At 34.5% G+C, this 72,089-nt stretch overlaps 2 protein-coding genes and 2 pseudogenes across 2 annotated transcripts; 3 read left to right on the top strand and 1 right to left on the bottom strand.

Moving 5' to 3' along the window:
• Positions 1-21,241: 21,241 nt before the first annotated feature.
• Positions 21,242-22,179, top strand: LOC100929254 (annotated as a pseudogene).
• A 6,687-nt stretch (positions 22,180-28,866) lies between these two features.
• On the bottom strand, positions 28,867-34,401 carry LOC111721205 (annotated as a pseudogene).
• A 3,694-nt stretch (positions 34,402-38,095) lies between these two features.
• LOC100928736 (olfactory receptor 2AP1-like) lies at positions 38,096-39,022 on the top strand. Its single transcript, XM_003772190.1, has one exon. The coding sequence runs from the start codon at positions 38,096-38,098 to the stop codon at positions 39,020-39,022; it is 927 nt and encodes a 308-aa protein (XP_003772238.1).
• A 16,338-nt stretch (positions 39,023-55,360) lies between these two features.
• Positions 55,361-56,177, top strand: LOC100928475 (olfactory receptor 2AP1-like). The gene has a single exon (XM_031940974.1). It carries the CDS (start codon positions 55,365-55,367, stop codon positions 56,175-56,177), a length of 813 nt encoding a protein of 270 aa, XP_031796834.1. The 5' UTR covers positions 55,361-55,364.
• Positions 56,178-72,089: the final 15,912 nt, after the last annotated feature.

Raw genomic sequence — 72,089 nt, 5'->3', positions numbered from 1 at the left:
ACAAGAAAATTTAGAAAAGGCATATAACTCATCAAAAGATAAATTTGATAAAATAGAAAAAGAAAACATGTCCAAGAAAAACAATTTATAAAACAGAAAAAAATAACTCTTTAAAAACAGAACTTGTGAAATAGAAAAAAGAAAATAACTCCTTAAAAAACAGAATTTGTGAAATAGAAAAAAATCCAAAGAATAAAACAACTCATTTAAAAATGTAATTGGACAAATATAAAAAGAAGTTTAAATAAGTAAATGAAGAAAATAATTCACTACAATTCAGAACTGAACAAATGGAAATGAATGACTCAATGAGACAACAGGAATCAGTCAAGCAAAACCAAAAAAAAAGAAAAAATAGGAAAAAATATAAAATACCTAATTGGGAAAACAACCAACCTGGAAAATAGATTTAGGAGAGAAAATCTAAGGATTATTGGACTCCCTGAAATACATGATGAAAAAAAGATCCTAGACATTATATTTCAGGAAATCATCAAGAGAATTGCCCAGACACCACAGAATCAAAAGGTAAAATAACTATTGAAAGAATTCACCGAATACATCCTGAAAGAGACTCCAAAATTAAAACTCCAAGAAATAGTGTGGCTAAAATTCAGAACTATAAGACCAAAGAAAAAATATTACAAGCAGCTAGAAAGAAACAATTCAAATACTGAGGAGCCGCAATAAGGATTACTCAGGACCTAGCAGCTTCCACTTTAAAGGATCAAAGGGCAATCACAAAATAAAGAAGTTAATGAGGCAAAAAGAATACTAGAAAAACTAGATATGATAGCTCTTTGGAGAAAATTGAATGGAGACAGAAAAGAGTACACTTTCTTCTTGGCAGTTCAAAGAATCTATACAAAAATTGACCAAAGGATATGAACAGACAATTCTCAGATGACAAAATTGAAACTATTTCTAGCCATATGAACAGATGTTCCAAGTCATTATTAATCAGAGAAATGCAAATTAAGACAACTCTGAGATACCACTACACACTTGTCAGACTGGCTAGAATGACAGGAAAAGATAATGCAGAATGTTGGAGGGGATGTGGGAAAACAGGGATACTAATACATTGTTGGTTGAATTGTGAATACATCCAGCCATTCTGGAGAGCAATTTGGAACTATACTCAAAAAGTTATCTGTGCATATCCTTTGATCCAGCAGTGTTACTACTGGGCTTATATCCCAAAGAGATCTTAAAGAAGGAAAGGGAAGTTACCCATGTATATATCCTGTAAATAAAAGGCTATTAAATAAAAAAAAAAAAGATATACTTTAACATGTTTAATATGTATGAGACTGCCTGCCATTTAAGGGAAGGGGGTAAAGGGAAGAAGGAGAAAAGTTGGAACAGAAGTGTTTGCAGGGGTCAATGTTGAAAAATTACCCATGCATATGTTCTGTCAATAAAAAGCTATATTAAAAAAAAAAAAAAAAGAAGGGAAGGGGACCTGTATGTACAAGAATGTTTGTGACAGCCCTCTTGTAGTGGCCAGAAATTAGAAACTGAGTAGATGCCCATCAATTGGAGAATGGCTGAATAAATTGTGGTATATGAATATTATGGAATATTATGGAATGATATGGAATATATATGGAATATTATGGAAATAATATATCGAACAATATTATTGTTCAGTAAGAAATGACCAACAGGATGATTTCAGAAAGGCCTGGAGAGACTTACACAAACTGATGTTAAGTGAAATGAGCAGGACCAGGAGATCATTATATACTTCAACAACAATACTATATGATGATCAATTCTGATGGACCTGGCCATCTTTAGCAATGAGATGAACCAAATCAGTTCTAATGGAGCAGTAATGAACTGAACCAGCTATACCCAGCAAAAGAACTCTGGGAGATGACTAAGAACCATTACATTAAATTCTCAATCCCTATATTTTTGTCCGCCTGCATTTTTTTATTTCCTTCACAGGCTAATTGTACAATATTTAAGAGTCCAATTCTTTTTGTACAGCAAAATAATGGTTTGGACATGTATACTTATTTTGTATTTAATTTATACTTTAATATATTTAACATGTATTGGTCATCCTGCCATCTAGGGGAGGAGGTGGGGAGAAGGAGGGGAAAAATTGGAACAAAAGGTTGGCAATTGTCAATGCTTTAAAATTACCCATGCATATAACTTGTAAATAAAAAGCTATTAAAATTTTTTTTTAAATTGACCATATATTAGGACATAAAGACCTCAAAATCAGATGCAGAAAGGCAGAAATAGTAAATGCACTTTTTTTAGATCACCATGAAATAAAAATTACATTCAGTAAAAAAGGCCAAGGGAAAATAGACCAAAAAGAAATTGGAAATGAAATAATCTCATCCTAAAGAATAAATAGGTGAAATAGCAAATCATAGACAAAATCAGTAATTTCATCCAAGAGAATGACAATAATGAGACAACATACCAAAATTTGTGGGATGCAGCCAAAACGATAATAAGGGGAAATTTTATATCTCTAGATGCTTATTTGCATAAAACAGAGAAAGAAGATCAACAAATTAGGCTTGTAACAAAAAAAGCTAGACAAAAAACAAATTAAAAACCCCCAATCAAATACCAAATATTAAAAATAAAGCAAAGATCAATAAAATTGAAACCAAAAAATCTATTGAATTAATAAAACTAAGAGTTGGTTTTATGAAATAACCAACAAAATAGATAAACCTTTAGTAAATTTGATTAGCAAAAGGAAAGAGTAAAATCAAATTGTTAGTCAAAAATGAAAAGGGAGAACTATCCACCACAGAGGAAATTAGAGCAATTATTAGGAGTTACTTTGCCCAACTTTCTGCCAATAAATTTGACAACCTAAGTAAAATGGAAGAAGACCTATAAAAATATAGCTTGCCCAGATTAACAGAAATGGAAATAAATTACTTAAATAGTCCTATTTTAGAAAAAGAATTAGAACAAGTCATTAATCAACACTCTAAGAAAAAATCCCCATGGAATTACATGTGAATTCTACCAAACATTTAAAAAAAATTAACTCCAATACTATATAAACTATTTGAAAAAATATGGAATGAAGGACTCCTACCACACTCCTTTTATGACATAGACATGGTACTGATATCTAAACCAGGTAGGATGAAAACAAAGAAAGTAAATTATAGAATAATCTCCTTAATGAATATTGGTGCAAAAATCTTAAATAAAATATTAGCAAAAAGATAACAGAAAATCATCCCCAGGATAATACACTGTGACCAAGTAGGATTTATACCAGGAACACAGGGCTAGTTCAATATTTTTTTTAAAAACCTATTAGCATAATTGACTATATCAATAACCAAATTAACAAAAACCAATGATTATCTCAATAGATACAGAAAAAGCATTTGATAAAATCAAATTCCATTAAATTAATAGAATTAAAATTCAAATTCCATTAAAAACACTAGAGAGCTTTGCAATAAATGAATTTTTCCTTAAAACAGTCAGTAGCATCTATTTAAAACCATCAGCAAGCATCATATGTAATGGGGATAAATTAACACCATTCCCAATAAAATCAGGGGAGAAACAAAGTTGCCCACTATCACCATTACTATTCAATGTTGTATTAGAAATGCTAGCTTTGGCAATAAGAGAAGAAAAAGTGATTAAAGGAATTAGAGTAGGTCATGAGGAAACCAAATTATCACTCTTTGCAGATGATATGATGGTATACTTAGAGAATCCCAGAGAATCAACTAAAAAGCTTTTAGAAGTAATCCACAACTTTAGCAAAGTTGCAGGATACAAAATAAATCTACATAAATCATCAGAATTCTTATACATCATTAGCAAAATCCAAAAGCAAGAGATACAAAGAGAAATTCCATTGAAAGTAACTGTTGATAATATAAAATACTTCTCTGCCAAGGGAAAGTCAGGAACCATATAAGCAAGTCAGATCTAAGCAATTGGAAAAATATCAAGTGCTTGGGAATAACTCAAGCAAATTTAATAAAGATGACAATACTCCCTAAACTAATCTATTTTTTTAGTGCTAAACCAATCAAACTCCCAAGAAACTATTTTACTGATCTAGAGAAAATAACAACAAAATTCATCTGGAAGGACAAAAGGGCAAGAATTAGAAAGGAATTTATGAATAGAAAAGCAAATGAAGGTGGTCTAGCTGTACCAGATATAAAACTATATTATAAAGCAGCAGTCATCAAAACCATTTGGTACGGGCTAAGAAATAGAGAAGTTGATCAGTGAAACAGGTTAGGTTCACAGAACAAAATAGTCAATGACTATAGCAAACTAGTATTTGACAAACCCAAAGGTCACAGCCATTGGGATAAGAATTCACTATTTGGCAAAAACTACTGGGAAAATTGAAAACTAGTATGGCAGAAAGTAGGCATAGATCCACACCTAACACCATATACCTTGCAAGATAAGGTCAAAATGGGTTCATGATCATAAAGAATCAGATTCTTTATCATTCAAGATCATAAAGAATGATATAAACAAATTTGAAGAACATAGGATAGTTTACCTCTCAGATCTGCGACCAAAAAAGAACTAGAGATCATAAAATCATAAAATAGATAATTGATCATAAAATAGATAACTTTGAATATAATGAGGTAAAAAGTTTTTGTACAAACAAAACTAATGCAGACAAGATTAGAAGGAAAGCAATAAACTGGGAAGACATTTTTACATTCAAAGGATCTGATAAAGGCCTCATTTCTAAAATATGTAGAGAATTGACTCAAATTTATAATAGCTCAAGCCATTCTCCAATGGATAAATGGTCAAAGGATATGAACAGACAATTTGCAGATGAAGAAATTGAAACTATTTGTAGCCACATGAAAAGGTGCTCCAAATCACTGTTGATTAGAGAAATGAAAATTAAGACAACCATGAAATACCACTACACACCTGTCACATTGGCTAAAATGACAGGAAAAGATAATAAAAAATGTTGGAGGGGATGTGGGAAAACTGGAACACTGATACATTGTTGGTGGAATTGTGAAAGGATCCAACCATTCTGGAGAGCAATGTGGAACTATGCTCAAAAAGTTATAAAACTGTGCATACCCTATTATTTAGCAATGTTTCTACTGGGATTATGTCCCAAAGAGATCTTAAAGGAGGGAAAAGCACCCACGTGTGCAAAAATGTTTGTGGCAATCCTTATGTGCAAGAAACTGGAAACTGATTGAATACCCATCAATTAGAGAATCGCTGAATAAATTATGGTATATGAATGATATGAAATACTATTATTCCAGCAGCATGATTTCAGAGTGGCTTGGAGAGACCGACATGAACTGATGCTAAAAAAAATGAGCAGAACCAGGAGATCATTATACATGGCAACAACAAGACTATACAATTTTCAATTCTGATGGGACATGGCTCTCTTCAAAGATGAGATGATTCAAACCAGTTCCACTTGTTTAGTGATGAAGAGAGCCATCTACACCCATAGGGAGGACTATGGGAACTTCTTGGAATCTTTACAAAGTGTTAAGACATTAGAGTTGATAGAGACAATAGTTATCTGGTTTTGGCATGGTTCAGTGTGATTGATTTGATCTTAGAAAGAGATATTTTGGGCCAGAACTTGAAACAAGGTACTAAGTGGAACTGATAGAACAATGCTTGTATTCATACCTTTAGAGAGCTCATAAGTATCTAAGTACTCAATGGAGTTCACACATTTGGGAGAGTTCAGGGCTAGTATGAGATCCGAATTCACACCTCCCTTAGGGCCAGAGAGCAGTCTGGGAGATAACCCAGAATCCCTCTCCCTCCAGAAGGCGGAGTTAACCTTTGGGAGATCACATATATAGAAGGAGCTCTTAGAGCTTGGGGACTGACTGGAGGTACTTACTTGAGGTACTTACTTAAGGAGTTACTAGAAACTCTGGGAGCTCGAGAGAGTTTTACTTGAAGTCAGAGAGAGCTCTTGGAACCCACAAGCCCTATCTTTGAGGCAAGAGATTCATTGCATCTTCTACTTTGGTGCTGGCTGGAGGCTGAAGAAAGCAGAGGCAGGAGCCAAGGAGAAAGCTGCAAGAACTCAAGCAGAGAGATAGGTCTCTGGGCTAACCGGGATAATTTGGAAGGAGAAATAAACGTTTGCATTTTTATCAGCTGGCTGCCATTTTGCTCCACCTGGGGCCCTGATTGATACTTAGGAGCTGGGCCCTGCCCCTCATTTCTCTGGGTCAATCTACATTCCGAGGCCCAGTGGAAACCTCGTTGCATTTTGGGCATGGGGTTTTGGGTTTTCTCTCACCCTGTCTTCTCATTCTATCTCCATATCTACATTGAGCTCTCAAATGTCCAACTTTTCCACACTGAAAACATTGACGAATTTCTCTAGAAGTCCCTTGCCAAGAGGGACCCTGTCTTTCCATGTTTATCATAGTTTGGGTATAATAAGCACTTGTGCCCACTGTGGCACAGTGTCTTATGATCTCCTCTAAAGGAGCATCTTTGTCTAGTCCCCATATAATTCTCTTGCAAATCTCATTGGCATTTTCCTTAGCCAGATGTCTCGTCATTATTTCTATAGCAGCATTATCTCCAATAGTTCTGATTACAACTGTTTGCAAACGTCCCACAAAATCTGTAAAAGGTTCATTGGGACCTTACTCTATTTTTGTGAAAGCTTCCCCTCGATCTTTTTGTCCCGGGAGGGAACACCAAGCTTTTATTGCAGCCTTAGAAATCTGCTCATACACTGTTATAGGATAATAAATCTGTTCTGAATTCTCTGCATACTGACCTTCACCAGCTAGTTGGTCAAAAGTGATTTGTCCAATAGTTCCTGTTTGCCTATTGCGTTGGGCTTGAATCCTACTTAATTCATGAAACTCCAAAAGCCACAACAAATTTTGTCCCAGTTCTAAGCATGTTTTCACTATGGATTTCCAATCATTTGGGGTTAAGATTTCATAAGACAAATTATCTAGCAACATCTTCACTTAAGATGATGTAGCCCCATAAAGAGTGCAACCCTTTTTCAAATCTTTAAGTTTTCCAGATTAAAAGGAGTGTATTGTCTTTCTTTTTGACCTGAAGAGTCAATCTTTTCAATCACAGGATATGCATTTATAAAATCAGATATATCTTCTCCATTATTTTTTTGCTTTAATCAATGCTTCTTCTAATCTTGTCATATTGCTCCACAGGAGAAGCTGACTGTGTTTCTGCCTCTCTCTCTTCCTCGTCTTCCTGAGATGAGGAATGATCTAATTCCTCCTGCTGTGAAGTATCACACTCAAAACTGTACTTAACTCCATTATCTGAATTTTCCTTCTTATCACCTAGTTTAGTTGGCACTTTCTTCTTTTACATTTTAACACTTAAATAACTTCTCATAGCCAGATGTATTAAATTATATGTATTAAATATGTCTTTAGAAATTGAGTTAGGGCCATTTTTATTACAGAATTGACAAAGATCCTCTCCTACTAAGTTCCATTCATTCAGATCCAACTCTTTCTCCAGAGAGAAACAAGGACATATGTTCTTTTTTTTTTTTTTTTTTTTTTTTATTTAATAGCCTTTTATTTACAGGATATATACATGGGTAACTTTACAGCATTAACAATTGCCAAACCTCTTTTTCCAATTTTCACCTCTTACCCCCCTCCACCCCTCCTAGATGGCAGGATGACAGTAGATATTAAATATTTAAAATGTAAATTAGATACACAATAAGTATACTACCAAAAACGTTATTTTGCTGTGGAAAAGAATCAGACTCTGAAATATTGTACAATTAGCTTGTGAAGGAATCAAAAATGCAGGTGTGCATAAATATAGGGATTAGAATTCAATGTAATGGTTTTTACTCATCTCCCAGAGTTCTTTTTCTGGCATAGCTAGTTCAGTTCATTCTGCTCCATTAGAAATGATTTGGTTGATCTCGTTGCTGAGGATGGCCTGATCCATCAGAACTGGTCATCATATAGTATTGTTGAAGTATATAATGATCTCCTGGTCCTGCTCATTTCACTCAGCATCAGTTCATTAGTCTCTCAGGCCTTTCTAAAATTATCCTGTTGGTCATTTCTTACAGAACAGTAATATTCCATAATTTTCATATACCACAATTTATTCAACCATTCTCAACTGTGGACATCCATTCAGTTTCAGTTTTAACCACTACAAAAGGGCTGCCACAACATTCGTGCACATACAGGTCCCTTTCCCTTCTTTATAATCTCTTTGGGATATAATCCAGTAGTAACACTGCTGGATCAAAGGGTATCACAGTTTGATAACTTTTTGAGCATAGTTCAAACTACTCTCCAAAATGGTTGGATTCGTTCACAACTCCACCAACAATGCATCAATGTCCCAGTTTTCCCACATCCCCTCCAACAATCATCATTATTTTTCCTGTCATCTTAGCCAATCTGACAGGTGTGTGTAGTATCTTAGAGTTGTCTTAATTTGCATTTCTCTGATTAATAATGACTTGGAGCATCTTTTCATATGACTAGAAATAGTTTCAATTTCTTCATCTGAGGAATTGTCTGTTCATATCCTTTGACCATTTTCAATTGGAGAATGGCTTGATTTTTATAAATTGGTTAATTCTCTATATATTTTGGAAATGAGGCCTTTATCAGAACCTTTGACTGTAAAAATTTTTCCAGTTTATTACTTCCTTCTAATCTTGTCTACATTAGTTTTGTTTTACAAAACTTTCAGTTTGGTATAATCGAAATTTTCTATTTTGTGATCAGTAATGATCTCTAGTTCTTTGGTCATAAGACCTTCCCCTTCCACAGGTCTGAGGTAAACTATCCTATGTTCCTCTAATTTATTAATAATTTCATTCTTTATGCCTAGATCATAACCCATTTTGACCTTTATCTTGGTGTGCGCGTTAAGTATGGATCAATGCCTAGTTTCTGCCATTTAGTTTCAATTTTCCCAGCAATTTTTCAAACAGTAAGTTCTTATCCCAAAAGCTGGGATCTTTGGGTTTGTCCAAAGACTAGGTTGCTATATTTGTACTGTTTATCCCTTGAACCTAATCTATTCCACTGATCAACTAATTATTCTTAGCCAATACCAAATAGTTTTGGTAGCTGCCTCTATAATATAATTTTTAGATCTGGTACATAAGCCACCATCATTTGATTTTTTTCATTAATTCCTTAAAATTCTTGACCTTTTGTTTTTCCATATGAACTTTGTTGTTATTTTTCTAGGTCATTAAAATAGTTTTTTGGAGTCTGATTGGTATGGCGCTAAATAAATAGATTAGTTTAGATATATGTCATCTTTATTATATTTGTCGCCCTATCCAAGGCATTTAATATTTTTCAATTGGTTAGATCAGACTTAATTTGTGTGAAAAGTGATCTGTAATTTTGCTCAGAAGTTTCTGATTTTCCCTTGAGATAGATTCCTAAATATTTTATATTATCTGTCGTTACTTTAAATGGAATTTCTCTTTGTAACTCTGACTGTTGGATTTTTTAGTGATATATAAGAATGCTGATGACTTATGGGTTTATTTTATAACCAGCAACTTGCTAAAGTTGTGGATTATTTCTAATAACTTTTTGGCAGAATCTTAGGGTTCTATAAGTATGCCTCATGTCATCGGCAAAGGTAATTTGGCTTCCTCATTGCCTATTCTTATTCCTTTAATCTCTTTCTCAGCTCTTATTGCTATAGCTAGCGTTTCTAATACAATATTAAATAGTAATGGTGATAGTGGGCAACCTTGTTTCCTCCAGATCTTATTGGATGGTTGCAGTTTGTCTCCATTACATATGATGCTACTGATGGTTTTAAATAGATGCTGGATTATTTTAAGGAAAAGTCCATTTGTTCCTATACTCTCAAATTTTTAATAGGAATGGATGTTGGATTTTATCAAATGCTTTCATCTATTGAGATGATCATATGGTTTTGTTAATTTGGTTATTAACAGCCAATTATTTGATAGTTTTCCTAATATTGAAGCCCTGCATTCCTGGTATAAATCCTACTTGATCATAGTGTATTATCTTGGAATGATTTTCTGTAGTCTTTTTTGCTAATATCTTTTTAAGATTTTAGCATCAATTTCATAGGGAATTGGTCTTAATTTTCTTTCTCTGTTTTCACCTACCTGGTTTAGGTATCAGTACCATGTCTTGTGTCTGGAAGGAATTTGGTGGACTCCTTCATTCCCTATTTTATCAAATAATTTATATACCATTAGGGCCAATTGTTCTTTAAATGTTTGGTAAAATTCACATTAAATCCATCTGGTCCTGGTTTTCTTAGAGGTTGTTTAATTGCCTGTTCTATTTCTTTTTCTGAAATGGGACTATTCAAACAATTTACTTCCTCCTCTTTAGTCTGGAAGTCTGTATTTTTTGGGTAGTCATCCATTTCACTTAGGTTATCAAATTTATTGGCATAAGTTGAGCAAAATAACTCTTATTATTTCTCTAATTTCCTCTTCATTGGTGGAAAGTTCTCCTTTTCATTTTAAGACTACTAATTTCATTTTCCTCCTCCTTTTCTAATCAGATTTACCAAAGCTTATCTATTTTATTGACTTTTCATAGAACCAACTCTTAGTTTATTAATTTAGGTTCAATAGTGTTTTACTTTCAATATTTTAATTTCTCCTTTTAATTTTAGAATTTCAATTTAGTATTTGATTGGGGTTTTAATTTAGTCTTTTTAGTTTTTTTAGTTTGCAAAGCCAATTCATTAATCTTTTCTTTCTCTGTTTTATTCAAGTAAGCCTCTAGGGATATAAAATTCCCTCTTATTACCCTTTGTGCATCCCACAAATTTGATATGATTCTCATCATTGTCATTATCTTGAGTGAATTATTAATTGTATCTATAATTTGCTGCTTCAATCATTCTTTAAGATGAGGTTGTTTAGTTTCCAATTACTTTTTGGTCTATTTCCCTAACTTTTTCTTGAATGTAGTTTTTCATTTGCATCATGATCTGAAAAGCATTTACTATTCTCTTTCTTGCATTTAATTTTAAGGTTTTTATGTCTAATATATGGTCAATTTTTGAATAGGTTCCATGAACTGCTGAAAGAAAATATATTCCCTTCTATCCTCCATTCAATTTTCTCCAAGATCCAACATACCTAATTTTCTAATATTCTATTTCTTCTTTAATTTCTTTCTTATTTGTTTTGGTTTGATTTGTCTAATTCTGAGGTGCAAGGTTAGGATCTCCTACTATTACGTTTGTTGTCTATTTCTTCTTGCAACTCTCTTAACTTCTCCTTTAGGAAGTTAGTGCCATACCACTTGGTGCATATATGTTTAATATTGATATTGCTTCGTTGTTTATGCTCCCTTTAGCAGGATTAGTTTCCTTCCTTATCTCTTTTAATTAGATCCAATTTTACTTTTGTTGATCTGAGATAAGGATGGCTACCCTACTTTTGACTTCCCTGAAGCATAATAGATTTTGCTCCAGCCTTTTACCTTTACTCTATTATCTCCCTGCTTTAAGTGTTTCTTTAAACAACATATTGTAGGGTTCTGACTTTTGATCCAGTCTGCTATCTGCCTCCTCTTTTGGAGTTCATCCCATTCCATTTCGGTTAGAATTACTAAATCTGTATTTCCTGCCATCCTAATAACCCCAGATTGTGCTTTATTCTTCCTCCCCAACCCTCTTTCCCTTTTAAACTTATGACCCCTCTTGTTCACGATCTTATCCTCTTTATAATCCTCCCCCCCCTTTGGGTCTTTCCCCTTCCTTCCCTTATTACTCTTTTTCTTTTCCCTTTTCCTCTCCCTTTTAATGAGGGCGAAGAATTTTCTCTAAAAAAATGTCAATTATTTTTTTTCTTTGAGCCAACTCTGATGAGGTAAAATTCAAACAATGTTCCTCCCCTCTCTAAATTCCCTCAAGATATGATAAGGTTTCCTTAGCCTCTTTGTGGGATGTGGTTTCCCTCTTTTATCCCTCCTTCCACCTTATTCTGCATCATCCCTTTTCCATATCTACTTCCCCTTTTTATTTATATCAATTTAATCAAATTATACATGTATTCTTTTTGTATATCCACGAAAATACAATTCTCAAAGAGTTATTTTTACCTTTTCTGCATCTCTTGGTTCTATGCTTGGAGATCAAATTTTTGTTTAGTTCTGGTTTTCTTCAGAAACAAATGGAATTCATTTGTTTCATTAAATTCCATCTTCTTCCCTGGAAGAAAATGCTCAACAGCTGGGTAGTTTATTCTTGGCTGCATCTCAAGTTCTTGTGCCTTTTGGAATATCATATTCCAGGCCCTTCTTTCCTTAATGTAGAGGCAGCCAGATCTTGGGTGATCCTTATTGGGCACCTCAGTTTTAATGGTTTTTGGCTGCTTGTAAAATTTTTCCTTAATCTGATAGTTCTGAAATTTTGCCACAATATTCCTTGGGGTTTTATTTTAGGGTTTCTTTCAGAAGGTGTTCGATAATTCTTTCAATGCCTATTTTACCTTCTGATTCTATTACATCTGGGCAGTTCTCTTTGATGATTTCTTGTAAAATAGTATCTAGGCTCTTTTTCATCATAGTTTCAGAGTCCAATAATCCTCAGATTATCTCTCCTAATCTATTTTTCCAAGTCTGTCGTTTTGCAAGTAGATAATCATGGTTTTTCCAGTTTGTCATTTTGTTTTGTTGACTGATTCTTGCTGTCTCAGTGAATGATTAGTTTCTATTTGTTCAGTTCTAATTTTTAAAAATTATTTTCTTCATTAGCTTTTTTACTTCTTTCTGTATATGTCAATTAGGTTTTTGAATGTATTGTTTTGGTCTGTGAATTTTTTCCATTTCACTAATTTTTTTTTTAGTGAATTATTTTCTTTTCAATTCACAATCCTACTTTCTTGCGAGTTCTTTGTCTTTTCAATTCACAATCCTACTTTCTAAAGTGAATTCTTTATTTTTCCAATTCACAATTCTTCTTTCCTGAATTTTTACTTTTCCAATTCGTATTTCATGGAAGTTTTTGCTCTCTTGTAAGGCTTCTCTTTCCTTTCCCCATTTATCTTCTAACTCTCTTTTGAGACTTTTTAATGGTTCTCTTCTTGAGAGCATCATGTAAAGGAGGACAGTCTGATGCATTTTGCTGTTTGAGGTTTCTTCAGGTTTGCTGACCTGCTCTTTTCTCGCAAAGCTGTCAATCCGTTCTTTTCATCTTTTTATTCATGTTTTAAAGCCTTTAGGGTAGGTCTCCTAGGCAAGGGGTTACCAGCTTCCTCTGCAGAGCAAGGGAGGAATGTAAACCGATTTCCGGCTCCAGGTATGGAAGTCTCTGGTGAGGTTTTCCCTTCCCCAACAGGAAGTGCATTCCAGCACTGGAGCTATCAAACTGCTTAGTAGGGCTGGTGGGTTGGATTGGCCTCAGCTAGAGACTAAGGGGTGAAAGTGTCACTGCCCCAGGCCGGAACCTCTTGTGGGACTGTGAGTATTAGCAGCTGACTGCAGACCACAGACCGCAGACTGCAGACTGCAGACCGCAGACCGCCCGGAACTCTGCCCCAGTGTCTCTGCCCAATGCAAATCGGCCCTGGAAAAGCTCTATGGCCCCAAGCCGAGCTCCCCACTGTGCAGACTGGAGGCTAACCCGGGCCGTCCTCCTCCGTGCAGGATCACAACCCCCAAGGAAAAGCCCGTACTGCGGGTTGGGGCTGCGGCTTATGCTGAATCTGTGCCTTCACCCTCAGTTTTGAGACCTCCTCGGAACCTAATTTCTCTCCCGTCGCGATCTCCCCCTGGCCCCGGAACCAACCTTTTGGCGAGACTGCAGATTTTCTTGGCGGTGGTTGTTCTACTTCTTATCTTTACAAATTGTAGCAGTCAAGACTATTTTTGAGGCTCGATATAATATTGATAAAGAGGGTAAGAGAAGAGCTTAGAGAGTCGCGTGTGTCTTCTCCGCCATCTTGGCTCCGCCCCCAAGGACATATGTTCTTAACAGTTTGTAAAAATTCAGTGATCTGTTCCATAATTATAATCAAACCTTTGCTTTCCATAACTTTAACAAGGCTCTCTAAACATTTTCCTTGAACAGAAACAGAAGGCTATTTTCTAAATATCTGTCCCATCTTAGCAGAAATTCTACTTTAATTCTTTTAACAAAATTTTTTTGTTGTACTCACTCTAATTTCTGAGTTGAGGAGACTTTTCCACTGGATCAGGATCACAGGCTTTTCCACTTGAATCAGGATCAGAGGCTTTTCTACTGAAATCAGGATCAGAGCTTTTCCACTGAAATCAGCCGAGGGTCCTGTCAGTACCATGTTCAGGGCGCCAAAATGTGGTGGTTTTCTGGAGGCAGCCTTAGTCTCAGTTGAAATAAATAATTACTCCAAAATGGCAGCCACCTGGTAAAAATGCAAACGTTTATTTCTCCTTCCAAATTATCCCGGTTAGCCCAGAGACCTATCTCTCTGCTTGAGTTCTTGCAGCTTTCTCCTTGGCTCCTGCCTCTGCTTTCTTCAGCCTCCAGCCAGCACCAAAGTAGAAGATGCAATGAATCTCTTGCCTCAGATAGGCTTGTGGGTTCCAAGAGCTCTCTCTGACTTCAAGTAAAACTCTCTCGAGCTCCCAGAGTTTCTAGTAACTCCTTAAGTAAGTACCTCAAGTAAGTACCTCCAGTCAGTCCCCAAGCTCTAAGAGCTCCTTCTATATATGTGATCTCCCAAAGGTTAACTCCGCCTTCTGGAGGGAGAGGGATTCTGAGTTTTCTCCCAGACTGCTCTCTGGCCCTAAGGGAGGTGTGAATTCGGATCTCATACTAGCCCTGAACTCTCCCAAATGTGTGAACTCCATTGAGTACTTAGATACTTATGAGCTCTCTAAAGGTATGAACACAAGCATTGTTCTATCAGTTCCATTTAGTACCTTGTTTCAAATTCTGGCCCAAAATATCTCTTTCTAAGATCAAATCAATCACACTGAACCATGCCAAAACCAGATAATTATTGTCTCTATCAACTCCAATGTCTTAACACTTTGTAAAGATTCCAACAGGAACTGAGTATGGAACACAACATATTCTCACTCTTTCTGTTGTTATTTGCTTACATTATGTTTTCTTTCTCAGTTTTTCTTTTTCTTCCTTCTTGATCTGATTTTTTTTGTGCAACAAGATAACTGTATAAATATGTATACATATATTGGATCTAGCATGTATTTCAACATATTTAACATGTATTGGACTACCTGCCAGCTCGGGGAGGGGGTAGAGGGAAGGAGGGGAAAAGTTGGAACAGAAGGTTTTGCAAGGGTCAATGCTGAAAAATTATCCATGCATATGTCTTGTAAATAAAAAGCTGTAATAAAAAAATAAAAAATAAGAAGTTTACTTTCTTTTTTTTTAATCTCATTTGACTTCTCCTTTATGTATTTAGATATTATGCCAATTGGTGCTTACATATTTAAAACTGATATTAATTTATCATTTATGGTACTTTTCGGTAAAATGGAATTTATATGTTTTATCTACTTTAATTTCATCTTTTTATAATTGCTATGATTGAGATGTGACTGTTGTCCTTTTCTACTTCAGCTAAAGCATAAAAAATTCTTCTCCATTCTCCTATTTTTTTAATTCTGTGTAAATCTTAATGTTTTGAGTGTTTAGTATATATATGTACATGTGTATATCACTGATTTTTGCTTTCTAATTATTCTTCTATCTTCTTTTTCAATTTTTTTATTCTATAAGCAAATTTGGCCCAGTTATGACCTTTTAATTGCATCATCCTATTTTTCTTATGCTTTTCCTTTTTTCTGGCCAATCTTTTTCATATATATTATGTTCCTGTTTGTGCTATTCTCCATGAGGCATCAAACATTTGGGCAACTAAAGAAGTAATGGATGAACAAAGAGCAATTAAAATAGGCTGCAGGATACTACCAAAAATGATTTATGGGCAAAGAGTAGTTTAAAACATAACATACAGGAAATGATTAGAGAAAGTGGTTGTCATGAAGGAAAGCAAACAGTCACAAATGGGCAGTCTAAGTTCTTCACTGGTATCCACGAAATTTTGAAAGATTTGAGAAAAGGCCTAAAAGCCACTGGGTAGATGGGGGATCTGTACCATCACATGGATAGGAATCATACAGGATAATAAGGCATCAATGAAGCTTTTTCATGTCACATGAATAAAATTAAAATTATATTAATATCTAGATGTGGCACTATGAAAGAAAATTTTTTCTTTAGTCTGAAAATTCTGAAATTTGGCCACAATATTCCTTGGAGTCTTTATTTTAGGGTCTTTTTCAGAAGGTGTTCAATGAATTCTTTCAATGCCTATTTTACCTTCCGGTTCTATTACTTCTGGGCAGTTCTCTTTGATGATTTCCTGTAAAATCATATCTAGGCTCTTTTTTCATCATAATTTTTGGGTAGTCCAATGATCCTCAGGTTGTCTCTCCTAGATCTATTTTCCAGGTCTGTTATTTTTCCAAGTAAATATTTGACTTTTTTTTCCAATCTTTCATTTTTTTGGTTTTGCTTGATTGATTCTTGATGTCTCAATGAATCAGTCATTTCAATTTTTCAGTTCTGATTTTTAGTGAGTTATTTTTTCTTCATTAGCTTTTTTTATTTCTTTTTGTATATATCCAATTGAGTTTTTAAATGAGTTGTTTTGCTCTATGGAATTTTTTTCCATTTCACTAAATTTTTTTTAGTGAGTTATTTTCTTTTTCTCACAAATTCTGTTTCCCTGCACTTCTTGGGAATTCTTTACCTTTTCCAATTCACATTTCAGGAAGTTGTTGCTCTCTTGCATAGCTTCTCTTTCCTTTCCTCATTTTTCTTCTAGTTCTCTTTTAAAGTTTTTAATAGTCTCTTCTAGGAGAGCCTTTTGTATTGGGGACCAACAATTGTCTGGAGACTGTCTGCTATTAGTCTCTTCAGGGTTGAAAAGCTGCTCTCTTTCTGTATAGAAACTATCAATCGTCCTTTTGATTTTTTTTACTCATTTTGTTAAAACCTGTAGGGTCTGCCTTCAGGGCCAGGGGGTTACCAGCTTCCTCTGCAGAGCAGTGGAAGATGTATGTACGGGTAGCTGTCCTGCCAGCCGGCTACAAAAAGCAGTGAGGTACTAGAGTGCTCTGGGAAAGAGTTCCCCACCAGGAAGTAACTCAGGCCTGCAAGGCTGAGCTGGGAAAGTGCCTTGCAAAGAAAGTTGGGATAACAACTGCCCTGGGGCTAGACGCTGAGCAGTGAGTTTCACTACCCCAAGCTAGATCCCGCCCTGGGGCTGTGGGTATTAGCAGCTGAGCAGTGAATGGCCCTGCAGGGACCAGAAGTGTCTCTGCCCCAGGAAGCACAGTCTGCTGGGGAAGTTCTATTGCCCCAGGCCGAGCCCCCCACTGTGCCGATTAGAGGCTGCCCAGGCTGTGCCCCTCTGCGGTGCAGATTTGTAATTGCCCCCGCAAAAGCCCCAACTGCAGGATGTGTGCAGGACACTAGTATCTTGCTGCCTGTGCTAATCTGTTTCTGGCCCCTCAGGACAAACCTTTCCTGGTGATCTTCTAGATTATCTTCAGCTGGTAAATTGTGTGCTTCTAATCTTCATGAATTTAAGCAATGAAGAGCTATTTTTGAGGCTGAATTTAATAGCTGGTTGTAAGGGGAATGAGAGGAGCTTAGAAAGTCGTGTGTGCCTTCCCCACCATCTTGGCTCCACCCAGGTACCCAGAGCCCATAAAAGAAAAATTAAAAGAGAAAGTAGACAAAAAAGAAACAGAGGATCTCAGAGATCTCTGGGGTATAAAGTGATTGAGAGTCCTAGAAACATTTGTTGTCCCTCAGGATGCCTTTCCTATCTTCTCCACAGAGTTCAAATTTAGGTCCTTTAGATAATATATAAAGGAACAGGAAGATATCAGATGCCTCTCCCATCTTACTATATAAAGAACTGTGTTTGATACTTTCAGTGTACTTTCCTGCCTCTGTGGACATCATCCCCACCACTGTGTATTTAAATTTTAGGATTGCTGTTGGAGTTTGTTTTGTTTTGTTGTCGAATGCTGATTAATGGTAAATTCATTACTTATTTTGAATTTTAATCCCCAAGGAATCTTTGTGCACTTGCTTAGTTCCCCAAACACCTTTTGCAGACTGAGCAGATAAAATGAAAGGAAATCATCTCCCTGATCAGACATGTCACCCCTTCTCATCTGAAGGAAACAGAAGCAAATGTTAATGTTGCTTTCCTTTTCCAGAAGTCTTAGCTTTCTTTCAGCTTCATGGCAAGATTTCTGACTTTTATAAATGGTACAGGATCTCTAATTTTTAATCAATTTAGAGTTAGATATGAAAGAGATTAGCCCAAGAGTTCCATATCCTGGGAAATGGAAATCACACAGTTATCTATAAAGTAACATCCTGGAGTCCAGAAATAGTTTGGGAAAAAAGTGCCATCAGAGTTGGAATCTGCAAATTAAACTTGTGACGGGCATTAGAGATTATCTAATCTAACTTCCTTACTTGCAGGTGAGGAACTTGGGACTCAGAGAGATCAAGAGAAGTATTTAACATCATACAAGTTATAAGAATAGCTCAAACTTTTCAAATTAAGTTAACCTTCCAATCACACCATGTTACCAGCAGTTTCCTCCACTCTATTTGCAGCTTTGAGTCACAGCTGGGACTTTTGGGGTTAGTCTGGTCACTAATGAAGCACTATAGGAAATGTAAGTATTTTGTAGTGTGATAAATGTGGAAATATGTATAGAAGAACTGTACATGTTTAACATATATTAGATTGCTTGCTGTCTAGGGGAGGGTGTTGGGGGAAGAGAGAAAAATTTGGTACACAGGATTTTGAAAGTGAATGTGAAAAATATATTTTCATGTATTTTGAAAATAAAAAACTATTATTAAAATTTTTAAAATAAAAAATAAGTAAAATTTGAAGGGACTACATAAAAAAGAAAGTAAGCATGACAACAATTATAAGGTCATATATTTTCCATTTTGGGGAGTCTAGAATGATCAGATTTATAGGACTGTTTCCCCTCTTCAAAAGGTATTTGATTAATATGGTAGATAAAGATAGAGTCAAGAAGACCAAAGTTTAAATCCATGTTCAGAGGCAGCTAGGTGGCACAGTAGATAGAATACAACTTTGGAGTTAAGAGCCCCTGAGTCAAATATGGCCACAGATATATGACACTGAATGTGTGACCTGGGACAAGTCACTCCACGCAATTTCCTCATCAAAAAATAAAAACATGCTTAGACTGTATGTCCTTGAATAAATCATTTAATTTTAGTTTGACCCAAGTTCTTCAACTGTGAAATAAGGATAATAACACATTACCTCCTAAAGTCATTGAAAGAATCAAATGAGATCATATTTGTTAAGCAATTAGCATATTGCTACATACATACTGGTACATAACTGGTGTGTAATATATCTTTATTCCCTTCTTCCCTACAAAAGCAAAAATATTTCCAATTTTCCATACTTTAGGAATTACTAGGGCTATTACATGAAAATATCCAACCAATATTCAAATCAATTTTGATTTCTGAGATGTTATGTTTTTCATTCAATAAGATCTTCGAATTTAAAACTCCCATTGGAATTGCATCACAAAGGCAGCTGCATAGACAAAGCATTATAGGTTTGCTTTTTTGATTTGGGCAGTGTTAGAAAAGCTTCCCCTTTTCTCAAAAATCCCTTCAAAAACATCAGTATGCCACCTATTACCAAAAATTCCAAAACTGAAGGTATTTCCTATGACAAAAAATTTCATTGTTTAAAAATACATGTAGATGGCACAGTGGATAGAGTACCAGCCCTGAAGTCAGGAGGACCTGAGTTCAAATCTGGTCTCAGATACTTAACACTTCCTAGCTATATGACCCTGGTCAAGTCACAACCCCAATTGCTTCAGGAAAAAAAAAAAGTAACCATTAGTTAGTTGCTTTAAAAAAAACTATCTCACATTTTTTATTTAACTACATCAGAAAGAGAGAACACATATAATATAATAAGCAATTTGAGCAAAACAGAGGACATTTTATCAGAGAATTTTCAATAAACTCTGAAACATCTTACTACATCTCTCTAGGGAGAAGAATTCAAGGTTTTTCTCAGAAAATAGCAACTCATTTACCATTTGAAATGAAATTATCCCCTTAGAAGAAACCATTGCTTACATCTTATTGTGAACTCATTTCCATAGGATTATGGAATTTAGATATGGAAAGAACCTGAAGAATAATGTGGTACAATCCACCCAGGTAAGAGATGAAGAAACTGTAGCAATAAGAAAGGAAAAAAAATTTTAACAAGCTGAATTTAGAATTAGGTCAGTTCACATCTTTTAATCTTGACAGATACAAAAAGTAGGTGCCTGCAGAAAAAGACTCATGTCACACTTAATAAAATGAGTGGTACAGAGGACCACAACCAGGACATATTTGAGACAGTAAGGAAAAAATCCTCAGGTGGACTGTGTGACAAAGGGAACTGAAAGCATGAATATTAGTGAGAGGGAGCCTGGAGGGCCCCACAATATTTCTCAAGATCAGCCTGTTTCTCATCTTAGGTTAGAGGTTCCTAATTCTTTCTTGAGAGACTATATTAGACCAAGATGCCAAGAAAAAATTTCACATATACGTGAGTAGAGAAAAAAGGTGAAGTGATGATTTGAGGGATATAGGAAGTAATTTTCAATGAGCCCAACATAATAACAACAATAATAACTCACATTTAAAATTCAGAAAGTTTTATATTTTTGGTTTTTTTTGTTTTACAAAATATCCCTGAGCAGTAAGCAATATAAATATTGCAATCTCTATTCTACATTGGCTTCAGAGAATCACTCACATCATAGTGCCAGTAGATGTCATTTCCAGAATTAGAAACAAGGTCTCCCTGACTCTAGTGTGTGGCTAAGGAGAAGAGGGAGTGTAGATCTTTGAGTAAAAATATATGAAATAGAAAATTTTGAAAAAAGACAATGTTTGAAAAGGTCAAAAAAATGTTCATTCTAAAAACAAATAGAAGCAATCAATCTTGATAGAAACTAGGAAAAACTAGAATATAACAAAGTGACAATATAAAGTTACATGAGCTCCTGGCTGCCTCTTTCTTCTCAACTAGTATGATTATGATTTTGTCTCTACTCTCATCTTCAAAATGAATCACTCTCTCTATATTCTGTGTACAGGTCCATCAAGAATTCAAAAGGCAAGGATGAGAAATCACACAGAGATTACATTATTCATTCTGCAGGGACTAACAGATGACCCACAGCTTCAAGTTTTGCTTTTTGTCTTTCTCTTTCTCAACTACATATTAAGCATAATTGGGAACCTGACCATCATCATCCTCACCTTGCTGAATCCCCACCTTAAAACTCCCATGTATTTTTTTCTCAGAAACTTCTCCTTCTTAGAAGTATCATTTACTTCTGCCTGTATTCCCAGGTATCTTTATAGCATGTCAACAGGTGACAATACCATTTCCCGTGATGCTTGCTTTACTCAAATATTTTTGTCATCTTTTTTGGTGCAGTAGAGTTCTTTCTCCTAGCCACCATGTCTTATGATCGCTATGTGGCCATCTGCAAACCTTTGCAGTATACAACTATTATGAACAGTAAAGTTTGCAATCAACTCCTTCTATGTTCCTGGACATCTGGGCTGATGATCATCCTCCCACCACTTAGCCTGGGCCTCCAGTTAGAATTTTGTGACTCCAATATCATTGATCATTTTGGCTGTGATGCTTTTCCCTTACTGAAGATCGTGTGCTCAGACACAGAGTTCATAGAGAGAATGATTTTAATATTTGATGTATTGACACTCATCATCACCTTACTCTTGGTGGTTTTGTCCTATGCCTGCATTATCAGAACAGTTCTCAGATTCCCCTCTGCCCAGCAAAGGAAAAAAGCCTTTTCTACTTGTTCCTCCCACATGATTGTTGTTTCTATCACTTATGGTAGCTGTATCTTCATGTATATGAAACCTTCTGCAAAGGAGGGAGTAACTTTGAACAAGATGGTATCAGTACTAACAACATCTGTCACTCCAGTGATGAATCCATTTATTTATACTCTTAGAAATAAGCAAGTCATTCAGGCCTTTAAAGATTTAATTAAGCGAATGGTATTTCTCTTAAAGCACTAAGAGTCTACTGGAAGTCAAGATGCCAAAGAAAAAAGCCTTGCAAGATTTTGCAACTCTTAGCTATTTTCCTTTCTAATCATTCCCTAATTATAGGCTAACCAGTTAATTTTCCAGTCTATTTTGGAAGGAAAAGAGAGACAGAGAGAGTGACAGAGACAGAAAGAGAAACAGAGACAGGGAAAGAGGGAATCTTTTTTGCTCTTCTCAAGATCTTTCCTGGTTTCTGGCATCTCACTCACTTCTCTCCCAGGAAAGCTTCTCCCTCTATCTATAGGTTCAGGAATGCCCACTCTCACAGACTAATTCTTACCTAGGCAAAACAGCAAAAACAAAGGCCCCAAACCTTTCTGGTTAGGACTTTCCTTGAAAACCATTGAGCCCAAATACTTTATACCAAAATAAATTCCTTTCTTATTGTCGATATCTGTACCAATTTGTAATATTTCTCTTCTTTATGCTTACATTTCTTTTCCACTATCATTGAACTTATGCTAATGTACTTCCATGTCTAGTTTCTTTATCTTGGCTGACTAGTTAATGAACTGCCTAGTTTCTTTTCTTTCTTAATTTCCTAAATTATTTTTATCATCACCTCCATCTCTATCAAATTAAAGCATCAAACTCTTTGCAGAAATCCTAGAATACCTTGATTATAGTTCTCCTAAGCATATATGTTTTCCTTTTTGTTCTAATTTGCACTATAATTATATATGTACCTTTCCTTCCTGCACAAGGAAATTAGAACCTCCTGGGGACCAGGTTTATTTATATTCTACTTTCATGATGCTCTGAAACATATTCTTTGTACATACTAGACATTCAATAAAATTTATGTAAATAGAATTAGTCAGTAAGAGAAAATATAGAAGTTATTGTCTGGCAAAAGGTTTCAGGAATAAATTAGATCATAGAATAATTGTACTCTGGCAGGGTAAGGAAAAGTCAGAAAAGTGTGTGGGAGCTGATTCTGGGCAAAAACAACTGTGATGATGATGATGATGATGATGATGATGATGATGATGATGACGATGATTTTGATGGAAAGGTAACAATAAACTCTTAAATAATATCTTATATTTTGCAAAGTGTTTTACCTAAATTATCTGTTTGATCCTCACAAACCCCATGAAATCATTATCACTACTGTCCTTATTTTACCAATTAGCAGCCTGAAACTGGTACAGATTGAATGATTTGTCCAAAGTGGAAGAAAAAAATTTTACCTCACCCTTATACACACAAACACACCAAAAAAAGTGTTAATTTATCGTCATTTTAGGTCAGCCATTGGTTTTCTTAGGAAGAGAAATACCAAAAGCTCCCTCATGCCCTGAAACATCTCTCTCTAATGCAAGATATTTTGAAATAATATTTACAGCATTCTTGAGAAAAAATAATTTCATAATATGAAGCATAATTATACAATAGGTTAAGGTAAAAGTTAACAATTTAATTCATTTATCAAAAAAAAAAATCATCACTCAATCTTGGAGAATCATTTCCCTGAAATTCCTCAGTCCTTTTTTGAGCTTTCTATTCAAGTCATGGAAAAAGAGACTGCTACTCTAACATGAATCACAGCACTAATACAAGCAAGGTTGAGCAATAAAGAGCTCCTTCTCTTTGCTTTGTCTAGCCATGACATTCATTACAACAGGGAGGGAGATGTCCTCGACTGATCAGAGAAGGGAAAGGGATCTCATTTTAGAATTCATAATTAAACAAAGACTAGGCAGAGTTTCTTCTACATATTAGCCCAAAGATTTCAGATACTGAGATTTCTAATTTTTTTTTAATATTTCTAAAAGTGAGTGCAGAGTTCTAGGGTGGGAAGAGAAAATGGAAAATGGGACTTTATATGCTTCCATATCGGAGTCACATAATTAGTAAACACTAAGGCAGGATTTGAACTTAAGGTCTTCCTAACTTAACAAGGCTTAATGAGTGTCAAATCACAGGTGAATGAAAATAATGAAGTATCTGGACCAAAACCAAAGCACTCCCAGTTTCCAAACTAGCACAATAGTGTAACTGGTACAGAGTAGTTGATTAGCAAAATGTTTATTATGTACTATGGAATCAAAGGAGAAATGTGAGAATAATTGATGCATAAAACCAACACAGATGAATTGGTCTTTATCGCGTGATAATGAAATCTCTGGAGGATGAGGAATAAGTATATACTTCAAAGACTATTTCTATTTCCTAGGGAGTGGGAACCCCTGGAGAAAGGAGAGCTATCTTGCTTGCTGAGGGCCTCAAGGGTAAGCCCATTATATTTTGCATTTTCTGTGGGGTAAAACTAAATCTATCCTTTATCATTATCTATTTAGGTAGGATCAGTATTTGTATGGTACAACTAACAATTTCTTTACCAAATCTGTGGAGACTAAGAAAGGAACCAGATTCTGAGATTCTTAGTGGAAATCCCAGATGGCAGGAAAGAAATGCAAAAGGTCCAAAAAAAACTTACTGCTAAATCCATAATAAATGAAGAAAATGGGGTAGCTTAAATGGCTCCATGGATAGAACACTGGTGCTGGAGTCAGGAGAAGCTGATTTCAAATTCAGCCTCAGGCACTTAACACTTAATAGCTATGTGATCCCCTGAGCAAATCCCACTTTTCTCCCAAAAATAAAATTAAAAAAAATAATAATAAGTGATGAAAATTATTACAACTCTATGGTTTTGCACCATACTCAAGGAGTTAGGAAATTGTGATAGAAAGCTAGAAATCATAAACATTAGAATCGTGTGAACAATAAATTTATACAGCTATATTGGAAAATAATTTATAACTAAAGTCTATAAGAATCATTCAGTCAGTCTTTGTCATGTTCTACTTTTCATGATGTTGTGGACTTGTCCATGGTATCTCATGACAAAGACCCTAGAGTGGTTTCCCATTTCCTTCTCCAGTATGTCCCCTTTTACAGATGAGGAACTAAGGCAAATAGAATTGAGTGGCCAGAGTGACTGACACAACTAATAAGTGGATGGGGCCAAATTTGAACTCAGATCTTCCCAAATCCAAGTCCTTCTATCCATTATACCACTTCACTGGAAGATATCCCCTTTTCTCTACTAATTTAATTTTTATCTTTATATTCCACTGTTATTTTAATCTCACTGTTTAAAAAAAACACCAAAAAATCTTTGTAAACCTAGTTGATTGGCTGATTTCAATGTCTTTTTCTTTTACCATTGTAAAATCAAGGATGATTTCATAACTTTTTTGTACATATCTGTTACCTGTTGGGAAATCTCTGTCTCTCAGTAGAGATAAATTATTACAAAAAATTGATCCTAAATAGTTTTCCTTTCAAAGTCAAACATCTTGTTTAAATAAACTTCTTCTTCAAAAGAAAATCTCTATCCATAAGAAGCTTATATTCCAGGGAATATATGTATTATAGGACTTTTTGTCTGGGATCCAAGCTTGTGCATATATGTATTTTTATGTTGATAACTATTTCAACAACATTGATTTCCTTTGTTATCCTGTGTATTTTATTTTATACATTTAAAAACCTAAATCTGAGAAGGGACACATAGGCTTTACTAGATTACCAAAGGAATCCATGATATAAAAAAGGTGAAGAATACCTAGTTTATGTTGACTACATTCCCAATGTCTTAATGTTATTTCCTTGTGAGCAAGGTTTATTTTTTTAATCTTTGCAATTCCAGCTCCCATGTGCAGAGAAGTTTTTCCAATATAAGCTATTAATAAATGTTTATTGAATTCAATTGAACTTCAAGAGAAGAGGATAAGCATGGAAAAGAAGTTGGCCAATTAGAGATTTTCTGTATGTTTTGCAGAAAGCCACGTAAATCCCATCCACAAAAGGTGTAGCCCAAAAAGTTTGTAAGAGCAGGTAATCTGGAGAAACAGCACAACTCATTTTTGTTGATTGCCCTCACTAAAAAAAAATTTTAAAAAAATCCAATCATTCTCTAAGTTTGAGATTTGGAAACATGAGGAGAGAGAGGATGCTCAAATCCCTTTACTTAAATATTTAAGGGGAAACAATATATGTTCCATAATCACAGATCCTACAAGGGAAAGCATGATGTGACCAATCATCCTCATACTTACTTTTCTAATTGTGCTTCATTTTGTCAGCGATCAGTTTAACCGTCTAGCATGACTCAAAGACATGTCAATGGGGAAGTGCATATGCACTTCCAAGAAACTTTTGTCTCATGATCCCACTCCCTCACACTTAAAACAAATGTGGGGAGAGCTATAGCAAAACTATACTAACATGCTAATAATAAAAAATATATAGATATTAAAGAATGCTAAGGCAACTTGCTCTCCCACCCTCTAGCTCTAAAATGATACCTCATCAATGAGCCTTATGCAATTTAAAACTGGGACATATTTCTATTTGTTCTACATAGCAGAAAAGAGAACAAAGACACTATATAGATAAGGAAATAGCAAGACCTGCCTTTGTTTGCATATAAGAGAAGACACATACAATCTGGGAATGAAGGTTTTCTTTTAAATGAAACACTAAAGAACCAATCAAATCTGTTTTATCTATTCAATCTACAACATGTTCAAGGGGATCAACTAGGTGAAGAAATAAAAGGGAACTTGGGAATTACAGTTTTTAAATAATAAAATCCCTTTGTAAATAATTTTGGCAAAAGACTTTTAAGAAGCAGCTATGGAACTATTCATTACCTGCAGAGTTAGAAAAATACAATCACAGAATTAACCACATTGGGCAATTATGACAAGTAGGTGTCTGCTACTTGATTGTTCCTTTCCATATTGTCAAAGAAATGCTTATTCTAAGATCTAGGAGAAACTGTTGAGTGATTTCCCCAGGTCGCCAGGTTTGAAAGCTATCCCTCCATGTAAAATCCCAAATATTCAACTAAAAATGAGTGGAAACAATTAATAATTTTAGAAAAGTGGCAGGATTTAAAGTAAATCCACATAAATTTTCAGTATCTCTATATATTGCCAGACAGAATCCTTAAAAAAAGAAACAGTACAAGAGAAATCCCATTTAAAATAACTCTAAACGGTATAAAGTACCTAGAAGTATACCCATCAAAACAAATCCAGGAACTATATAAACAAAATGATTTTTAAAACTACACACATAAAAGATTTAAATAATTTGAGAAATAATCATGTTTAATCATTGCTAAGATAAGATTAAAATGGACACATGACCTAGATGTAAAGAGAGAAATTTTAAGAAAATTAGAAAATTACATAACATATTACTTATCAGATTTTTAGATAGATATGCAATTTGTGATAAGGAAATGATGAAGAGCTAAGTTGATCTTAAATTTTATTAAGTTTTAATAGTTTTGTACAAATAAAACAAATGTAGCCAAGATCTGAAAGAAAGAAGAAAATTGGGTGGGTGTGAAGTGGGGGAATTTATAGACAGTTTTTCAGAAAAAGGTCTCATGTCAAATATATAAAGAACATCATCAGTTCTATAAGAATACTAATCATTTTCCAGTTGAAAACGGTCAAAGGATATGAACAGGCAATTTTCAAATGAAAAATAAAAACAATTTAGTCATATAAAAGTACTTTAAATCATTATTGATTAGAAAAATGCAAATTAAAACAAGCTTAAGATATTATTTTACATGTACAGATTGGCTAATATAATCAAAGGGAAAATCAACTAACATTGGAGAGATGTAGAAAAATTAGGAAATTAATTCCTATTTGATGAAATTGGGGCCCAATCCAACAATTTGGAGACCAATCTGGAATTATGCTCAAAGAGCAATTAAACTGCCTGTCTTTTTTACCCAGAAACACCATTACTAGGTCTATTTCCAAAGATGATTAGAGAAAAAGGAAAAGAACCCAAATATTCTTATGTGTTTATAGCAATTCTCTTTTTGGTAGCTAAGAACTTGAAATTGCCAGGATACCCATCAGTTGGAGAGTGACTGAACAAGCTGTAGTATATGATTCTGATATTTTGCTATAAGAAATTATAGTTCAATGATCTTAGGAAAACGTGGATAGACTTGCATGAAATAATAAAAATAATGAAATGAGCAGAACCAAGATAACATTGTGTAAGTAATAACACGATTGTTTTAAGAATGACTGTCAGCAAATAAGTCATTTTGATTAATATAATAGACACATTAGCTATAAAAAACATATGAAGAAAGAGACTATCTGCATCTAGAGAAAGAACTTAAAAAAGAAGTATGTATAGAATAATATTGTATATATGTTCATTTGTGTCTAATGGACTTCATATCTAGGACAGTGAAAAGGATGAAGAAATAAAGAAAAAATTTATATGACAACTTTATTATACATTTAAAAAAATAGCAGATTATACATAATAGATTAGTAGTTTCATGTGCAAGTATATTTTTATTATACGGTAATAGAAATGCATGTTTTTTCCATAAAATCATAAAAAGTTTAATTGGCAATTTACATTCTTATAAAGTTGCCTGAGACCCTAAAAATTTAAGTGACTATACCTAGTATGACAGAGGCAAAACTGGAGCTTAGATGTTCCTTACCAGGACTAATCCTCTATTCAGAATGTCACATATATCTCTAAAATGATTAAGCAAAAGTAAAAAAAAATATTAAACCAAGGACACAATTTAAAAGTTATTCAGGTTTTCCTGGAACATTTGCCATATCAAAACTCAGTAGTCTCTCACTACTTTAAGAAAAATGTAATCCTTTTCACTGAGTCCTTAAAAGCTTGGATCACTTGCTTGTTCTTCAAAGAATATACAAAAGGTTTCACACTGGGAATGACAGACACTGTGAACATAACTACCACCTTATTCAAAGTCACTCTATCATTAGTGGACAGTTTGATATATTGGAAGATACAGCTGCCATAAGTCATAGAAACAATTATATGAGAAGAACAGGTGGAAAAGACCTTTTTCCTTTGTTGCACTGAAGGGAATCTCAGAATTGTCCTGATAGTATAGCCATAGGACAGAAGCAATAAGAGTAAGATGATATTGAGTGTAAACACAACAAAGAAGAGAGCTAGCTTTTCTATGAATTTTGTGTCTGAACATAATCTTCAACAGAGGAAATGCATCACAACCAATATGATCACTGACATTGGAGTCACAGAAATCCAACTGAAGGCCCAGACTAACTGTTAGGAGGATGACCATAAGCCCAGACAGGCAACAACCCAGGAGAAGCTGGTTACAGACTCTGTTGTTCATGATGTTTGTGTAATGCAAGGGTTTGCAGATGGCCACATAGCAATCATAGGACATGATAGACAAAAAAAAAAAAAAAAAAAGTCCATTGTTCAAAAAAGATGACAAAAAATATTTGGGTGAAGCAAATATCAAGGGAAATGCTATAGAGTTGACATGCTACAGAGGTATGTAGGAATGTAAACATTTGTGAATGAGAATTCTAAGAAGGAAAGATTTTGAAAGGAAAAAAATACACAGGCGTCTTAAGGTGGGGATCCCTCAAGGTGAGGATAGTGATGGTAAGATTGCCAATGACATTCAGCATATAAGTAAGAAACAGAAAAATAAAAATCAGGATCTATAGCTGTGGGTCATCTGTCAGTCCCCGCAGAATGAATAATGAGATTCCTATGTGGTTTTGCCTCTCTTACTTATGACTTCAGATTGACCTGTATGTACCAAGAAAGAAAGAAATTGAAACGGGACTAGAGAGTGACAAATTAGTAAAGTGAATAAACAAGAAAAAGGAAGCTAGATGTTCACATATAAGTATATAATATAATATTAATAATGGCAATACTCACATTGCTCCTTAGAGTTATATGTCAAAGTATAGGCAAAGTATATTCTGTTTCCACAGAATCATATAATCTCAGGACTGGAAGATGCCTAGAGTTCATATATATTCCAAAACACATCCAAACCAAAATCTTTACTAGGAATCTATGACAGGGGTTTCTTTCTCCTTCTCTTCAATGGTGAGAATCCAATTGCCTCCTGAGGCGACACAGTTCCTGTCCTATCACCAAGAGCCATCCAGATATAGGAAGCCCCCTCCTTTCCATTATTTAGAAGTGCCCCAAACACTATGAATCAGGGCTTGATTTAGTGCTTTATTGATTGCCTGAATATTAAAAATAAGAGAGAAAATGTTACTAATGAAGTATAAACTTCAAAATGTGTGACACCACAGAAATTATTACACATTTACTAACACATTGTAGAACCACTATCATTGTGTATCCCTGGTTATCATTAAATATTTGGTGTTGCAGTTCTCTGATGAGGAGGAGGAAGATTAAGTTTTGCCTCATGGAATATTCTCTGTACTAGACAATGAAACATGAAGAAGTATTATCATCAGTGCAGATGAACTTCCATATGAGACTGTTGTATAAGAAAGATGTCTTTTTTGTACTTTGTATAATTTGGGTTGCAAATAGAAACAGAAATTGGAAGCATGCAAATAATAATAGCTAACATTTATATAAATCCATAAGGCACTTTCATTCAAGTGTTTACAGATAATATCAGAGGTCAGGGACACTAATCTCAGCATATGACATTCATGAGAAGTGGAAAGGTCAGTTACTGCAGGTTCAGATAAAGAATGCCTAATCAGTAAAACTTATGGCCTGGGCATAAATCATCTTGGTTACTACTACCTCTCCTTTCTGTAATCCCTCTCAAAAAACCAAAGGTCCTTATTTGCCAGCTATACTTTCCCTAGCCAGTGCCCCAAACTCCCTCATGAATATTCCCATTCCCTTAGTGTCCTCATACCTATGTTTGTCAGTTGAAATCATTTTCACAACTTCCCATGCTATGGTAATCTTAATATTCAAGTTGGATATTAGATGAAGAATCTTCTGGACTCTCCAATTCCATGTTTCCAATAAGGGATATTTACACCTCAATCTTAACGATATACCTGCTCTTCCTTAAAAATTCCCCGGTTCTGTCAATGGCACCATGATCCTTATTTCAGAAATTCTAAGTAATTTTCAATTCTTTCTTCTCTTTTATTTCCTTTATCCAAAATATTCATTTACCTAATCCTGTTGATTCTATCCATATAACCTCTCCTGAATTCATTTTCTTCTAATTGCTTTCTAGATAAAGGATTCTTAAATTTTGGGGGGACATACATGCCTTTCACAATATGATAAAGTTCATGGACCCTTTATTAGAATAATGTTTTAGGGAAAACTAGTTGGTGTAGTGGATAGAACACTAGCCCTGAAGTTAGAAAGACCTGAGTTCAAATCTGCCTTAGATACTTTAACACTTCCTGGGTGTATGACACTGGGCAAATTACTTAACCCCAATTGCTTGGGGGGAGAGAGGGAGAGAGAATAATGTGTTAAAGTAAATTAAAATGATGCTTACTTTCAGTTAAAAAATGAAGATGGATTTTTTTGCCTGAATTCACAGATGCCCAGATATCTCATGGATGCCAGATTAAGCATTCTTTGCATAGAAAAATACTCATCATATCCACCTTAGATTATTGAAATAGCCTCCTAACTAATCACCTTGTTTCAAGTCTTAACTCCTCAATATCCAGCCTTTAATCCAGCATATAACTGTGCAAAATAAAACTTCCTAATGCAATGTCTTCTATCATTTTATTTTTCAAAAACTTTTGATATCTCACTATTTCCTATAGCAACAACTACAAATTATTTGTGCTCGCATCGAAGGTCTTCCACAATCTAAGTCCAGTTCACTTTTCTACCTTATTTCACATTTATTTCCTTCACACTTTCTATGTTCCAATTAATCTAGATGTCTATGCATTTCCCAAACTTATTAGCATACCATTTACTATCTCCTATCTTTCATAAAGCAATCTCTTCAAGACAATTCAGTTTCTACCTCCTTTCTAAAATCCTTGATTCTCTCAAATGAAAATTTTCTTGGAGAACTTTCTCAGAGTTTCTCCTTTCTTTCCAATACAATGCATTGTGTTTATCTGCTAATGCAAAGATTTAAAAAAAAATCTCTATCCACAAGATCTTTATTCTCACAATTTATATATTGTAAATTTATGTATGATACAGGTTTTAATCTGCAAAATATGCATGTATATGTGTGTATTTTATATGTTGATAACTATTTCAACATCATTGATTTCCTTTCTTATCGTGTATACTGTATATTTTATGCATTTAATATCTAAACCTGAGAAGAGATTCATGGGCTTTGTCAGACTACCAAAGGAATCCATGATATAAAAAAGACCAAAGAATATCTGGTTTATCATCACTACATTCCTTAGGCCATAATATAAGTTTCTTGTGAGCAGGATTTTATCTTTTTTAATTTTTGCAATTCCAGTACCTCAAAGCAAAGTAGCTCACACAATGTAAACCCTTCAAGAAGAGTATACCATGAACATGAAAAAGAACTTGAGCAATCAAAAAGTTCCTGTATGCTTGATAGGACTTGTAAATGCCATATATAAAAGCTGGCCCCAAAAAAGCTACTTTGATCGAAGAAAAAAATTTGAAAAGCAGGTAATGAGAAGAAACAGTACGTCTCATATATATTTATTCTCCTCAATAAAAAATTCATTCATTCTCAAAGATTAAGATTTGGGGGCAGCAAACAGCTATAAATTCATGCATATCCTTTGATTTAACAACACCCACTACTAGGCATGGATACCAAAAGAGATTGGGGGGAGAAAGGAAAATGATCTATCTATCCAAAAAAAATATTCATTAGGAGCTCTCTTTTCAGAGCAAAAAATATGAATTGAGTGGATTTCCATCAATTGGGGAATGGCTCAATAAACTGTAAGTATGTGTTTTGGTGTAATATTATTGTTCTATGGGAAGTGATGAACAGGATGCTCTCATAAAAAAAAAAAAAATCAGAAAGTCCTACATGAACTCAAGCAAAGTGAAATATACTATATACAAAGTAATAGCAAATTTTTGGAATGACCAGCTGTAAATGACTTTATGATTCTCAATAGTACAATCATCCATGACTACCCTGAAGTACTTATGATGAAAAATCCTATCTCTACCCAGAGAAGGAACTGTTTGTGTCTGAATACAGATTGAAACATTCTCTTTCTTTTTTTCCCCTTTTTCTTTTTAACTTAATTTTTCTGAAGGGTTTTTTTTTTCATTAGGATGGAAGGTCTATGTTTTCTTTCACAACTTGAATTTTAGGGGAAAATTTTCCAGAACTTCACATCTAGTTTCTTAATTTCGGATGGGGAAAAAGGAAAGGACCTAAAACTCAAAAAAAAAAATGTAAAATAAACTTTTATTTTGAATATAACTGAAAGAAAATATTAAATAAATAAAAGAAATACCTGTGTCTAAATATGAGGGGGAAAACAATGCATATTCTACTACCACAGAAACTGGGTACATACCAATATCTTACACCATTTACCAAGATAAGGGCAAAACGAATACATGACTTAGATATAAACAGAGAGATTTCAAGAAAATTAGAAGGTCATAGAGCACTTATCAGACTTATGGATAGATATACAATTTCTGAATAAACAAGAGATGGAGAGCAAAGTTAATTGTAAATGAATCATGTAGATTGCATTAAATGTTTTAAAGTTTAGTACAAATAATACAAATGTGGTCAAGATTGGAAGGAAAGCAAAAAACTAGATGAGGGCAGAGCAGGAGAATTCATAGACAGTTTCTTATATAAAATTTTCATATGTCAAATATATAAAGAATATTGTCAAATCTATAATAATATGAATCATTTCCTAATTGACTAGAGCAAATTAATTACAACAAGCCTAAGATATCATTTTATGCTTACAGATTGATTAATATGATAAAAGGGAAAACCAACTAATTTTGAAGGGAATATGGAAAAATTAGAACACTAATTCATATTTGATAGAATAGAAAACTGATCCAACCATTTTGGAGACCTGAAATTATGTCCAAAGGGTTATTAAGCTGAATACACTTTCGGGGTCTTTTAAATTTATCTATTAGTTTTTTACATTCACATTTATAATGTTTTGATTTCTTTTTTTTTTTCTTCTCCCTCTCTCCTCCCTCCTCAAGACCTGCTTATATCTTTCAACCCAGCAATCCCAGTACTAGGTCTATTTCCAAATATAATTAGAGAAAAAAGAAAGAAAACTATTAATACTAATATGTTTATGACAGATATCTATATTATGGAAAAGAAGTTGAAACTGCAAGAGATAGCCATCATTGAGAAATACCAAACAAGTACATGACCATGATGGAATACTATTTTTGCTACAAGAAATTATGATCTTAGTGATCTTAGAAAAACATGAAAAGAGATAATGAGCAGTGAAATGAGCAGAACCAAGAGAACATTGTATATAGTAATAACAATATTGTTTTGAGAACAACTTTAAACAACTAAGTAATTTTGACTATTATAAATAGACTAATTATAAAGGACATATCTGCTTCCAGAAGAGAAACTGTAAATAAAAATATGTCTATAAAAACTTTACCTGTGTATGTCTATGCTTATTTATGTCTAATGGTAGCCATCTTTAGGACAAGTTACAGCATAAAAAAGCAGAAAAAGAAATTAATATATGATAAAGGTATCATATATTTAAAAGGAATAGTAAATTGTACATAATAGATTTGAAGTTTCGCATGCCATCATTTCTTATTATACTGTTATGGAAATGTTTATTTTGTCCCATAAATTAAAAATAAAATAAATTTTAAAAAAGAAAATTTGTCCTTCACTTTAGTTACCTGGTGGAAGCTGGAATGAAGGAATGATTAGAAACACTGGGCACAAAACTGAAGATCTTAAAAGCACAAGTGGTATTTTCATAAATACTACTATTTAAAGGTATTGAATTCCTTCAAAAAGAAACAAATAAAAAAGGAAAATATATCATAGCTTAAATATATCTACAAAATAATAGATGATTTAGATTTCTGAAAAAGGACTACAAATAACTGTTTTGGGCTAGGGATGGGAAGCTAGAAGTGCTAGTTCCAGAGCAAGAAGACTTTAATTCAAAAACAGTCTCCAATTCTTCTTAGCTATGTGACAAGTCAGTTGATCACTGTTTACCACTGTTTCCCATCTGTAAAATAAGGACAATATTAGCACTTCCCAGGATGTTGTAAGGATCAAATAAAATAAAAATTGCAAAGTACTTAACAAAGTGTCTGGCACATACATGGTAACCATTACATAAATGATTGTTCTAGTACATATTTGTCTTTTATATTTTGGTATATATTTAATTTTAATTTGTTCAATTAAATGGAGTGCCACTAATGAAGTTTGGTAAGAATACATATTTGTCTCAAGTTTTTGGACTGAAAATGGGAGGGCAAGTGTTTCTTTTCTCATTTAATCATTCATCATGGGTCACACAGCTAGTAAGTGTATGAAACCAAACTAGAACTTGTTTCCTGATGTGACACTTTAACTACACCACCAAATGTCCTGAACAAGTCTAACCAGGCCAAATGGATGTCTCACTTTAAAACTAAAATAAAATAAGGTAGTCATACTCCATAAAATATTTAAAGAAAGGAGACTTAATTATAATAGAGAAAGGACTTTGGTGCAGAGAAATTATGTCCAAAATAATAATAATAACATTTCAATAGTGCTTACTATATTCTAGGAATGCTAAGCACTTTACAATTATTATCTCATTTGATTCTCACAACATTCCTGGAAGGTAGATATTTTTCTCATCACATCTTACCTTTTAGAGAAATAGCTATCCCTTGAAACTTCCTGAAATCTAAGGCATGGAAATTCCCCAACTTATAGTCAACCAGGCATCCAAAGTAATCCCCTCTGCCTCCTTGCCAATATCATAATATTGGAGATGGGAATTTTCATTCCCTGGAATCACTGTTCCATTGCCACACAAGGTTCTGCAAAATTTTGTCAATCTTCCTAGTTTGATATGAGAATGGCTGGATCCCATTCTGTATGCAATATGGCAGCTTGCCCATGCAAACCAGGAACTAGATTTTTACATTTTTATAGGGTCTTTCTCAGCTGTGTGTCAGTTCCAGAGGGCAGCCTCTTGCAACAGCATCAACTCCTTTACTCTTCCTGTGGCACCTGAAGTTCATTGCACCTGAGACACAGTGATTCCAGGAAATGGAAAGGCTAGATTTGAAATCAGAGGACCTGAATCCAAATTCTAACTCATTTGTATATTCCCTGTACAAACCTGAACAAGTCACATAATATTTGGGCTTGTTTCTTTATTATTTTTAATAAAAAAAAATAAGGGGTTTAGACTGCTAAAGTTCTAATATTCCTTTCTCCCTCTAAATTCTATGATAAATTATTGTTTGGTATTTCCCTAGGACCATAGTAAATATCCCAGAGATGGTTTATTTTAAAAAACAATTTCAATTCTAAATGAGATACAGAGATTGAAGCAAGTTTGGAACCCTGTCTTTCATGTTATTTTCAGACGCCAGAGCTGTGAATAATGCTTTCATGGTATTTTAACCTTTTCTCTCCCAACCTTCAGCTCTTAGCCTGTGTCTAGTATGTTTTCAAAATTGTCATCAAAGAAGCTCATTAAACTCCCTAGGGTATCTTTGTTTGTTCCTACCCTTGATTCCCCAGTGTCTGTTCTGAAGCAAGCATATCAGCCTTTCTGGTTAGCATGAATCCTGCCAGAGTCTATGGACTGCTTTTAGAGGTCATCAACATCATTCTTCTGGAATACAAAAACTACAGGTATAATCTAACCCTTTACAATCTTTTCTCTTTCCTTCTAATTGAACTGGTTTGTCTTTTTCAGTAGGACCTGTTCTTCCAGGGTCTTAGAGTCATTTCTATGTTGCACAAATATGAAGACCAGAAAGAGGATACATACCCACAAGATTGGTATGGAACTAGGAAAGGTTATACTTCTTGCTTTATTTCTAAACCTTTTTTTAGCAATAAAATTATACATTTCCAGGACTATACAATGGAGGAGGGGAGAAGGTTCATGGAGTTCATGGAAAATATATCATATGTTTGGGTTATAATATATATATAATTCCTTGGGTTAGTACTTTGTCTCTAATTCATGAATTCAAGTTTAATCCATCTCTCCTAATATTTAGGCTTAAAAACCTAAATCAATATACGTAGGTTTTAGGAATGTATGTCCCTCTCAGGCAACCCATAATCTCCAAATACTTTTCTTCTTTCTATAACTATGAATCAAGAAATTAATTTGTATGTAAAGTCTCTGAAGAAAAGACTGCTGGAGACTGAAGGTCCAAAAATGATGGTCGTATTGGGCAGAGAGACTCTGGATAAACAATCAAACAAAAAAAATTATTTCCTGAAAGCCCGAGTTTATTTGACCAAGGACTATAACAGTCATGGAGAAGGGATCAACAATAAAACTACAGTTTGGGAGAGAGGGGGCAGTGGTTCCACATAGAAAGGGAAGGGACAAGGATGACATATCCTTTGTTTTGGAGATGCTCCAGAATCAGGAAAGAATGAAAATGACAAAAGGATACTGGCTTATAGGACACATTATCTGAAGTCCCAACACTCTGCTGGAAAGGTTATTAATCCAATGATTTTGTTACACAGAGAGGGACTCATCATATAGAACTGTTCTCTAGCAAAGCTTCTTCAGGTAACCAAAAGTACCTACTAGTGTGGAATCTTGCTACCCCCACTATCTAGAGATCATTCTCATCTGCATGTTCTTCAATTTATCAATATCCATCTACAAATAAGCTACATGGAAATGTTGGGTTGGGGAAGACTTGAAAAGGACTTTCAAGATAAACTGTCTTCACCCAAAAACAGAGTTTATGGGGAACATGATCAGAAATGTACATGTTCATGTACTGATTTCATTGACACTCCTAGCCTGAATCTCACTTCTTCTATCCTCAGCACTGATTTCTCTTTTATTCAATTTCAGATCCAGCCAAGGTCACAATGAAAAACCTCACCACATTAACTGAGTTCATCTTGTTGGGTTTGACAGATGTTCCTGAATTACAGGTTGTACTTTTCCTCTTTCTCTTTTTCACCTACCTGTTTAGCATTATTGGTAACTTGACCATCATCATCCTCACACTGTTGGATTCCCACCTCCAGACCCCCATGTATTTTTTCCTTCGGAATTTTTCCATCTTAGAAATTTTATTCACATCTGTTTTTACTCCCAGACTGCTACTCAGTATCTCAACAGGAAACAAAGCCATTAGTTTTATTGGCTGCTTCCTTCAGTATTTTTTTGCCATATTTCTGGGGGCAACTGAGTTTTTCCTCCTTGCTGCCATGTCCTATGACCGATATGTTGCCATCTGCAAGCCTCTACATTACACAACCATCATGAGCAGCAAAGTCTGCATCCTGTTAATTCTCTGTACGTGGCTGGCTGGCTTATTGATTTCTGGTCTAGCAATTTTCATGGCAGGTCAGCTGAATTTCTGTTCACTCAATACCATGGATCATTATTACTGTGACACTGCTCCACTTTTGAAGCTTTCCTGTTCAGACACGGGACTGACAGAACTAGTGGATACTCTTTTAGCTTCATTAACACTTCTGATCACACTAGGGATGGTCCTTGTCTCCTATACAAAGATCATTCAAACAATTCTTAGATTTCCTTCTGCTCAACAAAGGAAAAAGGCCTTTTCTACTTGTTCCTCCCACATGATTGTCATCTCTCTCTCTTATGGCAGCTGCACGTTTATGTATATTAATCTCTCAGCAAAAGATGTCAGCTTCCATAAGGGTGTAGGTATCCTCCAAACCTCAGTTGCTCCCCTGCTAAATCCCTTCATTTATACCCTAAGGAACAAACAAGTGATTCAAGCCTTTAAGGACTTAGTCCAAAAGATCACAAATCACTGATGAATTGTAAAACTCAAGCCTGGATGGAAACTAAAGATGAAAAGAGTGGATGAATTCAGTTTAAATCAATTCAGTAAACATTAATATTTGTTTTGCTATATATAAGATACTATGCCAGACATTGAGGACAAAGACAAAAAGGAATATATCCTTGTCCTTGGGATACTTATATTCTACTGCAGGAATAAAATACATATACAGATAAGTAAATATAAAGCAATTTCAAAGGGGATAGAGTATTATATTTGTGGGAGGAGGGAAGAGTCAGTAAAAGCTTTATTTAGGAAGAGACAATTAAGTTGAACTTAGAAGGATGCTAGAGATTCTAAGACACAAGAGTCCAGACATGGTAAATTGGTCTTTCAAGCACAGAGTATGGAGCTGGAATGTCTTATATAGGAAACAAGTAGCAATTCTGATAGAAAATAGAAAATAAAAGTTGAAATGAAACTAGATTGAAGATTTTTGAATTATATATTCTAGAGACAAAAGGTAACTACTAAAAAAATTTAAGATGACTAAAAATCTGATATAAATAGATCAAATGTGATTAATGTTTTTATTTAGCCCAGGGGAAAGACAACTCGGAAGGAAACAGGAAGACTGCCTTCCAGTAGTTTAATGGTTAATATAGGGAAGATACCATATAAATTTGGCATCCCTTCTCTTAAGAATCTCTTCTTACCCAGTTCACTTACTGCCTACTGTATTAACTTGGAACTTATCAATTGTAAAATGTAATCAACTTGGGAGTAATAAGGAATCATTGAAAAAATATTGGTCTGGGGGCAGCTAGGTGGTACAGTGGATAGAGCACCAGCCCTGAAATCAGGAGGGCCTGAGTTCAAATATGGTCTCAGACACTTAACCCTTCCTAGCTGTGTGACCCTGGGCATATCACTTAACCCCAATTGCCTTAGGGGGAAAAATTGGTCTTAAAAATATGAACCTCTCTTTCTAGGAAACATTTGAAATCATCAGAAATACTACATAATTTATAACTCAATTGTAGTTCAACCATCCATCTTTTATCCAATTCTTGTTCCTGGTCACTATCCATTTGCAAAGTTTGTCCAAGACATATGTACTAATACTCCAGTTCTATGGGCTGTCTAAACAACTGTAAATCAAGAGTAGACAATAAATATTGGGCATCTTCTTAGATGAAACTGCATAAACAAAATGCATTAAAAAGAGATAGACTAGTCATGAGAGACAACTCTAGTGTATTTCGTGCATAACCACTGAATATCAAGGGATCCAAAAGAAAGCCTTCAGCTTGGGTCTTCCTGAATTGGAATTATATGACACAAACATGAGTAACACTAGATAAGAAGGAGTAAATGTATTACAATTAGCACTGTTGAAAAGGATATTCCCTTCATGAGACTACACATATCCCTCAAAGTCATTCTATATGGAAATATAGTGAAAAGTTGGGCTTCATTCTTCCATCTCCCCTTCAAAGTTCTAGGATTCCCCCTAAGGGATGGTGGTATCTTTTTCCAATGTCAACCTCACAAGCCCTCATTTTTGTGTGTTTCCCCACTATTAGCTGCCAGTCACTAACATCCCAGTTCCCTTTAACCAATAAACAGCAATTAACTTTTATAAACTGTTAGTTTTTTAAAATATAGCCAAAACAGAAGAACAAACATTCCCTGCCAACACCTTAGGAAGGCACATTCCCCTCCTTTCCACTTATACTATCAGAACCTTAGGTAATAGTCTCATTATCTTTTGTCCCTGCTTCTCTAACAGTTTCCTTAATGAATTTCCTACTTGCAGTCTCCTCTCTGTAATATATCCTTCACGTATCAGCAGAAAAATTTTCTTGATGCATAGTTCTGACTCATTACTCTGTGGCTCAAAAACAATCAATTACTTTCCCATTGTCCAGCAAATAAAATTCAATTTGGATGTCCTGTTATTTAAAATCTTTCCCAATCTGACTCTAATCTTCCTTATTAAATAAGGCTAAAGCCTTATTTTTCTTTTACTTTCTTTCACTCACTCTAGTTTCTGCAAATCAAATTTGACAATGAATTATTTGTTCTCTAGTCCTATTTTAACCTCTCCTACATCACTATATTGGCTTAGCCATTAATCAGATGAAAGCTATTTCAGTCCTTTCAATTTTTTCCTACTACTTTATCTGAAACATTTCTTTGCACTTTTAACATCCTAGAATTTTTGCATTTTAGAATATGTCTGTGAATATGCCTAAAACTCTATGCTGGACTACAATCTTCCCAAAGGAATGGATTGTGCTGTTTCCTATCTTTGAATCCATTTTAGACCAATAACTTGTTCAACAAGTAAAGCCTACAATAAACAGTGATTGAATTGAGGGGAAATGAATTCAAATTAATTGAATTCTGCCTCTTTCTTTTTTTCTTTTAACAAACTTAATTCTTCATTCAGCAAACATATACATGTAGTTGTTTTGGTTGGGTTTATGTGCATGTGTGCTGGGCTCTCCTCTTCAAAAAAAAAAAAAAAAAAAAAAAAAAAAAAGCTGCTTCTTTGGCTCTTACTCTCAACATGGTACTACTATCATCCACCTCTAATGACAAAGATTTTTACACATGTCTTATGTAGATATTGCTGGCAATATTCTAAAATCTGTTTATACTCCTAATGTATTTCTCATAGCTCTTCTGGCCACCAGCAATTGATTATTCTCCTGAGATCATGCTATTGCATATTTCACAATTATACAAAATCACCAAAGAATATTAATTTTAAATATTGGCTTTGGATAGATGCTTGTTCACTCATTAATAGTGGAATCATCTGCTTTTTAACCCTACTTTTCTATTATCTTCACTATCTAAGGCTTTGATGTTCTAATACAAAAAGTTAAAATAAAATAAAATAATTAAGAAGTGAATTAAGTTCCAAAAGGAGAAAATCTTGTAAGAGCATCTGAACACTTTCAAAGACTTTAAATTTTTAATTAAATCACATGAATTTAATAGATATGAACTATTATGGGTAATTTTTGAGAAAAGAAAAAGTGTCAAAAGGTGGAGACAGGAAAAAGTTATCCCAGTTTTCCAAAACAAGGAAGAAATTGACTATGGAAAACAAAAAGAAGTAAGCATTAGACTAATATCTGTCAAAAATTGTGAAGTATATTATGAAAGAAAAGGCTTATGAACACTAAAAGGGGGGAAATTATTACTAAGAACTATCATTAGTGATAATAAATCACACCCACCTAACTAGCAAGGCAGCATGCTTCATTAGAAATAGGACTGGCTCTAGCCACATCATGCTGGGCAAGTCACATTTCCTCATCTGCAAAATGAGCTGGAGAAGGAAATAGCAAATCACTCCAGTATTTTTGCCAAGAAAACCTCAAATGGGATCATGAAACAAGTGCCAAAAAAATTGGGTTTACATCATATTTCTAAACTTTACTTCATTCTGTGATTTTGACAAATCACCTAACATCACCAATTCCCTGCTTTTTTTTTTCATCATTGAAATGAAGGGGTTAGGGGCAGCTAGGTGGCACAGTAGATAGAGAACCAGGAGGGAGGGAGGGAGGGAAGTAGGGAGGAAGGAAGAAAGCAAGGAAGGAACAAAGGAACAAAGGAAGGAAGGAAGGAGATCCCTTAGAACCCATTAAATCTATCATCCAATAAATTTTATCTCTTTTTTTACATATTTAGATTGAGAGATCAAAGCAAACGACATATACATGTTTTAGGGGTGAAAAGGCTATCTTGATTTCAGGAAGGCACTGGACAACATCTCTTTTTGTGGACAAGATCATGAAATGGACATTTGGTCTGAGTACAATTAACAGATCAATAAATGACTGCTAAAGAGTTTGATTAATTGATTGATGATTGTTTGGGAGGTATCAAGGTCAAACCAATCTTTGCTAGAATTCAATCTATATAGCACAGGAAAAAGAATAAGAGCAGGACATGTCCCAAAGGCCCTATCCCAATCCAAAATCACAGGAAGGGTGCCACAAATCTGAAAGACATAACCAACAGTTTGGATAACTGAAAGAAGATTCAAAAGTTCTCTCTATACTAGAAAAATGGACTTTAAAACTTGATATTTACTTCAATGAATAATAAATTAATTTTTTCTATATGTGCATTTCTTCAACCAGAGCATATTTCACTCTACTCACAGCTTCTCATTGTGTTCAGTCCTTGTCTATTTATAAATCTTCATAGAGAATCTGTAAGCATAAAGGAAAATCACATGGCAGGGAGAAATAAACATAACCTTGTGAGACCACCCAGAAAAGGGGATGAAGTGATTACAATTCTACAAATGATTTTGCGATTAGTGAGGTACTGATAGATAGAATGCTGGCACTGAAGTCAGGACAACCTGAGTTCAAATCTGCCCTCAAACACTAGCTGTGTGACCCCGGGCAAGTCAATTAACCCGATTTGCCTCAATTTATCACCTATAAAATGAGCTGAGAAGGAAATTGCAAACCACTCTAGTACCTTTGCCAAGAAAACCCCAAATAGGATTATGAAGAATCATATGCAACTGAAAAATAACTGAACAAAAATCAGGAAATAGAAAGACTTCTGCCATATAATAGGGAACTGTCCAGGGTACTGAGCAAACTCCACTAAAGTGGAAAAAAAGAAGCAGTCAATGTGGTCAGTATTTACTCTATTATGCTATCAGAGAGTGATTGCTAAAAGTAGAAATCCCCATGATGGTATGGTGTTCCAATGAATGTACTTTCTTTATATGGTCATTGTGATGTATATACATGTGTATCTCAATTAGGTTTTAATACTTGGTTGCTAGCAACACCCAGATGCAGGCACGCACACACACTCATGCACACATACATGTGCATGCCCACACCCACATACACACTCACACATAATGTAAACAGGTACAGAGTATATGAATTCAATTCTTTGAAGACAAGAACTATTTCACTCTTATGTCTCTAAGCCCTGCAAGTAACAGCACCAGATATTATAGGAGGTACCTAATAAAAACTTAATCTCATCGAATCAATAAATCTTAAATCTCATCAAAACTTAATCTTATCAATCAATAAATTAATTGATGAGAAAGTTTAATATTAGATATGTCTAATCTAGCTTTATAGAGAAGGGAATGGCAAATCATTCTAGTCCCTTTGTCCCCCCACCCACCCAAAAAAAAAAAAACAGAGCAAATTTTGTCTCTGGATTCCCATTGACATAGGAATAAATCAGAGTACTGCTTAAGCTAACAACAAACACCCAATTTGCTAAAAAGTCTTCCACTGGATCCTTGAATGTTTTCTTTGATTGTCAGTGTAACACAGCCTAAACCATCTATCATGTGTCCCTATTTCATGACCTGCCAATCTCCTTTTTCATGATCTCCCTTCTACCTCCTATTTTTATGCAATTTTCATGTACATTTTCATAAATGATAACATGCAGCCAAACTAATAATATTAACATTTAGTATTTATTTAGTGACAGCAAGGTGATGCAATGGATAGAATATCAGGACTAGTGTAAGGAATATGAGGAAATGTGAAGAAGTGTGAGAAAGACTCATCTTCCTGAGTTCAGATCCAGACTCAGATACTTACTAGATGTGTGACTTGGGCAAATCACTTAACCCTGTTTGTCTCAGTTTCTTCATCTATAAAAAGAATTAAAGAAGGAAATGGCAAACCACTCCAGTGGCCAAATAAAGTCACAAAGAGTTAGAAACAAGAAAAACAACTGAACAACAATAAGGTGGCACTCTTGACAGCACCATTGGACCTGAAGTCAGAAAGATGATTTGAAATTCTGCCTCAGAGACCTACTAGCTGTATGACTCGGAGCAAGTCAGTTAGCCTCTGTCTGTCTCAGTTTTCTTAGCTCTAAAATGGGGATAATAATATCTAACACCTAGGGTTGTTGTGAGGATCAAATAAAATAATATTTGTAAAGTGCTTGGGATAGTACTTGGCACATAGTAGGTGCTGAATAACTATTTGTTCTCTTTTCCCCATCCCTACATAGTGCTTTAAGATTTACAAAGTGCTACAAGTATGATGTCTTTTAATCAATTAGACCCAGCATGAAAATTTCCATAAGTCTTTGAGTTATCTGCAATTTGATTCTCCTAAGATCATTACTCAAAGAATTTCAGGGGAAAAAAAAGTTGGACTTGCATAGCATCAAGTAGCTTGAAGAAATTAAAACTACTAGCAAGTTAATCCAATTACAAATCAGTTCTACTTCCTCCAAGTCAATTCTGGACCTGATTCATTTTCTATAAGAGGAGCATCAAATTGTGGTATGAGAACTGAATGTGGAATTAGAAAAGCATTGTAAAAATTGGTGAAAATACTTTCTTTGCCTACCTCATCATTTTGAGGTGAAGAAAGTTTATTATAAATCTTAAAGCACAATATTAATATAGGTATTTACTACAATCTTCAGCACTTTGAAGACAGGTATATTTCAGAACTAACTCATTGTGCTCCCCATCTTAATTCATGTCATAGTCTAAATCAGAAAAATTCTTCAAATACTTGGTTTTCTCACTATGATTAGATCAGACTTTTTTCTATGAATATGGATCTCAAAGATGAGTATCCATACTGTTCCTGACCTCCATGCAATCAACTATTTTGTGTGCAAAAAGTAGCATTTAAGGTAGTAAGAAAATAGGAATAGAGGGTCCTTATATCTGAACTTCATCCAAGACAACCTCCATGACATGGGCAAATACATTTGATAATTACAGGGAGATCACATCATTCATTGGTTACATTGGTCATATCATTCAGGCTCCACACTAGGTTCTCATCTCTTTATATAATCTCCTTTAGTGATTTCATCCATTCTCTTCAGTTAAATAATCATCCCTGCATAGATGATTTCAAAATATAGTCTGAATCTCTCCTCTGAATTCCATACTTACAAATCCAACTTCCTGTTGGACATCTCCGCTCCACCTGGATATTTATGACAAACCAGCCAGCGCTACTAACTTCTCTGGATTCTTAGGGATTAATTCCTGAGTTACTTCTTTAATAAAATGCAACATGCAAATACTTATTTTTCTAATTCTAATTTGGTCTCAGATATACATGCTACTTTGAGTGGTGCTGCTTTCCTGTTTATAGATACATTTACATTAATTGGAAAGCAGAATTCTATTCTCATTTATGGATATTCTTGCACTGTCTTGAAAGGAAGCCTCCCCATTTATTTAGATATCTTACAAAAAAAAACTATTGCACAAATAAAACTCTAAAAGACAATCTCAATTTTCACTTGTAAGTTTCAGGTCATTATTATGTCATTGAGAAAGTAGTCTTTTGGATTTCTTTCTTGAGTCATGTTTATTGGCACAAGATAATTTGTTCTGCAGACTAATTCTCATAATACAGTTTTGCATTTTGATAGCCTCATTACATGTTCATTTGAGTTTTGTATGTTTTCATATTACAATTCAAACCACAATTTTCAAATTATAAACCAATCAGCAAGCATTTTGCTTATTTAATCAATCAGTCAATAAATACTCAATTTTTATTATTTATTTTTTATTTTATATTATATTATTATATATTTTACATTACAATTACATTATCTATGTTATATATGTTATATAATATTATATTATGTTCTATTATTCTATTTTATAAAATTACATATTATTTTATGTGTTTAAGCTATGTTAATTATTATAAACTATATATTTGTTATATGTAACTAATATAGTATACGTTATTTATGATGTTATATTATGTTATATATTACTTTTGTTTTAAAGTATTATGAAACTGTGAAGCCACTATTCTCAAGGAAGTTACATTCTAAAAAATCAAGGCAATACATATAAATCAGTTATTATATATATAGAATTTTCTCTTAAATATTTCTTAAAATCACATCTACCAAGAATGTTGTTAGTAAAGACTGGAGGAAACAAGAAATATTAGAGCAAAATGTAAAAAAGGAATAAAATTCCAAATGTAACCCAATAAAATAGCAAAGAGAGATAGAAACATAATTGTTTGGATAAGCTATAGACATAGGTACATATTAGGGCAACAAGGTGGTGCAGTGGATAGAGCACTGGCCCTGAAGTCAGGAGGACCTGAGGTCTATGTTGGCCTCAGACATTTAACACTTCCTAGCTGTGTGACCTTGGGCAAGTCACTTAACCCCAATTGCCTTAGGGGGAAAAAAGAAATAGGTACATATTTCTAGAGGACAAATCACTTAATTTATTTCTATATCATACAAGTATTTTCTTTACATTTACAACTAAATTCCAGGTTTAGGTCCCTGTTTTTATATTCTTTTTTTTTCTTTTTGGTGTGGCAGTTGGGGTTAAGTGACATGCCCAGGGTCACACAGCTAGGAAGTGTTAAGTGTCTGAGGCCAGCATAGAACTCAGGTCCTCCTGACTTCAGGGCTCGTGTTCTATCCACTGTTCCATTTAGCTACCCTTTAAGGTATATTCTTGAGATGGCCCATGTTAGCTTGTCTACATAGAAATCACTCATAAATTTGCAAAATCCAGGTAGCTTTTGACATAATCATTCAAACAAAATTGTTCTCTCTGAAATTACTAAAGCTCTCCAATCAGAAAAGATCCTGGGAAGATGGCAGAATAAATCAGAAAATTGCAAAATCTCAAGATTTCTCCCTCAAACAATACAAATTAGCACCCTAAGGGCAAACATAGAAACATAAAAATAAACAAGAGCTGAGGCATAAGAATGGTCTTCCTGGGACAATTGGAGATGATGAAGAAAGATAGCAGGATAATGACTTGGTATAGGTGAAGTATAAACATCTCCATGCTAGTTTCAAAATTCCTCAATTCCTTAACCCTGGGCTAGCTGTGTTGGGAAGTAACCTCAGCACCAGCCACAGGAATTTTCACCTCCCAGACAATATGGGGTGTCAGGTGTCTGAGTGGTTAAAGATTGGGTCAGCGTCTGCTGATAAGGAATGGCAGGAGAGCTGCCAAGACAGAATACTGGGCAAGAAGGAATTAGCACACACTTGGTGAGTGCAGAAACAGTGAGGCAGGGATACTGCTGGCTGTAGGCACCTAGAAGAGAGTTGAGTTCTTGGTTTTGATTCCTGGCAGGAGAGGAGAACTAAAGGAGGACTTGAGAACAGAGGCACCATGCCCCACATCCTAGGACTAGAAGTGATTACAATAACAAACTGCTATAATTTTTTTAATAAACCAAGGAGAAAGAAACTAATTATAGAAAGTAACTGTGGGAAAAGAGAAAAGTAATGTCCATCTTCAGAAGCAGATAGTGAAGAGGAAAAAAGTACCTCTACTATCCCAAATAATAATGTTAAATGGTCATCTGCCCAAAAAGAATTAATGGAAGAATTCAAAAAAGACTTTAAAAATTAAATGAGAAAGATTAAGGGAAAAAAATTTTTAGATAAGAACAATTCAAGAAAAACAAGAAGATTATGAAAAGAAAGTTAACCAAATTAAAAAGGAAATCTAGAATCTTAGGGAAAAAATGATTCCTTGAAAATTTGAATTGGGCAAGGGAAAGCCAGAGAAATTATGAGATCAAGAAATAAACAAAATATAAAGAAGGGAAAAGTAGAAGAGAATATGAGACACCAAACAATTGATCTGAAGAACATATCAAGAGGAGAAAACATAAGAATAATCAGACTACCTGAAAACTATGATAAAAAAAAATCTTCATACAATAATACAAGAATAATTAAAGAAAATTCTCCTGAAGTATTAGAACAAGAATGTAAGAATAGAAAAAAAAAATCCACTAATTAACATCTAAAAGAGATCCTACAAGGAAAACCTACAGGAACATCATAGTCAAATTCCAAAACCCTTAGGTCAAAGAGAAAAATTTGGAGTAACAATTAAAAAAATTACTGAAATATAGTGGAGTCACAATTAGAATCACACAAGACCTACCAGAGGCCCCTTTAAAAGATCACAAGTCTTGGAACATTTTAGATAGAAGAGCAAAAGAACTGGGATTGTGACCAATAATATAACACCCAAAAAAGTTAGGCATAATCCTGAATGGGGAAAAAATGGATATGTAACTGAATTGTCTGACTTTCAGGATTTTATTGCAAAAAGACCTGAACTTAATAAAAAATTTGATGGTATGTCAAGTACAAAGAAGTACAAAATAAATATCAAAGACTAATTACATAGGACTCAATAAGGACAAACTGTGCTTTATACATGGAAATGTAAACATTCGTTTAAGATTATTAGTATAAAATGTTCTGCTGATGTAAAAGTTCAAGTTCAAAGTTCAAAAAGTAAAAATTCAAAAGAAAGATTGTGATAGAACTGAGTATGGTGTGATTCTAAAAAGCAAAATCATATAGAAAAAGAATACTTATACAAATAAAGTGTGAGAGGAAGAACTGACAGAGAAATTAGATGGGATTGGAAGGCTGGTAGTTTTGGAACCTTACTGTCATCAGAAATAGGTCAAAGAGGGAACATTACATATATAGAGATAGAGACAGATATATATATATACATAATCACATACACAAACACATATATATGGATATTAAAAGTCTTCTAAATTCAGGGGCAGCTAGGTGACACGGTGAATAGAACACCAGACCTGAAGACAGGAGGACCTGAGTTCAAATCTGGCCTCAGAAATAAGAGGATATATAGGGAGAGATGAGGGAAGAACTTATAGAGGGAATTCTACTCACATCAGGTCAGGATTAAAGAGAAAACATATACATTTAGAAGGGAATAAAAATTTTCTAAATTTGTAAAGAAGTAAGAGCATGAGGGAATAGGATAAGAGAAGGGTATAGAAGAGTATGTAAAGTTAACAGGAATGGAATAAGGTATGTAGATCAATGTGAATGGGTTAAAGAGGGATGAAGGAGAGAAGATAAAGGAGGAATTCTGGGGTTTTTTTTTTATTAAAACTTCTTATTTTCAAAACATATTCCTGGATAATTTTTCAACATTGACCCTCACAAAACCTTGTGTTCCAAATTCTCTCCTTCTTCCTCTCACTCCTTCCTCTAGATGGCAAGTAATCCAATATATGTTAAATATGTTAAAATAAATATTAAATCCAATATATGTATCCATATTTATACAATAACCTTGCTGCACAAGAAAAAATTAGAAAAAACAAAATGCAAGCAAACAACAAAAAAGAGTGAAAATGCTATATTGTGATCCACACTCATGGCTCTCTTCATCACATGATCATTGGAACTGGCCTCAATCATCTCATTATTGGAAAGAATCATGCCCATTAGAGTCAGTCATTGTAATCTTGTTGACGTGTATAATGATCTCCTGGTTCTGCTCACTGCACTTAGCATCTGTTCTTGTAAAGGAGGAATTTTTGGATGGGTAAGTAAGTTAAGTAAAAGGAGGGCAAAGCAGAAGAAAGAAACAAAGTAGAGGAGTCAGGAAGGGTAGGAAAAAAGAGATACATAGAAACATAAAAGTCCTGAATGAAATCAGAGGTAATAATCATGATCTCAGACAAAGTTATAACTAAAATAGATTCAATCAAAAGATAAAAATAGAAAAACAATATTATATGTCAGCCATATTTATCAATTTATTTTAGACCATTTAAAATAACTAGACAGTATAAGATTGGAAGATGGGTTAATAGAATTAGAAAAAAATATGGACAAACTTGGACTTATGAAGGAAGATAATATCCACTGTTAAGGGACAGGTCAATTCTCTGAGAGCCTCCATAGCTGTGAATCATAATATCTGAAGGAGTTGCAGGGCAGCCTTTGCTGATACAGATGTTGCAGACTGGGAATGAGATAAATTGGAGGCAGATGGAAGAGGAGAGAGGTCAGACAACACAATGTCCTCTCAGTCAGAGAGGTCAGAGAAGAGCAACTGCCTCTCAGTCTCCTTGTATCATCCTCTCCCGAGAGGAGATCCATTCTGGGTTGGATCTCCAGCAGCCACTGTCAGGCAGCTCCCATGTATTCCAACAGCTCTCCCATGTATTCCAAAATAGGAAGAGAAAAAAATTGCCATGTACACATTAAGAGAGAATTCAAAATATAAAGTAAAAAATTTCCATTTCAAAAAAGCCTATATAAAAAATAGTATACATTGTGTTGAATGCAGAAATACACATATATTTGCATGTGTATGTATGTAGACACACACATTTATTCATACATATATACATATGCATGTATACACACAAACATATATACATACATGTACATAGATAACTGTAACCATAAATATATATACATATTCATATGCATCTAGATACATATAAGATTGTACTATGCTTCTTTGTTCTGTTTTCAGACAACAAACAAGTACAATTTTTTCTCTTCCTATTTTCTATTTAAGTTTAAAATACATAAAATTTTTTAAGTTTTTTAAAAAGAAAATTATTACTAATAAAAATTATAGAAAGAGAAAAAAGCTATCTTAATTGCCAAATCTAATGGCCTTTTTACTATCCTCATCCTTCCCCTCTCTATGATCTTTGACACTATTGATTACCCTCTTCTCCTTTATGCTATCTTCTCTAGGATTTTGTGATCTAACCATTTCTTACTCTGCCTTGGTGAATCTTCACCCCGGTCATACTTGCTAACTATGGGTATCCCAGAAGGCACCATTTCCTGGGCTGCCTTCTTTGTACTCACTCTGTACTATTTCACTTAGTGATCTTATTAACTTCCAAGGATTCCATTATACTCTCTGATGATAATTCTCATAGCTACATATCCTGGTCTAACCTTTCTCCTGTTCTCCAGTTTCTCTTCACCAATTGCCTAATGGAACTCTCAAACCAGATTTCCTATAGACATAAAACCTGAACTAATTATCTTGCCTCTGTCTCAAATCCTTCCATCCTCCTAACTTCCCTATTACTTACAAGACTACCACCATCCTCTCCATAACATGGACTCTCAAACTAGTAGTCATCCTTGAATGTATACTCTATCTCACCCCTACATCCAATCTGTTGACAAGGTCTCTCCCGTAAACCCATTTATGTCTTCTGACACTGCCACCAACATCTTATATCTAGACTACTGAAACAGTATAGATTAATTAACTGATTAGTTAGCTTTACACAAATAGTGCCTATTCCAGTCTATCTTCCATTCAGTTATTAAAGTGATCTATCTCAAATGTATCTTTCATTGTCATATTTTATTCAAGAAATATGAGGACTTCTTAAAATATCTTCAGGATCAAATACAAAATATTTTGTTTTAGTATTTGGTGTTCAAATTTAATCCCATTCTACCTTCTCTGCCTTTTTATATTATATGCCTCCCTTCCATATTCTCTGCATTTGAGTAACACCAGTCCCTTAACAATTCTTTGAACAAAGCACTTCATCTCCAACTCGAGGCATTTTCACTGTCTTTCACATTCACAGTGCTTTTCCTCATCTCTGCCTAAAATCTCACCCTCTAGGAAACCTTTTTCTAACCCATGTAATGCTGGGCCTATTTCTCTGTTATCATCAATTTATCTTGTGTATATCTTGGCTAAACATATTGTTTTCATGTAGTATTCCCTATGTAAACTCCTTAAGGCTCAGGACTGCTTTTTGTCTTTCTTTGAATCTCCAGTACTTAGCATAGCCTCTAGCACATAGTGGGAATTTAATAATTTTTTTGACTCTCTAATTGCTGTTCTTTTGGGACAACCTTTGTCTCGCCGGACTCTCTGTTCAAGAAAGCACTTCAAAGTGCTAATTAAGATATTCACTAATATCTCCAGAATGTGCATCCTCAGAGGACCTTCATATGATTTTCTCAAATGAAACCTGAATAGGGCCACAATGAACAGATAATATAAAACCTAAGTGATTCTAGGTAGTGTAGAACTTGCTAAGGAGACCCCATTAGGATTGAGAAGTCATCAGCATTATTCCTTTAAGAACACATTCTGATTTCAATCCCACTTATTTCCTTTTGATTGAATTTTACCTCCTAAAATAAGGCTAGCTCTCCCACAATATTTGAATCAATTTGATGTTGTGTTAAGGTGGACAACAAAGAAGTGATAAATGCTCACAAGATGGACATGGGTAGAGGTTAGCTGATGATTTCTGTTACTTGGGTAATGGTTTATGCTTTTATGAAAGTATGAATAGCAGTTCTTCATAATGGGTTCAGAAAAAAAATGTGCTATAATGCAATACTACTTTATCATCAATATATGAGCTCTCTATGTTTTATTCACCCTTCAGAACATTTAAGATTGAAAATCTCCATTAATCTATCTGGATATTTAGATATGTGAGATCCATATCAGTTCTAGTTCCAATTAGGTAATACAGCTCCCTCCTTCTTGCTTTCATTCCTTCTGTCCTTTCTTTTTATCTCTGTTTTCTTCCTTGCTCCTTTTCTTCTTCCCTCTTCTCCCTCTGTTCACTTAGAACATCATTTGTTTACCTGTAGTCATTCTGCCAAAGGATTATAAATCTTGATTCCTGAAAATTCACAAAATATCTTGGGATTTAAGGGCTCAATTTCTTTCTTTCTTAAGGACCATGCTTTAAATCCCAATTATTCTGGTTCTCATTAATTGGCCTACAATAAGTCCCAAACCTTGCAAAAGATAATACTAGATATTATGTTAATTTCTAATAGAATCCTTCTGAAAATCAAAGGCCAAAGATGAGTGATCAGAAAGGGAAGTCCTGGGAATCTCTCCATCTCTCACCTTCCATTCTGTGATTTTTAGATTCTGGGTATTTGGATAAAGGGATTATATTAATTATTTCTTAATAGAACATATTTTTAGATCAAGACTCATGGAAAGGAAAGCAACAAAACATTCTAGTCCTGAAATCAGTTAAGAAACTGAAAAATAGCTACTGATGGTTGCTATTTGTCAATAGGAAAGAGCAGTGCTAATGTACTGCTCCCAAATCCCTTCAAACATACAAGGAAATAATACCATGGAAGGCTTGCTGGCAGTTGAGAAGAGAGAGAAATCTTTGTGTGCCCCCTTCTCATATCTTCCTAATATCCTATCTTGAAGGAATTTTCTCTGATTTCTAATGGTGAAATAGAAAGGAATGATAGGCAATGACAAGTAGGCGTGGGAAATTTTACACACGTACACACGTATGTGGAGTTTATATATACACAGAGAGAGAGAAAAACAGAGACAGAGACAGAGACAGAGAAAGAGGGAGGGATAGGTGTCCCAAATGTCTCAGTGAAGTTACAGCTTAAATAAAACAATTAATTACTAAAGTTTAAAACTGCAATAAGACTTTTAGAACATACTATATATACATAAGTGTAAGTATTCACACATACACAATGTACATAAAAATCTTCAATAATGGGAAAGGAAAGAAAAGAAGATATAAATCTAAAAAAGGCATGACTACATGAATGAATTGGGATCAAAGAAAAATTGTAAGTGGAAATGTGAAATTAATAACAAAATATTATGTGGATATATGACATACAAATAACAGAATAAAGACTCTCACAAAAGTTCCAAGAGATTTCAAAGATCATCTAGTAGAACTCCTACCTTAAAAAAAAAAAATGCTACTTACAAAATGCCCAACAATTGGTCATTCAACCCTCACAGGAGGATTTTCTATGAAAGGGGAAGTATGATCTCCTACGAAACCTCATCCTCCTTCTGGCCATCAGTAGGAAGTTTGTTCTAACATTTGACCTAAATCAATCATTCTGTACCTATTAGCCCGTATTCCTACTTCTGTCCATTAAAGGGGTGAATTAGGATTCTTAACCTGGGGTTTAGGAACTTTTTCCTTTTTCTTTATTTGTTTGAAGTATTACAGTAACATATTTTGATATAATTGACTTCCTTTGTAATATTACATATTTTATTCTATGCACTTAAAAACATGATCCTGAGAAGAGATCTATAGGCTTCCCCAGAGTGCTGAAGAGACACATGACACCAAAAAATGTTAAAAGTCCAACAAAATTATCCCACTTTCACATCAAATCATTTCAAATACTCAAAGACAATTTCCCAAGTATTCTCACAGTAAACATTACCACCTTTGGCTTATTCAACTAATTTTACTGTAGCATTATCCCTTAGTTCATATCATCCACATTTTCCTCCCCTGGTTTCCATTTCACTGATCAATATCATTCCTAGAATGATTTCTGGAACAATCCATGGGAAAAGGGACATCCTAAAGAAGAACTATCAATACAATCTGTACTATCCATGAAAAAGGAGTTTGGGAGGAATCATCCAAAGTTTTGGGTAGATAATGAAAATCATCATGAGCTGATTTGACTGGTTGTCCCATCCTCCCTATTGATTTCTCTTCTTTTTACCTTCAGATTCAACCAGAGTCACAATGAAAAATCTCACCGCATTGACTGACTTCATTCTTCTGGGGTTGACAGATGTCACTGAATTCCAGGTTGTACTTTTTTTCTTCCTTGTTCTCATTTATATATCCAGTATCATCAGCAATCTGACCATTATCACTCTTACTCTATTGGACTCCCACCTCCAGACCCCCATGTATTTCTTCCTTTGGAATTTTTCCATCTTAGAAATTTTCTACATATCTATTTTTACTCCCAGAATTTTAAACAGCATTATAACAGGGAACAAAACCATCAACTTTATGTGCTGCTTCCTTCAGTACTTTTTTGCTATGTTTCTAGGAGCCACAGAGTTTTATCTTCTTCCTGCCATGTCCTATGACCGCTATGTTGCCATCAAAAAACCCCTGCATTATACAACCATCATGAACAATAGAGTCTGCACCTCACTTGTCCTTTGCTCTTGGTTGGCTGGGTTTTTGATTGGTGCCCCAGCAGTGTTAATGGCAAGTTTCTTGGACTTCTGCTCATCCAACACAATAAATCATTATTATTGTGATACTACTCCCCTTCTGAAGCTCTCTTGCTCAGACACAGGCCTTGTAGAGTTGGTTCATTCTCTCTTAGCCATAGTGACACTGAAGACCACCTTAGGATTAGTTATTTTCTCCTACTCAAATATCATCCAGACAATCCTCAGATTTCCTTCCGCCCAGCAAAGAAAAAAGGCCTTTTCTACCTGTTCATCCCATATGATTGTCATTTCTTTCTCCTATGGCAGCTGCCTCTCTATATACATTAAACCCTCAGCAAAGGAAGATTCCACTTTCCAAAAGTAAGTAAGTATATTCCCAACTACAATCACTCCCCTGTTGAACCCTTTTATTTATACCCTCAGGAACAAACAAGCCTTCAAGAATTTGATCCAAAAGAGCATGAAGCATTAATAGTTACACAATTCAAGTTTGCATGAAAAAGAAGGAAAAAAATTAATGAAATAACAGATTCCCAAATATTCTCTCTGGCTTAAATTCATTCAGCAAATTTTAAAGGGATTACTGTATGCAAAGCATTGTGCTAGATGCTAAGGATGAAAAGATAATAGTCCCTTCAGGGAGTTTACTTTATTCTGGGGAATTACATCTGCTTAGATAAATAAATAAAAATCTAACCACAGGTATTCAAAGTGATTTCAAGAGTTTGAATATTTATCCAATCTGCTGGAGATGTATAGGCACCAGCTCCATGCCCTGATTCATAGATAAGGAGTGAAAAGGCAGGACTGCAGAGTGGTGAAAACAGGAGTCCAATTTATTCAGGATTACACTAGTGCTAATATACATGTATCTAAGGTTTAGGTTTTTGGTTACAAATTTCTAAGTTACATTACTTCTATATCTGTATTCTAACAATTGTCAATACATCATACACAGAAGTAATCAGATAGCAGATAACAGATAACAGAATGTAGGGCAGATGTCCTCCAAATGCTTTCTTAGAAGTCAGTAATCATACCTTCCTCCAAAGATTCTTGGTGCTACTAATCAACAGGATTAGACACATTTTCTGACTTCTCAGAAGGCCTATCCCCTACAGGGGTAGGTGGAGAAGCCAAGCCAGACTTGATTAGCAAAGTTCTCCAAGGACAAAAAGGTCTTATACCTTTTTCAGGGATCCCTTTACTATCTGTGACTCTCAACAAATATTAAAAACTGAGGATGTGCTATGCTTAAGGAAGATAGAGGTAATGGTAAGAGAGTACATTTCAGATATAGGGAATTTTGTGTACAAAAGTACAAAAGCAGAAGAATGGAAATACATACTAGCTAACAGGCCAATTTATCTAGAAAATACAGTATAGTTAAAAACAAGTAATATGACATAGAGTAAGACTCAAAAGATAAGTGAGAGGCAGATTAAAAGAGTTCAAATGCTAAACTGATAATTTTATATTATATCCTACAGGCAATGGTGAGGCAATGAAGATGTCTGAGCAAAGTAATTCCTATGTGTGTTTGAATTTGTGTTTTCTTAACATCAGTTAAGCATCCATAAAAGGATGGATTGGTAAGGAAAGAAATTAGTAGCAACAGTCCGATATAGAATGGATGGGAAGTTGAACTAGCTCAGGAAATGTATGAGCAGATAGAACAGAATAGATGTGGAATAGGTTGTGCAAATAGAATGAAGAAGACTTTGGAGAAAACAGCCAACACAAAAAAATAAATAAATAAATAATAAAAGAATGTAACAAAATTATAAATCTCAAGTATGACTCAGATGAAGAAATATGAGAAAATGCCCCCAACCTACCCTCTCATGACCATAGGTGTACATTGCACTTGTTTTCAGACTTATTAAATAAATCTATCATTTGTGCTGATTTTTTTCTCTTTAAAAAATATTTGTCATATAGGATAACTGAATGGGAAAGGGGAGTTTATTGAGTATAACTAAAAGTATGTAAGAAATAGAAGATGTCAAAATTTTATTCTAAAGGATAAGAAATGACAATACATAAGGGATTGAAATACAGATATTTCAATCAAGGATAACATCAAAGTTATAAACAAAAAGGATAACAGAGACAAATAAATATAGGCAGGGTGGGGTGGCAAATTTGGAGAAGGGGCAAGTTTAGTAGGATATTTGAGAAACTTATGGGATATCCTAATTTGTCTCATGTAGTACTAGGATTCAGGGTGTACAATAGGACTGGGACTACATATTTGATTTTGGAAAGCATCTGCTCAGATATAATTGAATTAATGGTAGTTGATTAAAGAAATTAAAGTTGATTAAAGAAAGTTGATTAAAGGAAGCAAATATAGAGGAGAGACTTCTGAACAGACCAGTGGGTGCATAAACACTTAGAGGGCAAGAGCAGTCTGATAATCCACAAAGAACCCTGACAAAAGATGGCAAGGATGGGATTTCACCACCAAAGTTGGGGTATGGGAGTGTTGAACCCCAAAAATATATTGAGATTATGGACTGGTGTCACAAAGTGTCACTGCTAACTATGACTAAATCCAAAAAGGATTTTAATAAGGAAAACAAGCTATAGAAAGACAATAACCTCAAGACATATTGGCTTTCTGATTGGATACAATAACTATGGAGTTATGGTAGTTTTGCTAATGCAAAGAATTCAGCTAAGAATTCAACCAAGAGTCTCAATTTGGGGTGGGTCCACTTAAAGATAACAAAAGGTCTAATAAAGACCAAAAGGTCTTAATCAGTGCTCCTCTTTGCTTGCCTCAGGGAGTAGCTTCACCTGTAAAATTCAGGTTTTCTCTCAATAGTGCTGTTCCTTACTATTAAGGACTTGCCCAGCCACTAAAGATCTGGGGTCTTCTCCACCCTCATTTGTCAGACAGGTATGAAGAGAATACAAAGAAGATCAGGATCTTAAAAACCAGTTGAGGAGAGACTGTCTAAGAAGAGGAAGGTAATAACATATAAGAATCTTTAGAGTGGTAAAGTACAATAGGGACTAAGAAAAAAATCATTGAATTTTGAATTTAAAATTCAATATTTCAATATTAAAATTTGATATTTTCTGAGGCAAATAGGGAAGAACATTGATAGGATTATAAGGGGACTCTTTTGATTTTGTTTAGATCTTTTGTTTCAGGTTTTCTTCCTGATTAATTGAGTTCCACTAGGGAACTTGCTTTTCCCTTATTAATTGCTGAAAACCCCTTTCTTTGCTAATTCCTCTTGAAATTTAGCCCATCCTTAGCAGCATAATAAAATGAAGATTAACCCCTTGATTTGGAATTTTGTATTAACAAATTCTTTAAGGATGCCTCAGAACACTTTTGTGGTCTTAACCTATCTTTCTGGCAACCTGTTATGGGAAGAATCTGACTGCACCCCATGACCTCCACAGTAGGATCATTGAGAAAAACAAAATAAGTCTTAAGGAATAGACATTTCCTATATAACAACCCTTGCCTTATTTCCACTTAATTGTGATTTTTTTTTTTGTTGTTCTGTCTTTAAAAAATACATTTGCCTCATTTTATATTTTGGTATTGAATGCTGTCCCTTTGTTTATATCATTAGGATTCAATGGGAGCCACCAAGTGGAGTGAGTTTTACTAGCACAGGGCTAGCCGCTCAGCAACCAGTCTGTTATTAGAGTTTTGCTCTATCACTGGGGATATAAGCATAAGCCACTTTATAACTATATTTCTAGATCTCAAAAAATTATATAAAGCAACAATCATCAAAATTAGTTGATATTTAGATCAATATAACAGACTAGAGAATGGAAAATTAGAAACAATAAAACTCAACCACCCAATTTTCAACTGGAAAACATAAATTAGTTGGGAAAGAGCTCCTTTCTATTTCACAAAAACTGAGAAAACTAGAAAGCAATATGAAAACTAGAAAGCAATTAGGCTGTGACTCCCTACCTCATACTGCTTTCCACAGTATATTCTGAATAAAATGTCCTTTATATTAAAGATCATAATATAAAAATATTAAAAGACAAACAGATCATATGCTTTCTATAGCTATGAGTAGATATATTATCAATCAAACAAAGTATAGAGGTATATAGAAAAATAAAATAAATAACTCTGATTATGTGAAATTATAATAAATCCAAAGCACACTGTTTAATCCTCAAGCTTGTAAATCATTATAATGCCAATAATTTATAATGAATATGTGTGAGAGTCAGAAAGAATCTTGTGGTTTTGAAAAAAACACCAGTTTAAGATAATACCTAATCCAACTCAAATTGATTGGGGTCAATGACCTAACTTAACCAAATCACTAGTGTGCTTATTTAATAGGGTAATTGAATATTAAATAACATACCCCATAAGAGGAGTTTTCTGCCATTTTTGAACATGGGATGTAGGACAAGGAAGGGGGGACATGCTTATACATTTTTAGGGGAAAACATACAATGAGTGTATCACAAAGACTGTAGCTGGAAGGGAATAGACCAATCTGGTCACTGAAGGGAGGGACTGTTCCCTGAGCTAATAAGTATAAAGCTTTTCTTACTTCTGTGTTTGGCTTTCCCTCTTTCCAAAGAGGAGTGGAGCCCACTTCCCATCAGAAATGTTAAGATGATTCTCTAAAATTCTTCTTTAGTTAATTTTCCTCATTATCTGATTTTCAGTATCAGTATCAAGTGTATTTCTAATACCTTCCAGTTCTGAAATTGAAACTCTGATTCTCTGAAATACCTTAGAGATCCTGAAATTGTCTGGCAAACTAAAAAGAAATCATTGATGATTATTATTTATTAATTATTTGACTCAAGCCATGAAAAAGGAAAAACCTGTAATACTAACAAACACTACAAAATACTTGCAAACATTAAGTGAAATAGCATCATGCAGGCATCTCTTGAAATGCTCTTGGAAAGAAAGCTAAGGAAAGGGAAAGGATTACTACATACTACTCCCCAATACCTTTCTCAAATTCTGTTTTAGAGAAGATCTATCTTATTTCTATTTTCTAGGAAGGAATGACATACAACATCAGAAATTATACATACATATTTCTATGTACATACAGAAAAATTAGTGTAGTTGTATAAGTTAGTGTATAAGTTACAATAGGATAAAAACTGCCCTAAAACTTTTAGAATACTCTATATGTACATACATACATATACATATGCCCCATAATGGGGAGACAAAAAAAAAAAAGAAGACATAGACAGAAAGTAATAACTAAAGAAAATGGATGGATCAAAGGAGATTGTGATCCTCAGACATGACAAAAGAATGAAAATAAGAAATAGGTAAGAAAAAAAATCAGATGGAAATTTCACATATGAAATGATAAAATCAAAGAATCTTACAAAGGTGCAAGAAAGTTCAAAAACTATTTGGAATAATCTAACCTTTTACAAATTATCCAATAAGCAGTCATCTAGCAAATATTTCATGAGAGAATCTTCCATGAGATGACCTCCTGAGCTATTTCACCTGCATTTTGGCAACCATTAAAAAGGTTGTTCTTATATTTAACCTGCATCATTCTTTACACAAATTTTATCTATTGTTCCTATTTCTGCTTATTAGAAGATAAAAGAGAATTATTAACCAGGTATCCAAGAACTTGTTCTTTTTAAAGTTTTTTTTAAATATATCACTTTTTTTGCTTTTTTACATCATCATAGCAGCCCCTAGTATTCCTACTTCTACCACTTCCCAAAGAGCCATCCATGTAACAAATAATATTTTTAAAGATAAAAAACAGAAAAAGAAGATGAAATAACAGCAAAAACACTCATATATCCCAAAAGTCTGAAGTTATTTGTAAAGGTCTCACCTACACAAAAGGGAGAATGAGGAATGTATCCTCATATAATTTTTTCAAGTCATACCTGTTCTTTATAATTTTGCAACATTCATTTTTGATTTTTGTTTATGTGTGGTTGTTGTTTCCATTTGCATCATTGTAGTTGCTGTGTATGTTTTCTTGACTTTGCTTAAATAATTCTCAATCAGTCTATGTAAAACTGTCCATGCATTCCCATATTCATCTTCGTTATAATTTTTTACAACACAGAAATGTTCCATTGCATTAATATACCACAGTCTGTTCAGACAACTCCAATTGATGGGTATCTACTTGGTTTATAATTTCTTTGTAATACAAAAAAAAATGTTGCATAAAAATTTTCTTCTTTTCTTAGCTTATGGTCCTCTTGGAAAAGAATGGAAAGAATAGGACAAATGTGAGGTAAGTGGTGCAGGTAAAATCAACATTTAGAAAATGATAAGATATAGAGGAAAAGGTGGAAGAAGACAGAAGAATGACCTCAAATTCTAAACTGAAAGAATCATGCAATCTTAAACACAAAAGGCAGGTGAGGAAGGTGAGGCAGATATAATGAGATAGTATAATGCAGACCTATTTGGACAGGTTGAGTTTGAGATGCCTGTCCACATTAATACATCTCATGTAAAACTAGGGTGCAGGGTACAGAAAAGGACTAGCTAGATGTTTAGATCTGAAAAAACATTTGCTTACAAATTATAATTGAACTCAAAAGAATTAATGAAATTAACAGTGGAATAAGTATAGAAGAAGAGGACCTAGAACAAAATCTTAGGGTTAGGGCACAGGGCACAAACTTTAGTAGACAAGAACAGGTTGATAAAAAAAAAAAAAAAACCTGAGAAAAGACAGGCATGAGGAGACACCAAAGGAAATGAGGGTCCTCTATAACCCAGTGAGGAGAAAATTTCCCAGACAAGAAAGACAATAATGGTCTTAGAATCAATAAAGTGGTCAAATAGAATAAAGACTGAGAAAAAGGCATTGGACTTCAAGTAAAATATCCTTGGCAAGCTTGGAATGCATAGGAGTAGGATGAGAAAAAATGGCAAAAGATTAAGAAGAGAGTGGATCATGAAGTGGAAGAACAAATATACTTAGTCCTTTTTTTCTTTTTTCTTTTTTTTTTTAGAAATTTAGCTAATTAAAGAGCAGAAAATAAACAGCAACAACTTGAGAGAATGGCAGAGTCAAATAAAGAGTTTCTTTTTTCAAGAATATTTGTAGATTTCAGAGAATGAACCAGTGGTTAAAGAGAGTTTGAAGATGAAAGTGTAATAATGTCTTCCAAGGAGTTGACTAACCATGAAAACCTTAAGATTTTTAGTCCTTCCAAGATGTAAAGAGAGGAAACTCTTCTCAAATAGGATGGGAGAGTAGATGTTTAACATGTCCAACTAAAGGCAGGAGTTTGGGTGAAAAGGTGGCAGAATAACTGTAACAACAATAGACATCTACCACATCCACATTTCCCTTCTTCAAATCCAGGAAAGACTAGTTCTCCTTGGATACGCAGAAAAGGGTATAATCTTGTGTTTACATTTGCCTCCTGATCCAGGAGCAAGAATACTGAAAAAAATAAAACAACCCTTGAGGGACAGGAATTCCCTACCTAATAACTCCTGCCCTCCATTTAATTGTGATATTTTTTATCTATTTTCTGATTTTATGCTCTGGTAAATGCTTGTAGTTGATCCTGTTCTTATGCTGCCAATGGGAAAATTTGGCCAACATCAGAAGAAAGATCACCGAAAAGAAGATCAAATTTAACAATTTGAATAGAAGTACAAAGGAAAGATAAAATGGAATATGGACAGTTATCAGTATTGCAAAACTATTTTGAATTGATAACATTGTTCTGTCAGCCTCCCAGTAGATTGTAATAGTAGGTATAAGTTAAACTGCTGAATCTAATTCTAATCATTCTATAATAAATGCTGTGATTATTTTTAAGAAAATCATTGCTTTTTGCATATAGAAATAACTGGACTGTTCTATTTTGATGCATTCTATACCATATGGCCTCTTTTTAACTCTCCATTTTGTTGGGAAATTAAGATTACATTGTGTAATGTTCAGGCTAGCTTTCTGGAGGGCCTTGGGACCAGCCTTGGAGTCAGCAGAATAGTAACCATGAGAATAGTCAGGAATAAAGTCCAAAATCTTTATTGCCTCCTTCAGTCTCCCAATCTGAACCAGTCTCCTCCATAGTGCAAGAGTCAGGAGAGTCATCATGAGGCTGATCAAAGATAGAATATCTCTCTTCCACTCCTTATTAGCCCTTATATACCTTATTGTAATTAAATCATTACAGCATACTGATTGTGTGAACTTCGAGAACCATTACATCACCATGCTAAGTACTAAGTATATATGTGACCTAGAGAACTATCATCTCATCAATTCCATTGAGTTAACACCTTGTTTCAAGTATACTTCTCCAAAGTTCCGCCCTCTACAACATTGTCCTTGTATTCAGAGGAGATTGGAGAGTGTAGTGGCTAAGGAATTATGTCCTATGACTTTGGAAAGGCCTGAAGAGACTTACATGAACTGATGCTAAGTGAAATGAACAGAACCAGGAGTTCATTGTACATGGCAACATCAATATTATATGACAATCAATTCTGATGAATGTGATTCTTTCCAACAATGAGGTGATTGATGCCAGTTCCAATGATCTTGTGATGAAGAGAACCATCTACACCCAGCAAGAAGACTGTGGGAACTGAATGTGGATCACAATATAGCATTCTCACTCTTTTTGTTGTTGTTCACTTGCATTTTGTTTTCTCACTCATTTACTTTCTTTTTTTAATCTAATTTTTCTTGTACAGCAAGAGAATTATATATGTTTATACATATTGGATTTAACATATATTTTAACAAGTTTAACATATATTGGATTACTTGCCATCTAGGGGAGGAGGTAGGGGGAAAGAGGAGAAAATCTGAAACCCAAGTCTATATAAGGGTCATTGTCAAATTATCCATGCATGTTTTGAAAACAAAAAGCTTTAAAAAAAAAAAAAAAAAAAAAAAAAAGGAATTTTGTCCTAGAAGAGTGGTACTTGTGGTTAACTTATTCTTTTCATCTTTATTTCTGCAAGCTTCAGAAAAGATTCAAGATGAAGATTCAAGATTCAATAGATAAGATTAGCTTCTTTTTGTCTGTAAATTTCTAGATTAATAAAGATATTCAAGGATTTGAGTATATTTGAAAATTACATCAACATTTTCCTTAAATGGCTAGTTTATGAGTTACAATATTCTTCATCTTAATTATTCAGATTAATTGGAAATTAATTTAGCTCCTTTTATTCCTCTTTCATATATACAAAAAATGGGATATCTAACAAATCAGTCTCTAAAGAGGGATTTGAACTCAGATATTCCTGGTTTCAAATCAAAAGTCAGATGATTGGGGATGGGATGGGAACACAAGAAAAGGTCAGGAGTATCACTTAGCAAAACTTGACTGAGAAAACAGATTGAGGGCAGGGAATGAAAATCATTAAGTTATCTATATAAATGCCATAACAAAACAAACATCTAGCCATCATATTTCAAGAAATCTTAAAATTGCCCAGATCTCTTAGTCCTAAAGAACAAAGTGGAAATAAAAAGATCTACCATTTACAATCTAAATGAAACCCCAAAGTAAAACCTCCCAGGAATATCACAGCCAAAATCCAGAGCTTCCAGGTCAAAGAAAAATTAGAGCAAATAATCAGGAAGAAAGAAGTCAAGAAGCCATTGTAATGATCACACAAGACTTAACAGACATCATCATAAAGAAATGGAGAACATAGAAGATGTTATTTCAGAAAGCAAAGAATATAAACTGTTAAGGACCATGCCTAAGTGAAGGGGCAGGTCAATTCTCCAAGAGCCTCCACACCTGTGGATCATAACATCTGAAGGAGTTGCTAAGCAGCCACAGTTGTTTGTGGACTGGGAATGAAATAAATTGGAGGCAGAGGGAAGAGAAGAGAGGTTAGACAACGCAACTGCCTCTCAGTCAGGAGGTCAGAGAACAGCAACTGTCTCTCAGTCTCCTTATATCATCATTATCCTCTCACATGAAGAGACCCATTCTACAGGTCTGAGTTAGACCTCCAGCAGCCACTGGAAGGTGGTTCCCATATCACAACAATAAGCTTAATACCAAGAATAAACTTACCCAGAAAACTGAGTAAAACTCTATAGGTTTATCACTTAATCCTTTCCATCTATACTCTGCTTCTACAGTTTAAAGGATTAAGTGATGAGGAACTAATAAAATCATAGAAATAAACTCTGTGATTCTTCTAATAAGTTAATTATTTTCATAGTTCTTTATTACCTCTCCAAAATTTCCCACTGGCTCTACCAAGAGAAAAATTTAAGATATCACATTCAGTTTACTTCAATTAAGAATACAGTAGCCTAAAGATTCATGTTTTAAGTGATTATATTGTTGCTTATTCCCTTATTCTTTACTTTGGATCACAGTCAGTCCAATTAATCCTTTTCTCATCCTCTGAAAACCCAAGTCATGCCCTGGCTCGCCAGGAAATCTGAACTGGACAGGCCAGAGGTGACATTAAAATATCTGGTTAATAGTCCATTAAGTCCCCCAAGAGTCTTTACTTCCTAGGAGAATATAATAGAAGCTATTAATTACTCTTTCAATATTTAAAGTATTTGTCTATGCATGCCTATGAGTCCCTTGCAGTCTAAGCATTTCTTTTGATAGTGGAGAAAATCAGCTTATATCTACCACTTTGGACATGGAAAATTTTTCTGTACAGAGCTCTATAAATCATCTCATTTAGGGAATCCCTAGACATAAGTCAAATCTCAGTTTTATTAAATACATTTTGCCCTAAATTCCCTAGGATGAAGCCAAAAATCAATTAGTTTCCCTTCTTCTATAGTCACTTCAATGATCCTGGAAGCTAGAGGCTTTATGCAGCTATGCCTCACTTAAATCCAATTCACCTACAAGTTAAGACATCACCTTTGTCACTGGTCCTCTTTGAAAACAAACAACAACAATCTGGAAATTCTCATGAGTCAACCTAAGAAATCAGAAAATCAGAAAATCTCAGCATTAAATTACATTGGCCAACTAGTTGAATGTCTACCTCAACAGGATTTCCTTCTATCCTTCTATAATATCCCCAACAAGTAATCATTTGACTAAAACTTGAAGACCTCTAGGGAGAGGAATCAAGGAAATTAAGCTGATCCTCATTCATTCCAAAGCTTAGGTAAAATGAAGTATCCAACCCAAATCATCTTGCCTCCTGATACTATCTAGTACCACCTCTAGAAAACCCAGATGAAGAGTCAGCTCAAAAAAATTGTATTACATACAAGGCACTATGCTAAACCATGGTGGTACAAGTACAAAGAATGAAATAATCCTACTTATATGGAGCTTTCATTTTAATTGGGGAGACAAGTAAATATACAAATATATCCAGCATAAATATAAATATATAAAAAGTAGTTACATACAAGGTAGTTTTAAAGAGAAGGCACTAGCAGTTGAGGGGATTAGAAAACTCTTCACATAAAATATAATGTTTGTGCTATTTCTTAAAGAAATAAATTCTTCAGGGTAGAGGTAAGGAGAAAATGCATTCAAGACATGAAAGACGGCTAGATCAAGATAAGTGTGAGGAATGGAGAGAAGTTTAGTTTGGCTGGACAAGAAGAGAAAGTGACAATTCCCATGAATTTTTCAGAGAAAAAAACCTTTTTTTTTGTTTTTTGCTTGGGCAATTAGGGTTAAATGACTTGCCCAGGATCACACAGCTTGGAAGTGTTAAATGTCTAAAGCTAGATTTGATCTCAGGTCCTCCTGAATTCAAGGCTGATGTTCTATCTACTGTGCCACCTAGCTGCCCAAGAACTTCATTCACTAGGGTAGACAGAGGTTAAGTGACTAGCCTGACTCCACCTCCAATACTACCCATGGCACCTGGGTGACCTATTATAAAACCTACCTGCCTGAAAGTATTTAGATGTTATACCATTCAGTGCAATTAGATATTAAAGAAGGAAATAAACATTTATTAAATACTAATCATGTAAGACACCATGCTAAGCACTTTACAACTATTATCTCATCCAACTCCTATAACAACCCTGAAAAGTAAGTAATAATATTATCCTTGTTTTATAATTGAGGAAAATGAGGCAAAAAGACTTTAAGAAACTTACCTAAGGTCACTTAGTGGGTATCTAAATCCAGATTTGAACTCTGATCTTCCTGACTCAAGACCCAGCATTCTTTCTAGGTAGAGACACCACCTAGCTACCTCTAGATGCCTCTAGTATTCATGGTGAATTGAAGCAGAATGAAATTTCCTGCTTCTCTCTTTTAATCCTATCCATTTTTAACTGTTGTTTTGTCTAAAATCATTATTAGTATTTCTGGATGATTTTTTTTTTTTGGGGGGGGGTTGTTTTTGCTGAGGCAATTGGAGTCAAGTGACATGTCCAGGGTCACAAGCTCAGAAGTGTTAAGTGTCTGGGGTCAGATTTGAACTCAGGTCCTTCTGACTTCAGGACTGGTGCTCTATCCATCACGCTACCTAACTGCTCCAGTATTTCTGTTTTTTAAACAGAAATTTTTCTCTTTAAAATCTGAAAAAAATGAAATTTACTTGAAACAGTATTAAATCTTAATCCAATCTCCTTAGTATAATTCTGAGTGAGTTTATGTGTTTTTTATAAACATCGTGGTGAAGTCTGCTTTCTAAACTATAGTGTGACCTTCTTCCTTTTTGTGGGTAGCTTCATCCTATTTATATTTGTAGTTATAATCATCAATTATATATTTCACTCCATCCAAACCTCATTCTTTTTCTTTCTTTTCTTTATCCCTCATCCTTTTTTCACACACAAAAAAATGATTTTTATAAAATGATTGCTTAATACTTAGTAATCTATAATGGAAATGAGCTCTTTACCCCACTGGTCTTCTTCTCTTCTCCTTACCTAATCATCACCTCAAATTCTTAATCTTTCTTTCCTCTTAATCTCCCCCTTCATGATCTATCATAGCCACAGTAGAATTTGTTTTGCGTAACCATCCCTACCCTGCCTCTAAACCACCCATTCCATGCTATCTTGCTATTTCCCTGCTGAGATAACCAAACTCTTCGAGAGCATGTATAGGTTGTGTGTGTGTGTGTCTGTTGAATCCTGTTTTGTTCAGTTCAGATGAAATGAGATTCATATCATATTTCTTCCCTTCCTCATACATTTCCTAACTATGCAAGATAATAAGTTTCCTCTTCTTTCTCCTCACTTTTGACCTACTATATATTCCTTTCCTTTTTTTTTCTTAAAATAACCTTCTTAGGCTCCTTCTTATTTTCTTCTCACTATAAGTACAGTTAGTGTTCTGTGGTAGCTGTCCTTAATCAGGACACTGAGTTGTCTTCTCTCTTCTCTGAGGCTTCTAAGATCAGGATCCTGCCTCTCCTATACCTTCTGGGAACAATTCTGTTCATACTTACTGCTTCACCATTGCTGGAGTTTTCCCAGTCAGGAAGTTTCTGAGACTTCCCTGAGATCAAAACTTCTGGACTGTTTTCTCTTCCAGGACTCTTAGCTTCTGCTCACCTTTGTGTTTACCCTTAGACTGGATAAAACAGTTTCCTGAAGGATCACTTTGGATTTGGGGGTTGTTGCTTGATCTGATGGTCTTGTTAAATCATTATTGGAATAAAGGTAGAAGAATTAGGTGCTCTGCACCTTTCACATGGCCACCTTACCTGGAACAACAAGCAATTATTAAGTACTTAGTACATGTTAGACACTATGGCAGAAGCTCCACTTTAAATGTTCTTATGTACTATTTGTGTCCAACATGTGGTAGAGCCCTTGACACTCATATTAATCTCATCAGCTACAGTTGGAAACATAGAACCTTGACTCCAACATAGAACTGGCATTTTGGTCCTCTTCAGAAACGAAGGACAACAACCAATCAACTAACACAAAATAAATACAAATTAATTTGGTTGATTTAACAGGGAGAATACACCTGCAACTGGGAAGATCAGGAAAGGGATGCTATGGGAGATTATACTAAGTTTTGAAGAGAGCTAGGAATTCTAAGAGATGGACATGAGGACAAAATACATTCTAATATGGAATATACCCTAAGCAAAGACAGAGATGGGAAATAGAATTCCATTTATGAGGAACATAAAAAGAATAAAAATTGAAATGAATAAATCTAAAACGGTGAAATGCAGTTGACTTATGAAGGGAACTAATCTTATCATAAAGTTCTTCCTTGATTTTAACATCATTCCTCCAACTACCTACACAGTATTCAATCTAAAGCAGAGGGAAATGAACCTTAAGAACTATTCGCCACTCAGCATTCTTCCAGACAATATTTCATAACCCTGTCCTAGCAAATGATAAATGCTCATGTCCTTTCTCCTCCCTCCTCTAGAATAAATAAGCCAAACAATTGTCAACATGAAACAACATATTTCCTTGACCTTAATGGTGTATCAAAAGCTCCACAATACTTGTACATCTGAACAATTTTGTTCTTATCATCTGATAACCTTCTCTGGCTCTACAGTTAATGACTATGTACACACGCTAACAACTGGAACTACATATTTCAACCATCAACAAACCTGGCCATACTAGAAGAGACAGAGTTGTATTTGGTCCCCTCTGGATAGCAGATCAAAGGCATCCCAAACCCATGTCTTAAGACAGGAGGCATAGGACAGAGGAAGGAAGGAAGGAAGGAAGGAAGGAAGGAAGGAAGGAAGGAAGGAAGGAAGGAAGGAAGGAAGGAAGGAAGGAAGGAAGGAAGGAAGGAAGGAAGGAAGGAAGGAAGGAAGGAAGGAAAGAGAGAGAGAGGAAGAAAGAGAAAAAAGGGGAAAAAAGAAATTGAATTAAAGTATCTATTTAGTGCTCCTATGTACCAGCAACTGTTTAGAGTTATAGATATAAAAACAAAAATGAAACAATATCTGTCTTTAGGTATCTTTCATTTTTCTGAGGTAACACAGCTGATAAACAGATAAGGAATTTTATGTGTGTGTGTGTAAAAATAATTTCAAGGGATCAATATTAATGACTAAGGAAAGCTTTCATTTAGGATATCCTTACACTCAAACTAATCCTTGTATAGAGTTAAGGATTATATGAAACAGAAATGAGGAAGGAGTACATCCAGACATAGGAAACAGCCCATAAAGATGTAGAAAGTAGGACTGTACAATCATGTTTGAGAAATAGTAACAAGGCCAATTTAGCTGGAACATAAGAGTCCATGTTGGGGAGCAATATGCATTCAGTTTAGCAAAAACAGATTGGAACCTGGGACAGCTGGTGGCGAAGTGGATACAGCACCAGCCCTGAAGTCAGGAGAACCTGAGTTCAAATGTGGCCTCAGACACATAACACTTCCTAGCTGTGTAACCCTGTTCAAGTCACTTAACCCCATCTGCCTCAGCCAAAAAAAAAAAAAAAAAAAAAGATTGGAACCAAATTGTGAATGGTTTTAAATATCAAATATGGGAATTTGTATTTTATCCTAGAAGTAACAGGAACCTAGACTAAAGGTTCTTAAACAGAGGAATAAAATGCTCAAACCTATACCTCAGAGCAGATAGATGATGCAGTAGACAGAGCACCAGCCCTGGACCCAAATTCAAATCCAGCCTCAGACACTAAATATCTGTATGAACCTGGGCAAGTCATTTAACCTTGAATGCTTCAACAATTACAACAAGAACAAACAAACAAAAAAAAAACTAAACTAAACTAAAAACAAAGCACAAAAAAAATATCCTATGATTCAGAGATATTAATTTAGTGGTAGTGTGAAAGGCAGACTTATGAAGGAAGAGGCTGGAAACAAGGAGACTAATTAAGTAATTATTACAATAGTTCACACAAGAGGTGAGGAGGGCCTGAATTAAAATAACGGTCACTTAAAAAGAAAGATATGGACACTAGCAATACTGGTGACACAAAATCGAAAAAACTAAATGGTTGATTAAATCTTCAGCACAAGGGGGAGGAAAGAGCTAAGGAGGAATCAAAATTTTCAAACCTAGAAAGATAGTGGTGTCCTCAACAAAAATAGGAATCTAAGAAGAAAAACAAGTTTAGAGAAATAGAAAATAAGTTTTATCTCGGACTTATTGGCTTTGAGTTCCCTCTGACACATTCAAACCTAGATATCCTGAAGTCAATTAGTGATGCCTGTGGGGGATGAACTGATTAACTCTGATCCTTGAATTGATGGGAGTTTTTGGAATCATCCAAAAGAGTGTTGAAAGAGAAAAGAAGGCCTGGGACAGATGCATTAGGTATATCCATTCACAGGGAAGGGATATGAATGATGACATAATACAAGACTGAGAAGAAGCAATTTTCCAGGTTGT

This window comes from Sarcophilus harrisii, chromosome 5 (genome assembly GCF_902635505.1).
Source record: "Sarcophilus harrisii chromosome 5, mSarHar1.11, whole genome shotgun sequence".
Lineage (NCBI taxonomy): Eukaryota > Metazoa > Chordata > Mammalia > Dasyuromorphia > Dasyuridae > Sarcophilus > Sarcophilus harrisii.
The sequence above is the reverse complement of the archived record's forward strand: the minus strand, read 5'-3'. Positions and strand labels throughout refer to the sequence as shown.

Bases quoted from the DNA above. Each gene is read 5' to 3' on its own strand.
- LOC100928475 (XM_031940974.1), top strand. From the start codon at position 55,365: ATGAAAAATCTCACCGCATTGACTGACTTCATTCTTCTGGGGTTGACA.
- LOC100928736 (XM_003772190.1), top strand. From the start codon at position 38,096: ATGAAAAACCTCACCACATTAACTGAGTTCATCTTGTTGGGTTTGACA.